The sequence below is a fragment of the Microtus pennsylvanicus genome, chromosome X (genome assembly GCF_037038515.1).
Source record: "Microtus pennsylvanicus isolate mMicPen1 chromosome X, mMicPen1.hap1, whole genome shotgun sequence".
Taxonomy (NCBI): domain Eukaryota; kingdom Metazoa; phylum Chordata; class Mammalia; order Rodentia; family Cricetidae; genus Microtus; species Microtus pennsylvanicus.
Genome location: NC_134601.1, coordinates 137,293,344 through 137,354,291, shown reverse-complemented (window position 1 = coordinate 137,354,291; position 60,948 = coordinate 137,293,344). Strand labels below are relative to the sequence as shown.

The 60,948-nt window shown below is 42.8% G+C and overlaps 1 protein-coding gene and 1 long non-coding RNA gene across 2 annotated transcripts; one reads left to right on the top strand and one right to left on the bottom strand.

Annotated features, from left to right (window-relative positions):
• Positions 1–1,151: 1,151 nt before the first annotated feature.
• Atp6ap2 (ATPase H+ transporting accessory protein 2) lies at positions 1,152–27,452 on the bottom strand. Its single transcript, XM_075957539.1, has 9 exons — positions 27,297–27,452; positions 20,296–20,426; positions 18,767–18,898; positions 8,102–8,197; positions 7,436–7,573; positions 6,005–6,058; positions 4,900–5,049; positions 3,041–3,160; positions 1,152–2,419 (listed from the first exon to the last, which is right to left on the bottom strand). Exons 1-9 carry the CDS (start codon positions 27,337–27,339, stop codon positions 2,228–2,230), a joined length of 1,056 nt encoding a protein of 351 aa, XP_075813654.1. The 5' UTR covers positions 27,340–27,452; the 3' UTR covers positions 1,152–2,227.
• Positions 27,453–42,101: 14,649 nt separating this feature from the next.
• LOC142841492 (uncharacterized) lies at positions 42,102–59,816 on the top strand. The gene is made up of 3 exons (XR_012909078.1): positions 42,102–42,178; positions 42,465–42,539; positions 59,542–59,816. It is a non-coding gene; the product is annotated as an uncharacterized LOC142841492 (long non-coding RNA).
• The last annotated feature ends 1,132 nt before the right edge of the window (positions 59,817–60,948 follow it).

Sequence of the window (60,948 nt, the reverse complement as noted above, 5' to 3'; positions counted from 1 at the left end):
GGACACGTGCGTGCTTCCACAGACCTGGCGAGGGGGAAGTGTGTAGGACACGTGCGTGCTTCCACAGACCCGGCGAGGGGGAAGTGTGTAGGACACGTGCGTGCTTCCACAGACCCGGCGAGGGGGAAGTGTGTAGGACACGTGCGTGCTTCCACAGACCCGGCGAGGGGGAAGTGTGTAGGACACGTGCGTGCTTCCACAGACCCGGCGAGGGGGAAGTGTGTAGGACATGTGCGTGCTTCCACAGACCCGGCGAGGGGGAAGTGTGTAGGACACGTGCGTGCTTCCACAGACCCGGCGAGGGGGAAGTGTGTAGGACACGTGCGTGCTTCCACAGACCCGGCGAGGGGGAAGTGTGTAGGACACGTGCGTGCTTCCACAGACCCGGCGAGGGGGAAGTGTGTAGGACACGTGCGTGCTTCCACAGACCCGGCGAGGGGGAAGTGTGTAGGACACGTGCGTGCTTCCACAGACCCGGCGAGGGGGAAGTGTGTAGGACACGTGCGTGCTTCCACAGACCCGGCGAGGGGGAAGTGTGTAGGACACGTGTGTGCTTCCACAGACCTGGCGAGGGGGAAGTGTGTAGACACATGTGCGCTTTTAGAACAGTTTTGACTTTTTCTCCATGAAGCTATCAACTTCACTCTCACTTAACTTCAATGAAAGGCAAAAAGAAACTCCACTGAATGGAAGTTTAACATATAACTGTCAAAAGCACCCGGCAGTAAGTGATAGAAAACTGTAAATCCTGTCCCTTTTCAGAGCTGCCATGCTCAGTGTGGTCTGGAAATGAGCTGCAGAATCGGCTTCTGGGAGGGGGTGTTACATAATACAAACATGAAATTAAATGTTCAAATACATGTGTTTTAGGAAACAAAATTGTAACCATAATTCCTCACCTTAGAAAGCACTTTCTTTTCTAACCAATTGCTTGTTCTTCTTTTAAAATGCTACAGGAAAATTTAATCCTTTCCTACATAGTCAAGTATGAATTTATCATGTATGCTACACAAATTCAATAATAAAAATGGAATTAAAATACCTTCCTTATATATATGAACCCTTCGTACAATAAACAGCCAGTTCTGGTAAAATAATAGCCTGTTTAGTTAGGTTTTTATAATATAAATTTAGACTTGCGACTACACAGATTTTGAATCATTAAGTTTATTTGTCACTCTATATAGATATTGGTCCATTTCCACATGAACAGTAGCAACCATCCACTTCACCTAATATTCTACACAACAAAGCTGCACCACACACAAATCAGAGGAACTTCACAGGGGGAAAAGTTACAGAAATAAAAATATTTTATATTCATGCTTCAAGATATCCCCCACAGATGTTTTTGTCTATCTAATTACAAGCATCTACACTCCATAAAGCCATTCTCTTCTGAAATCAATCAACACAGTATTTTTAATATTTTTTTTATTTTTTTATTTTTTGGTTTTTCGAGACAGGGTTTCTCTGTGGCTTTGGAGCCTGTCCTGGAACTAGCTCTGTATGTAGACCAGGCTGGTCTCGAACTCACAGAGATCTGCCTGCCTCTGCCTCCCGAGTGCTGGGATTAAAGGCGTGTGCCACCACTGCCCGGTTATTTTTAATATTTTTAATATCTCTATTAAACCACACAGATCACCAAACTTGCAGAAGAGATTAAAAACAGCTAGCCTGCCAATCACACACACACACTTCCAAAACTAAGCGATTGTATAAGCATATCCAGTATTTTTGGGCTACTCTTAGTTAAAACCTTCCCTCCTGTCTCGGAGATATTTACATCAGATTAAGACATTTACAAATAGTTCATAGTGAATAACAGCTGAACTAGGATTTATCTGTCCTGTGCAAGGAACTCAAGCATTTGAAAGCTTCTAAGAAACCCAGTGCATTCTCCAACATGAATAACACAACTACTCTAAGTGGTTTACATTTCCTTCAGTGCACATTTCCAAATGTATTAAATGGAATGAAATTACGTTATTACATGGCTATATCAACAATATTTGAACATCTATGGAATCTACATCACAATTCATTTGTGTTAACACTATAAACCATTCTAAGGAAACAACAGGCACACACAAAATAGAGAACAAAATCTATGTTTTCTTTAAAATAAATTTAAGGTATACCATCTACTTTAACCATACTAAAAGATATACTTTAACAGAACAGCCAATTCCCAAAACCTGTTGTCTAAGTGTAGCATAAGGAAAACTCAATCCATCCGAATCTTCTGGTTTGTCATCCTGTAAATGATGCTATCATATCCAGGATCCATATTCCAAATGTTGTAAGAGGTGATGATCACAGCCAAGGCCAAGCCAATCATAATCCACAGTACCAAGTTGAAAACCACTGAATACTCCAAATTATACTTATATGCAAGGTTATAGGGAGTTGGGGCGGTCTAAAATGAAGAAAGGAAAAAATAAAGAAGAAAGAACTTTAGGATTATAAAAATTACTCTGATTTAATGTCTACGATTTGCTCTCTAAGAGACACTTAGGGATTCCTAAGTGGAGTAAAAGCTACCCATCTACCCTTGGAGGAGGCAGGAATGGGTCGCTTCCTAGAAGACACTGGTGCTGCTGCTAAAAGAAGGAAAGTCCAACCTCAGGAGAAGATTCAGCGGTAGCCAAGGCAACTGAAGGTGTGCAGATCCTGTGATCCGGGAAGCCTAGCCCCTGACAAAAACGTCTCTGTTTGTACCAAGAGACGTGTACAAGAATATCCTCAGCAGAACAGACAACTCTGGCATGTTTAGACAGTAGGGCACAGAGCAGGAAAATGACTCAGCTCCGGTGACCCCTTAAAATGACACTGAGCAAAGAACATCAAAACATGCACGCAGTATGGTTCCACTTGTACAAATTCAAACCTGCGAACAATACTGAAGCCCATTTAAGACTAAATAGGCTGGGCATGGGAGACTGTGATTCCAATCCCAGTACTTAGGAGATAGAAGCAGGAGGATCTCTATGAGTTCAAGGCCAGCCTGGTCTATAATAGTCAGTTCCAGGATACTTACCTCTTGTTTTGCCTCAAGGATGGTCCTGGACTTCCTCACAAGGGATGTGTCAAATGATTTGACAGTCACTAACTCTACCACTGCGTTCCCACCATAGAGACTGTACATGTCATCTGCAAACTGAAAGTCAGTGATTAACATTATGATCAATGGCAAAATACATACATTTTGTTTACATTTGTATTTTTGGTTAAGAAAAATTTCATAAAACTGTTCCTTGGTATCCACAGGTTCTAGAACTTCTACAGATTATAAACTGTATACTCTTATATGAAAGTGCATAGTAGTTGCATAGAACCTCTGTGCAGCATCCTGTATACCCTAAATCATCTCTAGAAGATATATACCACTTAACATTATCGAAATGCTACATGCATAGTTGTTATACTATATTGATTAGGGACTGATGACAAGAGTTATGGATATAAATCTCAAAATATATAGACATTGTGGAATGGATAGACTAGCTAGTTAACATTTAGAGTACCTCACATACTGATCATTTTTGTGGCTGGTCAAATATGTATTTGTTAAAATTATTTGTATCTTTATAAGTAATTATATAGCATATATACATTAGTACATATCAATACAAATATGTATAAGTTTTAATGCACAGTATCTGAAATAGTAAACCCTTACTGGTTTGCTTATGTTAAAATATTCAGTAAAGAGTTAAGCCTTAAGATACATTCAAATAGCCGGGTGGTGGTGGCACACACCTTTACTCCCAGCACTTGGGAGGCAGAGGCAGGTGGATCTCTGTGAGTTCAAGGCCAGCCTGGTCTACACAGTGAGTTCCAGGGCAGGCTCTAAAGCTACATGAGAAACCTTGTCTCAAAAAAACCAATAAATAAATAAATAAATAAATAAAATTGGAGATTGAACTTGATGGCATATAAATTTGGGAATGAAATCAGAAAGGGAAAGTCAAGAAATCTGTCCAAGTGGTCTTTTGTTAATCATGGACCTTACAGAAATTTATGGATGAGGCCTCAATAAAGAGATATAATTTCCATTTATAAATAAACTCCCATTTATTACAGATGAACGGTGTGAAGGCGATTGTGCTAGTATGCAACTTCATTAGCTCACAGTGCTGAGTGAGGATTTTGTGAGGGTGGTGATGAAACCATCCCAGAGATAGACAGTGGGGATGGATATGCACAGCACATGAATATACTCAACACCACTGAGGAAGAGTTAGGAGTGCTTAAAATGGTATGCTTTAATTATAGATATTGTCAGGATCCACAAACTCACAATGCTGCCATTGCTAGCATTAGAAAGAGATTCCCATAGGAAAGACACATGCTTTTGTTTTTTATTTTGTTTTGTTTTTACTGAAGATGGTTTGATTTTGATCTTTTGAGACAGGGCCTTAAACATGTAGCCCAGGGAGGGTTCCAACTTGTGATTCCCCTGCCTTCACCTCCAAGTGCTGGGATTCTGGCCATGTACCATCTTCTCCCGATACACACCTCTGACCGGTGGTTGGGAATTGAACTCTAACCCTGACCTATGTTCCCAATCCTACTCCTACACTATCTTAGACATAATAGAGAACCTCTAAAGCAAGCCAAGAAAAACTTCAACTGGACTGGGGGTGTGGCTCAGTGCTAGACTGCTTGCTTGATTAGCATGTGTGAGACCCAGAGCTCCACCCCTGCACGAAGGAAAAAGACAAGACTTCAATCGACAGCATTCCACAGAAGATTTTTCCATAAAGAGTCTAACCTCTCTTCTATTGTTTTTCTGTAGAAAACCAGAGTCTATGGGCTGAGAGAAGCACATTATTCTCTTGCATTAGCTTCTGATGGCTTCTTAACATTAATAATCTTACCAGCATTGGTATTTACCTTTTGGAGAGCATCCACAAGAATTCTAGAAGCATCCCTGAATTGTTCAGAGTCTTCCCCATAGCGCTTCCCAAGTTCATCCAATCCTGCCAGCTCCAATGAATACAAGTCGGGGGAATGGTCCTTGGCTAGATGCTTATGACGAGACAACTTAGAGCAGATAACACAAGTCAGATGCGAAATAAACCAAGTGAAGTTTTGCATGGGAATTAAATGTGACCGCCCTAGAACCACACCAGTGCACTGCAGCACAAAAACAGTTTAAACTGGCAGCAAAGGGAACTTCCTTAAATGGGTTTCTCATAAATCCGATACAAATCTCATTGCTTAATTTTTAAAGCTTAGATATGATCCCAGCACTCGGGAGGTAGAGGCAGGAAGATCTCTGAGTTAAGGCCACCCTGGTCTACAGAGTGAGTTCCAGGACAGAAAAACCAAAAACCAAAACCAAACAAATAAACAAACAAAACTTGGATATCAGACAAGGGATGAAACGATAACTGCCTGGGCTGATATAATGCTAGGAATTCATGAAGCAGGTCTTCCTCCTGCATACTCTCCCAGATCTCACCCGTCCCCAGCACTAAGCTTTCAAACTTCTTGAACCAAGCCTAGATAAAAAAAGGTTTGGGAAACAACTTCAGAAGCTACAGATAGCTAAGAAGATCTATTTCAGTCTTGAAGATGATTTTAAAAATCATTCACCAAAAGATAACTTGCAGATCAATTGTTTTCCTTTTGACTCAGTTAATGCTATTAATTATCCAAACTGTTGTTCTTATTTTTGATCCACAGCTATAGATACAGGAATTAAGTCTCAGTGTCTGACAAGAAATAGATGGCCAAGCTGCAACAACAGCGGGATAGTTTTATCCCCAGGACTATGTTCTTTGAGGAGTTATGGCCTCTCCAGAAGGCAGACATGGAACAGAAATGGCCACTAACATGAGACGGCATTCAGCATTCCCACCGCCACCATTTTCTCAGTTTTCATGGAATCATAAACCTGGGGCATGCTTAAAGTTTTCAACTGGCCTCATTTTCATTTCAGAATTTTCTAGGAACCAAAACAGACAGAACTTGAAAGCTCAAGCAGCCTACTTACCAAGCTCGAAATATCATGTAGCACTTGCAGTTCAGAAAGGAAGAGCAGGTCAGCCTTCAGAGACCAAAAAGTGGGCGTTACTTGAAATGCACATTAGAGAGCTATACTGCCATTTAGCAAGTACAGTTACAACATACTAGGAATACTCATCAAGTAAACTTATATTTACTATATTTATATTTTCCTCCCCTTGGTAGATTTACCGTAACTGAAACTTGAGGCAGCTTGGTGGTAGAGAATTGCCCAGCACCAGGAAAAAATGCATATAAACATTTCCTAACAAACAAGTGATGGCCACCCCCTAGTACAGTGACCACCACTAACCAGATGTAAGTTTTACTTCTGATAGAACCACATCCGAGCATCCACACTACTGTGGTTTGCCCTCAGGGGACACGGGATCCTATACTACCTTAAGATCCTATAAGCTAGCTGGGCGGTGGTGGCGCATGCCTTTAATCCCAGCACTCGGGAGGCAGAGGCAGGCGGATCTCTGGGAGTTCAAGGCCAGCCTGGTCTACAAGAGCTAGTTCTGGGACAGGCACCAAGCTACAGAGAAACCCTGTCTGGAAAAACAAACAAAACGAAACAAAACAAAAATCCTATAAGCTTACTTAATTGCCTTGAACAAGTTCCAAAGCAGAGAATTAAGACCGGTGATTCCCAGCTCCCTACAATAGCTATAAAGGACAAGAGCCAAAAGTAGGGATGGCTGTCAGGTGTGGTGGAACATGCCCTTTAAACCTCACGACCCAAGAAAGAGAGGCAGGCAGATCTTTATGAGTTTAAGGTGAGCCTCATTTACATTAGTAAGTTCCAGTCCAGCCAGGCCTACATAGTAACTATATCTCAAAAAAACAAAAAAAAAAAACAAAAACAAAATGAACAGAAAAACAACATAGGAATATCTCTCTCTCTCTACTGCAACATCCTGAAAAATGTGATTACATATTAGCAATGGCTATGAATAATGGCATTAGGTCACCAGTTCTGCACAGCTCAACCAGCTACCAAGAAGACTGGTTTGTGGCTTGTCTGGATCAACTGGCAACACTGGTATAAGAATGTAAAAGCATTTACTAAAGTGAAACTCAGGCCAGCACTGGTGGTGCACGCCTTTAATCTCAGCACTCGGGAAGCAGAGGCAGGTGGGTCTCTGTGAGTTCGAGGCCAGCCTGGTCTACAAAGTGAGTTCCAGGACAGCCAGAACACAGAGAAACCCTGTCTCAAAAAAATCAAAAAAAAAAAAAAAAAGAAAAGAAAAGAAAGGAAAAAAAATGAAACTCAGAAAAGCCAAAAGAAAGAAAGTAGGAAATGTGCCCAGTTTTCTACCACTTTCAATCTTGCTAAAGTTTCAAGTAGCATATGGAATGGGAATTTAATAATTTAATAATGCCATTCATTTGTTCACTCAACAACTGAACCACTTACTTCATTATTCCTACTCAGAGAATTGAGGGGAAGAGAGTTGAGAACGGAGTTTTCTTGAAACAGACGATTACGTAGTTGCCGTAATGTGACTGAAAGATCTTCAAAAACGGAGTTTGCTTTCCCCACCATATATACTCTCTACAAGAAGAATCCAGAACTCTGGGTTAACCACCTGGTGTAGGAGGTCCTTCTGTCTTTGTGTTGCTTTCATTGGTTAATAAAGAAACTGCTTTGGGCCTAGTGATAGGACAGAACTTAGGTATGTGGAGAAGACAGAACTGAATTCTGGGAGGAAGAAAACAGAGTCAGAGAGACACCATGGATCCCCCAGCAACAGACGCAGGGAATTTTACCCAGTAAGCCACTGCCACATGGTGATACACAGATTAATAGAAATGGTTTGAATTAAGATGTAAGAATTAACCAATAAGAAACTAGAGCTAATAGGTTAAGCAGTGATTTAGTTAATACAGTTTCTGTGTGGTTATTTCGGGGCTAAGCTAGCTGGCCAGCCATTACGAACAAGCAGCTCCTTCCCCTGCAACAACCACCTGCTATGGATTCATTCCAGCATACAGATTTTGTATAGACTTTTTCATATAGTTACTTTAAAATTATCATTAAGTAACATTTATAAGGATCTTAAATAAAAACTTTGTTACTTACTTCCTCACTGGGCGCCAACTGCAAAACCACAGGAGTTTCTTCAGAAAATAAGGAGTGAATGGAATTCGCAACACTGTCAAGGCTGAAAGGAACTGCCTGAAATGCAAGAGGACAACTGCAATTATTTTCTGAAACAAAGTAGAAAGATCATCAGGATAGTATAAGCAGGGCCCTTGGAGCAGTTCCAGGGCAACAAGCATTTTCTATTACTACTGGTGCATATTAACTGTGTATTAATGGTTTCACCATGATGGCCATGCTTCCATATATGCTTTGAACATAAGACCATCTTCTACCATTCTACCACCGTTCACTCTCCCCTCTCCTTCTTCCCCAGGGTCTTCCCTAGTCATTCTACTAGTTTTTGGTTCTCTTTTCTTTTTGAATTCTGCTTGCTACATGAGAGAAAACATAATATTTCACTTTTGGAGTCTGGCTCATTTTGTTTAATGTAATCACTTCCTATTCTACTCATTTTTCCCTGCAACTGACATACATGATTTTTCATTCTTTTTCATGGCTCCACTGGATCACCACAATTTTTCTGTGATTTTTTTTCACATAATATGTTTTGATCATATTTTTTTCACCCTCCCCAGATCGTATCCACCTTGCTACCCACCCAACTTTATGATCTATCTTTCTCTTTCACCTTTATCTATTAAGCCACCTCTCCAGTCCTATAAAAAGACTTTACAAATTATTACTTGTGTGTGTACTTACATGTGTACACATGCCATGACATATATGTAGATCCCAGAGAAGTTTGTGGAGTCAGTTCTATCTGCTTTTACATAGGTTCTAAGGATTGAATTCAGGTTGCCAGGCTTACAAGGCAAAGTGCCTTTGTTCACTGAACCTTCTTGCTGGCCCTAAGAGCTGCTTTTTAATTTGAATTTAATTTATTTTATTTTATTATTGAATGTGTATGAGTATGTTGCCTGTGTGTATGTCTGTGTACCATTTGTGTGCATGACGTTGGAGGAGGCCAAAAGAGACCACTGAATCTGGACTTACAGATGATTGTGAGCTGGCTGCCATGTGGGTGCTGGGAATTGAACCCAGGTCCTTTGCAAAAGCAGCCAGTGTTCTTAATTGCTGTGACATTTCTCTAAGTACATATTAAAGTGCAACACACATATATATGTTCTATATATATATACTATATATATTTATATACTATATATAAGTAGTACATAAAACCTGGGGTAAGGAGATTAACATTTAAAAATGAGTGCACTCTCCTAACTCAACTAGATCAAGACACAGAACACCAGTAGTGCCCCCAAAGCACCCACCTCTACCCTTAGGGGCAACCAAAATGGGGACATCTATGCTATGCTGCATTTGTTTTGTTTTACACTATTTTTAAAAAACACATTCAAAGATCTTTCTCTCGCTGGGCGGTGGTGGCGCACACCTTTAATCCCAGCACTGGGAAGGCAGAGGCAGGCAGATCTCTGTGAGTTCGAGGACAGCCTGGTCTACAAGAACCAGGACAGGATCCAAAGCTACAGAGAAACCCTGTCTCGAAAACCCAAAATAAAAACTATTTTTCTTTTAAAAATTATTTTACTCCTGATATTACAGTATTAAAATAACAAGAGGTTAAAAAGAAAGCACTGGCTCTTCCAGAGGACTCAGGTTTGATTCCCAGGACCCACACAGTGGCTAATGGGCTAATGGTCCCCTTCAGCCTCCACAGGCACCAGGCATGCACACGATGCACAGACATACATGCAGACAATACACTCAAACACACAAAGAGTAGTATTTTTTTTAATAAGCAGTAGCTCAAACTGGCATCAAACTTATTATGTAGTTCATTATATGGCCTCAAAATTGTGAAACTCCTGCCTCCACTTCCTAAGTGTCTGAATTACACTGTAGTCAGTGTGTTTTTGTTTTAATGGAGATATCTTGGTGACTTTTCCTCCAGCAGTTTTGTTTACTACTTAAAGGTTACTCTCTGTAAGCAGCAAATGAATGTCAATGCAGTACAGGCAGAAATGAAGGTAAGTAAGAAACCTTGCGGATAAATACCAGTATTCAAACGAAGCATCAATTTCAGGATTCTATGACATGAACAGACACGTTGCTTTTATCTTACTCAAGATGCATATTAACTCTTCACAAATGTCTAGAATGAGGTCATAAGAAACTGGAGAGGAGGAAGAGCAATTGAGCTTGCAAAAGCAAGTTGCCACCAGCCTCTGCAAGCGCCTGCCTTTTGTTGAACACACTCATCACCTCCTCAGGCTTGGGTGGGAACATGTATGGCACAAGCCTGCCACCTCATTCTACCTAGTGCAGTGCTTCTCAACCTTCCTCAGCTGTGGGGACCCCAACCATAACATTATTTTGTTGCTACTTCACAACTATAATTTTGCTACTGTTATATATCATTATGTAAACATCTGTGTTTTCCAGTGGTCTTAGGTGATCGATCCACAGGTTGAGAACCACTGACAATAGCACTTGGGTAAGGAAAGTAGAAGACTGAAGGATACATTCCTAGCAATCAATCAATTTGACAAGGAAAACTGATTATATAGACTGCTAAGCCCAAGAGTAGAAAGCCTGGGTGATTGGAATTGGCGACTGCTTTCCCACACTGTTTTAGACAGCTATGCATGTTTGTCTGCGACTTTCTCCATCAGTATCACTTGAAACTACAACAGCTGGCTGGCAAAATTTGAAGGCAGTTCTGCCTTTAGATTGTGTGGCCTTGGATCTCTGGGCCTCCTATCTCTTTCCCCATTTTCTTCCAAGAAACTTACAAGTAGCCGATCAAGTTCAGTCAATAAAGTGAGCTTGTCATACATAGCTCCTTCTCATGTAAAGTGAGGCTAGTCTGCTTCAAAATGTTTAGTGTGCATGGATGGGGATCAGTTGATAGAGTGCTCATTATACCCAATTATACACAAAGCCCTGGGTTCAATTCCTACCTCCACATACATTGGTGGTGTCTTGGAAACAGAGTTCAAGGCCAACCTGGGCTACGTGAGACCTTGTCTCAAAAAACAAATTTGGGGTTCTATCTATGCTATTAAACTTTAAATGGTGTTCTGGATTTTATACATTTATGCATAAATGAAATACATGGTGATCTTCACAGAAATCACATAATGAATTACAGAAGTAGTCCTGGAAAAAAAATCTTCCATTTGATCTTTATTGTTCTCCCTTTCCACTTTACTGCATTTACTCTGAAAACTCTTCTGTTTCCTTTAACTCACTGCTGTCCAATCTTAGACATCTAAATGCAGGTACATGCACTTCAGAGCTGTGCGTGCCCCTTTGGACCACTTCAACTGTATCCTGCAGTTTTTAAATATATTGTAACATTTACCAACATTCAGTTGTAAATAATTTGGAAATTCCTGGTGATTTCCTTCCTCTTCAACTCATGAAGTATTTAGGAGTGTACCACAACTATGTCTTCCTTGTTTAAAAGCAGCTGCTCGAGAGCTGTATAGTGTGGTTTAAAGAGATATAGTTCTTTGGGACTTTTCATGGAAAAACTGTTTGCCTCGCCCCTCATGTCCCCTCCTCTGAGGCATTCACTTCCACGTCCCTTTAATGGTCTCCTTGAATGGTCTCCTTTTATTTTTGCCACTATTTCTCTAATAAAACATTTTCATTACTTCATCTTGAGTTTTCCAGTTTAGGCATCATCCATTTACCATCCACTACCAAAAACGAAGTCAGCTTTCCTGTATCACCAACCACAGCCCACTCCCTGCCTCATCCATGCTGCTTCAGTCACTCCACCCAACTCCAACAATTACGTCAGAATCTGTGGAATTTGCATTAAACCAGTGACCATGCATTCTTAGGACTACATGAATCTTTTCTGTAGCCTCGCTTTATACTATACAATCACTGCTTTTCTGTTCTTGCTCTTCTGGTTCACAACAGAAATGATGAGATTTCTGTATTGTGTAGTAAAAACATTTAAAATCTAATATACAATTTCAAATGTACTCTATATTTATGCTGGTTAGTATTCTGACAATTTAATACAAGCTAGTATCATCTGGGAAGAGGGAATCTCAATTGAAAACAATGATACCATCATATTGGCCTACAGGCAAGACTGTAGGACATTTGCTTGATTAATGATTCATGTGAGAGGGCCCAGCATACTATGGGTAGTACCACCCTGCTATAGAAATTTGCACTGGGGGCTGGAGAGATGGCTCAGTGGTTAAGAGCATTGCCTGCTCTTCCAAAGGTCCTGAGTTCAATTCCCAGCAACCACATGGTGGCTCACAACCATCTGTAATGAGGTCTGGTGCTCTCTTCTGACCTGTAGGCATACACACAGACAGAATATTGTATACATAATAAATATTTTAAAAAAAGAAATTTACATTGGTATAGATCTTGGCCTATTGATACACACTTAGGTCAGTTTTGTTATGTGTATATTTCTGCTCTTGATTAAGGTATTGTGTTTATGCAGCTCATTTAAAAATGTAATGTATAATTAAGAAATATAGGTTAATAGTCATCCATGATAGTCAAGCTTATAGTCACATGTTAGTTAGGTTTTCTAGATATACAGAGATATATTTCAGTTAGATAGTTCTTCAAATCTTTCAGAGACTTTCAGGATACGGCATCCAAAATGTTTTAAGAATTTAGGACTTTTCATGACAAGGAAACTCATTTGCTTCTGGCAGCACCAATCTACTTCAAGAGGAAGATGGGCACCAAAGAGGCTTCTTACAGCATTGGTTAGCCATTTGGGCAAGAAACTGCTCTTGCTTGGACTGCTTGATGGTATGCTTTATGAACTGGACATGCAGCACCCACAGAAAAATGACTGCTGAACTTGTGTAAAGGTGAGACAATCCTTGTAGGTTCCTGCTTCATGAAAGAGTCTGCCAAACATTCTGCCAGGACACAGAGGAAAGTGAATGACAAACTGCTAATATAGGTGGAACTGTCTTTGAAATTTCCTGCTTCATGGAAAAGTCTGCTGGATACTATCAGCCTATAGGCTGAAGATGGATGCCCCAATGTTACAGAGGAACTTTGGGTGACTGTCCAGGCAGTGAGATGTCTCTGTCAATTCTAGAATTTTGGAAGTTGCTTACAAGGCACTTCCTGTTTATTTAGGTAATATTATATCCTTCTGGAGTCTTTGATGAAGTTGAAGAATAGATATAGTTAATTTTTCCTTAGTTATGATAAAAGATAAAGTAGATATAAATATTGTAACTGTAATTCTTGCTTGATAACTGTTTTGTTACATGTAATTTTTCTGTGTTAAAGTTAAAGCCTTCCTTTTTGTTTAAACAGAAAAGGGGAAATTATGTGGGAGGCCCTTCTGTCTATGGCCAAACAGTATTGCAAATAATATGGTTTCTGTGTGATTATTTTGGGGCTGAGCGGCCAGGAACAAACTAGTGGCCTCTTACAACACCACCCCTGGATGGCCGAGCTTGGGTTGTATAAACAGAACAAGCTGAGCAAGCCATTGAAGCAGGCCAGTAAGCAGTGTTGTCCGTGCTGTCTGCTTCAGCTCTGCCCTGAGTTCTTATCCTGGCTCATGATGGATTATAAACTATAAACTGAAATAAACCCTTTCCTCCCCAAGTTGCTTTTTGGTCATGGTGTTTATAACATCAACAGAAAGCAAAGCAAACAATATTTTTGTTTATTATAATCACCAATATTCTGTGCATTATATTACTAAAGAATGCTCCAATAATGCTATTTCTAGGGATATATCTAAAAGTTTATTATTATGTTTTTAAATTTACGTGTGTATATGTGTGGGCCTGAATGTATGTACATGTAACTAACATTTGTGTACAGGTGACTGACAAAGCCAGAAGAGGGTATAGAATCATCTGGAACTGGAATTCTAAGCTGTTGTGAGTGGCCTGATAAGAGTGGTGGGAGAACTGAAGCCAGTCCTCTGCAGGAGCAGCAAATGCTCTTAAGCTCTGAGCCATCTCTCTAGCCCAGTGGGTCCACGTCTAAAGGAAGTAGAAATCAGTGTGCTAAAATCTACTATACTCCCATGTTCATTGCAGCCCTAGTCACAATAGTGAAGATATGAAAGCAAACACAGTGTCTTTTAAAAAGTGGATGAAGACAGTGTCCTAGGGCTGGGGGGTATAAGGTCAGTGGTAGAGTATTTGCCTAGTATACAAGCCATCCTAGGTTCTTTCCCAGTACCAAAACAGAAAGAGGAGGGGAAATGTTGCATATATACACAATAGAAATACCATTTAGCCCTCAAAGGGCCATGGGGGTGGGGTGACACACAGTAAGACTTGTCCTTTGTGACAACGTGGGTAAGTCAAAACATTACGCTAATTGAACTAACCTTGGTGCTAAACAAATAATGTGACCTCATTGATGTGTGCAGTCTAAGGAAGATGATTTCACAGAGCAGGATGATATGTTATCAGGACCGAGGGGGAAGTGGACAGGGAAAGGGATGCTGACCCAAATACATGAAGTTTTTGGTGTCTTTGAGACAGGGTTTCATTATGCCACCCACACTTGCCTCAAACTCACTATGTAGCCTAGGTTGGCCTTAAATTTGCAGCACTCCTCCTGCCTCAACTTCCCAATGTCTGTAATTATACAGACATTGGTTCTTTACTGTGTGTTCAGGCTTGCCTTGTGATCTAGTTCATGGCCATATGCTGTAGGACAGTGGTCTGTACATTTGTATTTTTAAATAAATGCTGATTGGCCAGTAGCCAGGCAGGAAATATAGGTGGAGTGACCAGGCAGGAAGTAGAGGCAGGGCAAGGAGAACAAAAAATTCTGGGAAGAGGAAAAGTCAGTCTGTAGTTGTCACCCAGACAGAGAGGAAGCCAGACACAGAGCAAGCAAGATGTGACAACCTTGCTGAAAAAGGTACCAAGCCACATGGCTAACACAGAAAAGAATTATGGGTTAAGATGTAAGAATTAATTAATAAGAAGCCTGAGCTACTAGGCCAATCCGTTTATGATTAATGTAGACCTCTGTGTGTTTATTTGGGACTGAATGACTGGTAGGACCTGGTGGGACAGAAACCCCCAGTCAACAAATGGTGCCCAATGTGTGGACAACTGCATCCACAGAAAGCCTGCTAGAGCTTGGGAAGTAATTCTAGACAGAAAGGAATACAGTTAAGCAGGGCTTATTGATAGCAGCATTTTCTCAGATGGGCTCTGTTTGCTAAAAGCAAACATGTCTTATTTAAGAGAGGCTTCCTGACTCAGCTTTAGCTGCAAAAGCTTTGCAGCCCTTTTAAGAGGTTCTGCCACAAAACATTTAAATGGTTTTTATGAATAGCTAACTGCATACTTTTTGGTGGTGACAGGGACCTTGAAACACCATACAATTGTGGCAATAAACATGGCTCTGGCCAGTACCTCTGCCATGAGGCTAAACTCTCAGAAAAAAGCTAAGGAATGGGTTGAATCTAGCCAAAGTTACGGCTTTAATCCTAGTCATATCGCTTAGCAAATTGAAGACTAATGTGATCAGAAAAACAGAGATATACAAGTAAATATAGATTCAAAGACAGAGAAGAAACCTCTAAACAGTTTACTGTGTGTTTAAAAATACGTGTAGGCTTGGAAGAAAAAAAGAATAGTCCTTAAAATAAAAAAGGAAAAAAAAAGAGAGTAGTTGGGTGTGGTGACACACACCTTTAATCCCAACACTTGGGAGGCAGAGGCAAGAGGATCTCTGTGTGTTCAAGGACAACCTGGCCTACAGAGTAAATTCCAGGACAGCCAAAGATACACAGAAAAACCCTGTCTCAAAAATCCAAAAACTAAAAATAAAAGAAATAGAGGTTCAAATAAAGGGACGTAAAGATGAAAAATACACAGAGAGTCTGGATACTGTATGTTATTGTGCTGTTATAAAATTGTTTGATGGCTGAGGAAGGAGCAAAAGCTGCTAAAAGACATTTGATTATAAATGCTGCTGGATTAATCCAATATATATATTGAAAATGCTTTGACTTTAAAATTTAAGTCAAAAGATATTTTACTTTGGAGAGAGGGTTTTGTTTTTGTTCCCACAGGAAATGAGGGACTGTGGATTCATTCTGTGTTAAGAAAAATCAGGTTTGACCAAGGAAGACCCCCCCTGAGAAATCTCTGATAGGAGCAGATGGCCCAGATGTCTGAGTTCTACATCCAGAACAGTTGAAAGACTGTTGACTGAGATGATCAAGCCTCCCTCACAGGATACTCCAGTCAGGACTTGATCATAATTCTAAATTTTCTTTAGGTGCTCAAGATTATCAGTGCCTCCAATCAACAGGAAGTATCCTGGAAAACTATGCCCACATTCCCCAAAAATGGACTATGGATGTTTGCCTTTGTTTAGAATGTTGGCTACAAGTTGTTATGGATAATGATCAGTAGAAAAGCTAAACAATGGAGATCTGATTCAGAGTTCTTATTTAAAAAAGGGTGGCGGGGAAGTGCTGTGGGGCAACAGTCTGTACCCTGTTAACTATATTATAATAAAATGCTGATTGTCCAGTAGCCAGGCAGGAAGTATAGGTGGAATGACCAGGCAGGAAGTAGAGGCAGGGCAATGAGAACAAGAGAATTCTGGGAAGAGTAAAAGTCAGTCTGTAGTTGTCACCCAGACAGAGAGGAAGCCAGACACAGAGCAAGCAAGATGTGACTGCCTTGCTGAAAAAGGTACCAAGCCATGTGACTAACACAGACAAGAATTATGGGTTAAGATGTAAGAATTAATAAGAAGCCTGAGCTACTAGGCCAATCAGTTTATGATTAATATAGACCTCTGTGTACTTATTTAGGACTGAACAACTGGTGCAACCTGGTGGGACAGAAACATCAGTCAACAGCCGTGTGTGTGTGTGTGTGTGTGTGTGTGTGTGTGTGTGTGTGTGTGCGCGCGCGCGTGCGTGCGTGCGTGCGCTGGGAATTGGACCTAGGCTTCAAGCACACTAGGTAAACACCCCACAACTGAGCTATGAATACATTTCCAGCATGGTTTTGTTTCTGTAAGCATGCCACATGTACTTGGAAATAGGATCACAGTAAAGTCTGAAAAAATTTTCTCAAAGTGACCATCACACACAGATCAGCTATATAATGAAATTAGAAATTAAAACAGTAATTATTGAACAAGAATCCACACATCTGGCAGTGAACTATATTTATAACAAATGAGTTAAAGAGTCACAATCTACATTATAAATTAAATTACAAATTAATTTAAATATAAATTAAATTAAAATATAAACACAATACCATCCATCAAAAATGTCCTATAATAGCTTCATTGTAAACATTCTTTTCCTTCAAGTGTCACAGTTTTTCTGTACATGTTTGTTGTCATTTTTGCAGTGCTGGGGATGGGACCTGGGCTACACCACTCCTCTATATTTTCAACCTTAACACATTTGCAAATTTCTTTGTGACTGACCTGTTAACCTTAGGTCCAGGGGAGTGACCTGTTTACTTCACCTATTTTATTGTGTCACTTTTTCCCTTCAAGTTGCAAATTCAACTCACCTTCAACTCCTCTCTCTCTCTCTCTCTCTCTCTCTCTCTCTCTCTCTCCTTCTTTTTTGGAGACAGGGTTTCTCTGTGTAGTCTTGGTTATACTGGAACTCTCTCTTTAGTCCAAGCTGGCCTCAACTCAGGGATCTGCTTGTCTCTGCCTCCTGAGTGCTGGGATTAAAGGCGTGTATCACCATGCCCAGCTCATCTTCAATTTCCAATCAAAGGAGGCCTTGTTGCAGAGGTGCCCCCCCCACCCCAGGGGAAGATTATCTGAATGTGGAAGGGACCTCTCTATACCCATAATTCTGACTGTTTTCAGGTGACTCTTGGGGCCTCATGATCAAGAATGGCAAGCCAGCCCTTCTGAAGCAGCTAGAGTTTTACTAGTCTTCCCAAGCACAAATGAAAGCATTTTATGGCCCCTAGCCTTCTATAGAGAATAAAACTTCAGGGTCAGCTCCTGTTCATGGCACTGCCTCTTTGGCACTCTGTTGGAAGCAGTATATCACTGGGAGTGGCCGTGGACGGCTTAGACTTGTGCCCTCTGAACTTCCTTGCTCTGCTTTTGCTCTTGGCTTGAAAATAGAAGCCCTTAGCTTCTTGCTCCAGTCACCATGCCTCTACCCTGCCATCTCGAACTCATCCCTCTGGAACATAAGCCTCCCAAAGCTTCCCTTCCGTAAGTGGACTTGGTTGTGGTAGTCCATCATAGCAATGGACAAGTAGCAGGTGGCATACCTCTTAACTTAGAACTCTCCCTCACAGATCATCACCAACTTCCAGAAAACATACAACCACCATGGAATTGTTTTTTGTAAGAAGAACTACTTTCATAGAATTTAAAAGGAAATTGTAGAGAAGTTGCATTCAGAAAAGATGTGTTTAGAATACAATTCATTTTTTTAAAATGACAAAACAAGCAAGATAGTAGAGCCAGTTCAAAGGATACAGAGACTGAAATTACATGCACACTCATGTATTCAACGGAGATACTAGGATAAGGCTACATAGGTAATATTGAGGTATTAGTTAAGAGAATAAGACAAATTTTGGGAGCTGTCTACACCAGTAGACGGAAATCATTTGCACTCATGTCAATTGACAGAGAAAGTTTCCAGTGCACCCGGTTTATATAAAAAATACTCACATTCTCCAAAGGATAGGAGATGACACTGCCCACAGGGAGAGCCAGTTTATCCACTCCCTTCACCATCACCATAATGGTAGCCCGTGGCCGGTGGAATAGGTTACCCACTGCAAGCCCTGGCCAAGACAGGTCCTAAATGTTGAAAAGCACAAAAGTTTGCTTAATTCTCAAGTATGGAAACTGTCTCCGCAGTATCATCTAAAACTAGACAAAGGGTTCTGGGACGACACTGGCTGGAACATCCAAACAACGCTACCATCTCCTAAGGGCAGCATGAATGCCTGTCTTCTTCACTTTCTTAAAATTACACTTATCAGAACGCTCGCTCCCAACTTTTATGTAAAAACAAAAGCAAGCGAATAGAGAAAACCCATGTGTTCTGCATTTTCCAGACTCTGAACTGTTGTCCTCTTCCCGCATCATGTTTTCCGTTATGCACAGCATCACTCTTACCTTCTGCAGTGACAGCAAGAACTGTCGAAATGCTCTCTACTAAGCACTTTATATATAAAATTCCTCTTACCAATAACTATTTATAAAGCTTATTTTAACAGCCATTTGTGGTGAAATTTAAGCTTGTGGAGTACTACGTACAAATTTCACCCCCTCAGTGTAAACGACCAATCCTGCTCACTTTGGTTGTCCAAATGAACTGGAGCGCATGGGCTATACCCTTAGCCCAACTGCCAAGCAGAGCTGCCGGTTTTGAGAGTGCTTGGAGTCTAGAAGTGACTGATGATATCAGCAGCCAATTTAAAGTGGCAAGAGAGAGTATAATGACAAGACAGAGCAAGTGGCATCTCCTCCTCCTAAGCTCTGAGCTTTAGGCCTCTTGGAGTGAATGGATCTAGGCCCCTCTACTACAGTTCTATCGCTAGCCAGGGACTACCACAGGTCAGTGACATTCTAGGAAAACACAGCTACCAGCTGCATCATTCTATTCTCGGATAAGAAATGTAGACAGGTTAGCATTTGTAGCAAATCTATTTCCTACACTAAAAAAAATGACACAGCCTATTAATAACAGCACACCTGTAATATGTAAACTACTACATGTCAACTAGAAATAAAAATATACTTAACAGGAAGTAGAAAAAGACAATATCTCCTGAGTAAATTGGGAGCATGGGGACCTTGGGAGAGGGTTGAAGGGGAAGGGAGAGGCAGGGAGGGGAGCAGAGAAAAATGTAGAGCTCAATAAAAATTAATAAAAAAGATTTGAAGAATACCTACTAATGGAAATAAATCTCTATATATCTAGAAAACCAAAGAAAATATATATGCTTAACATACTCGAGAGATACATCCATACACACAAAAGTTCTCACAATGATGAATACATGTTCTCATAATGATGAATGAAGACTTGGTTTTAGAAGCACTTACCTAAGATTACCCCAAATACTAATGAGCCTTTAAAATTTTGTAATCTCTGGCAAATGTACCTATGTGTTTGTTGCTCTGACAATCGGAATAAATCAATAAAAAGGTTTTAGAAGCAATTACAACCATTTTTTTAGTACACATACTTCTTTCACAGAGAAGCCCATGGACAATGCAGCCACATCTGGGATTCGATCTCCTGGTATGGGCCAATTTCCATTTCGAAAAACAACAGACCCTGGCGATCTTAATATGCTAAATTCATTCCCTAAAGCACCTGAGGAGAGAACAGATTGGTAAATGAATTATCATCATTTTATATATATACATCATTGTATCCATCTTGAAGTTTATTAAACAATACATTTATTAAACAATACATTTTCCCATTCCTCACTGGCTGAACATGCTAAATTATGTTTGGACAAAGTACTGAATTTTAAACATGGAAAAATGTGGGGCGGAATGCTAGGGATGGAATGCCAAGTCTTTATGGCACAGGTACACATGCCATGGCAATTGTGAAACCGTTAGTCCCAGATGGAGCTATACTCTGAGTACCATCAACAATTTCCCCCCAAAGTATCACTCTAAGAATTTAAGTATTAAATATTCTGTTGGAACAGGGTACATGTGAAAGAGGAATTCCTTTTTAAAATTTGTTGTTGTTGTTTTTTCAAGACAGGGTTTCATTGTAGCTTTGGTGCCTGTCCCGGAACTCGCCCAGGTTGGCCTTGAACTCACAGAGATCCACCCTCCTCTGCCTTCCAAGTGCTGGGATTAAAGGTGTGTGCCACCATTGCCTGGCTCCTTTTTAAAATTTTAAATTAGCAAATATTAACTCTGGATAAGGGCTTTCATTATGGTATTTTTATAGATATATAATGAATTTTGATCCTATTTACCCATTATCCTCTCATCTCCCCCATTCCCACTGACCCCCCCTTCCTTCTTCGTAACTAGTCTCCTTTCTATTTTCACGTCTTTTGGGGGAAGTGGCCCGTCAATGAATTTAATAAGGTCTGCAGACAGGAGCCAGAGTGAAGGATCCTTTACAGGTGTATGAGCACCTTACCAATGACTACATCAAGAAAATCCCCTGCCCCTGCAACCATGAACTGCTTATAGCTCCTCAGGGATGGGTGGGGCCTCATGAGACTCCTTCCTTCAGCTACTGCTAACTGCCTATAAATCCTCAGGGAACAGTGAGGCTTATGAGCCCTCCACAGTAATGGCGCGAAGTTGATGGGCCCAATCTTGTGCAACTAATTACAGTTACTGTGGGTTCAAGACTGCCATGATCATGTCATGCCTGTAGACAGTGTTCTACAACAGCCTTCTGCTGGCTCTTACATTATTTTTATGTATTTGTTTATTACACATGTATGAGTATTTGCCTGAAGGCATGTTTGTACTTGGTGCCCTCAGACCAATAAAGGGCATCAGATTCCCTAGAACTGTAGTTTCAGGTGATTGTGAGGCACCATGTAGGTACTGGCAACTGAACCCAGGTCTTCTGCAAGAATAGTAAGTGCTCTTAACCGCTGAGCTTCTCTCTAGCCTCGGGCACTTACCTGCTTTCTGCCCTCTCTTTCAAAATATTCACTGAGCCTTGAAGAAGTGAGAGAAGGTTCTACTAATGATGTTGATAGCCTCCTACAGATGGCCCTTAAGAAGGGAACGTGGCAGTTTAGCAAGAACAGAAATCAGCGGCAGTTCTCTGGTATTGAAAAAGCAAAAATGCCAAAGCCCTGGCACTAAAAGGGAAGGGAAGCTGGAATCTTTGAATTATTCTGCCATCAGACTTCTCTATAATATGCAAATGTATGACATTCCTGTTTCACTATAATACTCTGGCAGGCTAACACATCCTTATAGGTTAGTATATCTTAGGATATCACAGGCATAAGGATGTCAATGAAGATTTTCAAGGATGGGGGGCAGTGCACGTGTTACCAGCTGGGACATAAAACACCTCAGTCATCAGAAAACTAAGTCCAGGAATAGTGCTTTCAGTTGCCACATCAGGAAGCGAGCAAAGGTACCCTGTAGTCACTAATGACCGAGAGTGTTTGGCACCAACAGCTAAGTCAAGGAGGAGAAGAAAGGAGCGGCCTTAAAGGCCTCCCCTAAGGATGGACTATTTGCTTCTTCACCAGTGTTTGAGTGATCTGTTTTGACTTCCTGGTGCTGGGGATGTACTCCAAGGCTTGAAGCACCCCTCGGCTGAGCCGCACCCGCCAGAATGACAAGTCGTCAATGGAAACTTCTGGGTTCCTGGGAAAGCATTAGTTCCAAATCCAAAAGCAACCTTGGTGAGGCCTACAGGGAAAGAGAGGCTTTGCAAAGGCCTGGGGGTTACTCCCTGACCTCAAGAGCCACCTTCAGAAGTGGGAGTGGGGCGAGAGCAGCCAGTGTTTTGGCTTTGCAGTGCTGACAGTAAATAAAAGGCCTCCGGAGGGTGCGGGTGCACTAGGACCAGTTAGGAGTTTCAATTCAGCCCAGGGCCAGAGCAGAAAGCAAATGAAAGAACTTATCAGAACGCAAAGGTGTCTGGAACCAACAGACGTCCAGGTCTGTTACCTTCAGGGCAAATTCAAAATAGAACACCTCAGGCACCTTGACAGTCAGCCTTCTCTGGAAAGGCTGGGAAACAGGTAAGAAGCCCAGACTTTCTAAGCTTGCACACTTTCCAGGAATCAAGCCTTGCAGATAGCTTTGTTCTGAGACGTGGTCCCACGCCTTCCACTCCCACGAGCTGGCGTGAAGTAACTGCCTCACCTTTGAGGTGAGATTCAACCTCACCTCAAAGCACAGCACTCTTTACTGGCCCACTGCTCAGAAAGGTGATCTTGTCTAAACTTGCACAAGCTGCAGGCACCACACCTCAAGGATGCCGAGCAGAAGCTGTCCTTCTCAATGCTACTAGTGATGGGGGCATGCCCATCAGTTAGGCCAGCTCCATTGTCCTAGTGTTCTAGCTCTTTGGAAAACGTTCCCTTGTGCTGAACTGAAATAGGCTGCCTAACCTCCAACTTCCTAGGCTTCCATGCCGCTGGTCAATCTCCAGATAACCTGTCCCCAGGGAAAGTCTAGAGTCCAGGTCATCTGCTTCTTCTCACATCTCTTCACCTCTAGTCATGAGAGATAAAAGAACACTGAGCCTAACACAATCTTCTGTCCCGCTTTCTTCCAGACTTTCATTCATCCACTAAGAAGTTATTCCCTCACCGTCTATTAACCTAGCTTTTTGGTCAAGACACATCAACAGCTAAGTGACGACATGGAAGACCCTGCATTACCTAAGCTAACGGAAGGCAGGGATTTCAGTGTGTCTACGTTTCTAGGGCTGAGAAAAGCACCTGAAAGCCATTGCTCAGTAAATGCGCTGAGTTGATGAGCGAATGAAGTCACACCTGAAACTACCCATGCTTCCCCTCTCCTGAGCAGAAAGCAAGTCCTGGGTGCTGCCACTCTCAACTTAGAACCACCAAACCCTACTGGTGGCTTGCCCAAACCAAAGCATCTCGAAATCAAACATGCTTCCCTTCAGGGGGAGAACCTAGGGACCACACAGTCCACTCCTCTGCTTTTCTACTTCGTCTCACGCTGCCTGCTTTGGCCCCCAGTCTCTGGCTGCTCCACTGAAACACAATTCTCAGCCCTTAATTCCCTAACTTCCCCATGCATCTGACACTGGCAAGTCCCTCTTTGAAATCCCATCCTGGGATTGATAAAGACAAGGCCTCTGCCCTTCAAATTCCTTGACTGCTGCTGGGCTAGCTCTCCTGCACAGCTGCTGTGGCAGGCTTTGAGGATCCGCTCTTTCAACAGAAGAATGGGAAGTGAAAATAGCCCATGCATCTACCTGTCTTTATGACACATATGCTACACATGTGTACAATAATTGGTTACAAAACACACATAAAGGGAATTTATAATGTTCTTCCCAATGTAATCAGGATAAAAACCCAAGTTTAAAACATGACCATTCCTAGTTTAAAAAAAAAGAATTTAACATGGCCATTCCTACTTAAAATAAAAGGATTTTTAAAAAAAAGCATACATGGAAATTCTAGTACATTCCCCAGTATTCAACTGAATCATGCTTCACACTCCATTTTAAAGATCAGAGGACTCAATTCTGTGTCATGCTCCCTGATTTGAGCCCATATACCCTAAGGCTGCAAACACCCAAAACACTGCCAGCTCCCAGATCATTATTCTCAGTCTAGATCTCCCCCAGTCTTAGGCTGAGGCACTCAGCATTCTGTTGACATTTTCTTCCAGGTCTCACGGCAGGCGCGCTTAAATGCTACCATTGCTTTGAACCTAACTCACTAGCTCTCGCAGACTTCTGCAGTCTCTCCGAGCCAGCTGCTTAAACACTTCCTCCTTAAACCCTTCCACAGGGCCACAGCAATCAGCCACTGCTTTCAGCTGCTCTTCTTCAGAATTATTTCCTGAATCCCACCACCACCACCACGTCCGTTCCTCACCAGGTTTGCTCCAGCTGGCTGCCTAGTACCCTGTCAATCCACCCTAGGATCCAGCTTTTTCTTCATATTTTCAAAATACAGATCTGTTTATTCATCCTCTGCTTAAATGCCAGTGCTCACCGCCTAGGGCCTTGCAGGGAAATCCAAAATGTCCCCTGATTTCTGAGCTCTCACCAAAAGCTCTGCTCTTCAGTCTCCAGCGCTCATGCATACGCTGTTCCACCTAAATTATTTTCCCCACCTCAACCTTTCACACAGTTTTCTCAGGAGGTACCTCCCCTGGGAAAGTTCCTTAAGCCTCTCCACTTTGGGGTTGAGAGGTAGTGCCCCTTCCCTGGAGAACTCCACTGTCTTGTGCACTGAGCTTCTTTAAATGGTGACTGAAATCAGTCAATTTTAAAAAGGGGGGAGGTTGCTTCTATCCTCGAGGACATCAGTTACCAAAATCAACTCCCTCCTTTACATTTCTACAAATTCCATGTGTTAGCTCTTGGTCCTTCTTCTCCTGAACTTTCCAAATATGCCTCAGAACATGCTATTCAGAGCCCAAGTTCTCTAGTTCTCTCTAGTTCCCTAACACTGTTTTGAAGTAAACAGTGAAATCAGAGCTCTTAAAGATGTTTTCCACCAAATCACACTTAGTCATTGTGGAAAATAATACTGTGTACTCACCTGACAAGACCCAGCAATGCAGAAGCTCAGATTGTTATGTGAACTAGACCATTTTAGCAAGGACAGCATGCCCAAACCACGCGGAGAAACAATTATTTTAACTTAGACAAAAACCAAACCAAAACCCTAAACCTCACTGACTCAGAATGTCATGGAGCTGAACACAGTGGCACCCAGAAGGCAGAGACAGGCAGTTCTTTGAATTCCAGGCCAGCCAGGACCTCAAAAGATACCAGGCATGAAATTAAAACATGGAATTTCAACAGATGCCTAGTTAAACCAGGGTGCGAATGGGAAAATTTTGTTTTTAACTTTGAAAACTCAATTAAAACAAAAGAATTTTCCTAAAGTATATATATTTGTGTGCGTGTGTGCACTTGTGGAATCCAAGGTCAACCTCCACCATCTTGTCTCAGGAACTGTCCACCTTGTTTTTCAGATAGGGTCTCTCATTGGGATGTGAAGCTCATCCATTAGGCTCCAGTAGCCAGCAAGGAACTTCTAGTGATCTACCTGGTCTACCTCCCCAGCCCTGAGATTATAAGCATGCACCATGCTGGGGTTCACACTCATCCTGCATGCTTTTGTGACAAGCACTTACCAAGTACTTCAAAAAGCCCCAAAGTATCTTGATAAATAAATCAGAAAGGCCGTTCCAGAGCTAACAACAGAAATGAAAAAGACCCAAACACTTGGAGACCTGGAAATAATTGTAACTATTAAGACAGAACACTGGGCACCCCCAAGGGGGCGGGGGGTAAAGCTTTGGTTTTCAAACTCATCACTAGTCTTTTTCACTTCAACTGCCATTCCAGAAGCAGGACCTCTCAGCATCTCACACAGCATAGGCAGAAGATATCCTTGCCACAAAACACCCATTCCTCCAAGATGTTCTTCGCTGGTTGTTTTCCAAGAAAGGGTTTCTCTGTGTGGTTGTCCTGGAACTCACTCTGTAGACCAGGCTGGCCTACCTCTGCCTCCAGACTTCTGGGATTAAAGGTGTGAGTCACCACGCCAGGCCTGCCTCCACTTGACTTCCTGTTCCCTACTGTCTGCAAGCCCAGTCTCTGCCCCACTACTCCCCAGTTGTCACACAGCATTCCCTGTGCCATACAATAGAGAGTGGAGATATAGACACTACTTGGAACTCAACTGATCTGCCTTTGGATCCAGTTCTGTTACACACTACCTGTGTCATGCCGGCTTGATTTAAAACTGCCAAAAGAGGAAACGCTCTTCTAAGGATTACTGTAAAAAGAAACGCCATTACCACATGATTCGCAAGCCACAGGCCAAATGTTAGCTCATTTCCACGCTTCTTGTTCTATGTTAGAGAACCTAGGCTCCACTAAGAAAGCTACCATTTATTTGACATGTGACCCTAAAAGCATGACTCACAACCCAGTCTCTACATCCTTCAAATTGGGAACTGAAATCAATAGTGAGAGAGTGTCTGCGTTCGCCTGAAGAAATAATCACATAAACAAACAAACCAACCCCGAAGACTCAATTTTGCATCCTGATGGAGGCAAATATGAGGGAGGCAAGGTTTCATCCAATGTTAATAACACCATTAGAAACGAAGTGGGGGGAAAATGACAGCAGCCTCAGCCGCTAAGCCGTTGGCTGGCTTTCCCTTCTTGGTAGTGGGCTGTGGTTCAACGGTGTATTGAGAAAGGCAACCGGTCCTCGGAAGGGCCTTGAACGGGGAAGGAGCGATCCCGCAGATGGGAGGACAGGGTCCCCTCCGGCGACGCGCCTTCCCCCAAAAGGCTGATGCTGGTTCCGGAGCCCCCCGGGTGGCCTTGCCCGGCACCGGAGACCACCAGGCCGCGTCTCCCAGGCTAGATCACAGATAGGAGCCCCGAGGAGGGCCGCCTAGCCCAGGCCGCCCCCACTGCGGCCCCCGCCCGCAGCCGCGCCCGCCCAGGGTCCCCGCGCTCCGCGGCTTCCCGCAGTGCACCCCGGCTGCTCACCCGTCACCAGCAAGGACAGGAGAGCGACGATGAACACAGCCATGACGCCACCGCGGCTGCAGCGGAGATGGGCTACACGAAAAGGGACGTTAGGACTCCAGGGAGCACCGCAGCCCCACCGAGTGACGCGCTCCCGAAGGTTGCGAGTCCTACGCCCCACCCCTTTAGCCGCCCCAGGACTAGGTCTCGGCCAATGGCCAACTACGCCGCTATACGGGAGAGACGTAGCTGGGGAAACGTCAGCGATTGGGGCAGGACCGAATGTGATGGATGGAATTCTCTGCCAATAGGAGTCAAGAATTTTAATAGCAGGGCGGTCCTGCCCGCCGGCACACAATGACCAGTCACGAGATGAAGGGTAGGGCAGGCGGTGAGAGCTGGTGGCCCCGCGGGTTGCAGGGTCTCAAGAAGCCACTGTGAAGCTACCCCCCCCCCCAGGTGCAGACCCTTTGCCCAGCCTCGGGTGACAATCTTCAACCCGGGTGTCTGTCTTTCCCGGTCTTGTGCCTCCTCCCGCTGCGAATGACAGCTGTGGGAAGCCCTGGGCCAGCTTAGGCTTTCCTCCGCCGAGTCCACAGACCTTGAGCACCTGAGGGCAGGAAGCCTGGCGCCTGGGGGAAGCCCAGCCCGCCTAATAAAGGTGCTGCTCAAAATATAGGACTCCTGCTGGAATTTGAGTTGTACATAAAAAATAATTGTTTAGTGTATCTGGAATATTTGCTTTATATATACACCAAAATAAGTATCCATTGTCTGAAAGTCAACTAACTGGGTATTCCGTTTCGATTTTTATTGTTGATTCTTTTGAGACAGGGTTTCTCTATGTTGCCATGGCTGTCCTGGAATTCTCTCGGTAGGTAGGTCAGGCTTGCTGTGTCAAACAACCTTGCCTCCAAACTGCCATCTACAAGGAGTGATCCGACAGATAATCAATTACTTCATTCTTTCCTCCCCTGATTTTTTTTTTTTTTTTGGTTTTTCGAGACAGGGTTTCTCTGTGGTTTTGGAGACTGTCCTGGAACTGTCCACCATCTGTGGTTAGAAAACAATGCCCAGATGATGACCTTGAAAGATAAATATGATTTTAACATGTAAGTGCAGGGTGTGAGAAGATTCATGTAGTATATATGGAAGGGAGAAGGCCTCTTTTTTGTTTTGTTTTGTTTTGTTTTTTGAGTCAGGGTTACTCTGTGAAACTGGCCTGGCTGTCCTGGAACTTGCTTTGTAGACGAGGAGGCTGGCCTCGAACTCACTGAGATCTGCCTGCCTCTGTCTCCCCAAGTGCTGGGATTAAAGGCCTGCACCACCACTGCCCAGCATCTAGTTGAACTTTTAACTGTTTAGTTTGACAAAAGAGATGGGTAGGACATAGCTAAAAATTTAGGTTAAAAAATTAGTTTCTTTTTTTTCTTTCTTTCAGTTCTGGGGATAGAACCCCAGAGCTTTGCACAATCTAGGCAAGTGTTCTACCACTGAGCTATGCCTCAGCTTGTAAAAGCTCCAGTTCATTCAGAACACACGTGGAGCACGCCTCTAAAGCAGAGGCGGACGGCTCGCTGGTTCTCAGTTACAGAATGATTTTCTTCCTGGACTTGACTGGAAGAGAACAAGAACAGCTGCAGCACTCCCAGGAGTTTTCCAGGTACAGCTTAGCCAACCTAGGGACTGGAATCAAAAGTACGCTCCACAAATCCTCAGAATGCAGTTTCTAGAAAGCACTATGTTTACCAAAGCCACTGTCAATTTCTAATGCGGTCTGGATTTTCTCACTTAACCTCAGGAAACTTTTTTTATTTAATTTATTTATTTATTAACCTCAGGAAACTCTTAACTCTCAATTTTGTGTTTTTGTCCGAGAGAGAATTTGCACATATGTGACTTTAAGGAAATCTGAGGGGTGGGCGGTGTTTTTCTATTAGGAATGTAAAATTATCATATTGGAACCAAAATGTTTAAAACAGCTAATTTTGCCAACGTAAACTGTGTCATGACCACCCTGAATATTTTTTTTAATAATTTAAAAATCATTTCTTAGCCAGACAGTGGTGGCACATGCCTTTAATCCCAGCACTCGGGAGGCAGAGGCAGGCCAATATATGAGTTCAAGGCAGTCTTGTCTACAGAGTGAGTTCCAGGATGGTCAGGGCTACACAGAGAAACCTTGTCTCAAACCTGCCCCCAAAAGACCAAAAACCATTTTTTTTTCAAGGGCCAGGGAGATGGCTTAACTGGTGAAGGCACTGGCTGTGCAAGCCCAAAAATGTTAAGTTCAAGCCCGAACCAATCTGGATGTGGTGGTGTGCATGCCAGCACTCCTGTATAAAAACAGGAAGCAGAGATGGGAGATTTATCCAGAAGTTCCAGGACCAGCTAGACTGGAATACACAGCATAGCATCAGAAACAAGAGAGACTGTGCCCCAACAAGGCGGAGACTAGAACCAACACCTGAAGGTTGTCTTCTACAAACACACAACACAAAATAAATAGATAAATAATGTAGTATAAAGCGAGGCCGCTTGCTTGTTCCCAGTCGACTCAGACCCGAAGTAATCACACAGAAACCATATTATTTAAATCACTGCTTGGCCCATTAGCTCTAGCTTCTTATTGGCTAACTCTTACATATTAATTTAACCCATTTCTATTAATCTGTGTATCACCACGTGCCTGTGGCTTACCAGCTAAAGTTCTGGCATCTGGTCTCCGGTAGGGCTACATGGCTTCTTTCTAACTCTGCCCCTTTCTCCCAGCATTCAGTTTAGTCTCCCCCATTCTCACCTACTTAAGTTCTGCCCTATCAACAGGCCAAGCCAGTTTCTTTATTCATTAATGGTTATCACAGCATATAGAGGGGAATCCCACATCAAAATAAAAAACAATTTAACATAAAATCACTTCTGTGTGTGGCAACTAAAGTTCCATTCTTTGTCTGCCTCATGGCATGTTGGAGAAAAGGTTTGAGCAGGTGGCCCTTCAAGAATGTATCTAAATGGGCTGGAGAGATGGCACTGACTGCTCTTCCAGAGGACCCGGGTTCAATTCCCAGCACCCACATGGCAGCTCACAACTGTCTGAAAATGCAGTTCCATGAGATCTGACACCTTCACACCAATGAACATAAAGTTAAATAAATCATTTAAAAAAAAGAATGTATCTAAATGAATCTTTTTAGGAATATAATAAGGTAAGATGTAACAGAGCTTCCAGGATTTCAACTTAAAGAAACATACAACCTTTTCTGTTCTTAAAAGAATTCTAGTGGTGGCTGACACCTTTAATCCCAGTACTTGGGAGGCAGAGGCCGGTGGAAGGTGGACCTCTGTGAGTTCGAGACCAGCCTGGTCTACGTTCCAAGACAGGCTCCAAAGCTACAGAGAAACCACGCCTTGAAAAACAAAACAAAACAAACAAACAAAAAAGAATTATAGGTCATTCTGATTTATTTTGATTGGAAAATAGCAAAAATTCTATTAAGCAGATTAGAATATAAAATAGCAAGCACAAGTCAATTTCACTCTTTCATTCTCTGTCTTGAGAAATACATTTTTTTGAGACAGGCTGTCCTGGAACTCACTCTGTAGACCAGGTTGGCCTCTAACTCACAGAGATCTGTCTGCCTCTCCCTCCCTGAGTGCTGGGATTTAAGGCCCAGCCACCACCACCTGGCCTCCTTTTATTTTTGTTTTAAACTTGTAAGTCTTTTACATCAAAGACCTCTTTTGAACAGAGGCATTAAAGAGGCTTTAGAATTCAGCAAGATAAACACTGTATTAGAAAGCCTTCTGTCTGTGGCACAGAAGGAGGTGCTGAAACCTAGAGGAGAGTAAATGTCGCCAAGGTCACATAATGACTCACCAGCAGTTCTGCTTTCTGAACGCAACACCCTGGTTCAATCTTTAGTGCTGTTTAATAATGCCGGGCGATGGTGGCGCACGCCTTTAATCCCAGCACTCGGGAGGCAGAGGCAGGTGGATCTCTGTGAGTTCGAGACCAGCCTGGTCTACAGAGCTAGTTCCAGGACAGGCTCCAAAGCCACAGAGAAACCCTGTCTCGAAAAACCAAAAAAAAAAAAAAAAAAAAGTAATCTTTAATAAAGAACTGGTCATGTGCATGGAAATATTTAGAGGTGGAAATGTGGCAGGACAATATGTGCAGTGATGATCAAAGTAGTATCTTACAAGAAACCCCCCCCCCCAAAAGAAAGAAACAAAAAAATTTAAAAGAGATTTCACTGGCTTTTGGATCTGGAAAACATGGAACGTGGTATCAACTGATTGTTCCTCCATGGTTCCTTGGATTTATCAGGTTTTTAATCTCAAATTGTAACCAATCTCCCTCAACAATGCAAAACATCCGTAATCCACCAAATGATCACGAACCACTTTCCCCGCCTTTTGGGAATTTGGGTGTTGTGTTTTCAAAATTACTTCCTGTTGTTTGGGGGTGACAGCATTTTGGGGGGACACTGAGAAAATTGAGATTAAGGTCAAGTCCTGGGAGACCTAGCTGTTATACAGTCTTGGTGTGATGGGAAAGTGCAGGGCTTCTCTGAAGTCCTGGCTGAATAGTATATGAGACTGGACTATCTTAGCTAACCACGTTGAAACTGTCCTGAGCAGTCTGTAGTCCAAAGCTGATACTTGGGTAGTGTTTGTACTGGCATTACACAATCCAGGTGGAATTGTTGTTGTGAGGTCCCATCATCCTTTTGGAGACTTCAAAGGTCACTGTTAGGAATGGTCATGGTTCACTACAGAAAACTCAAGCATTTTAAATATCATATGCAGCAGATCTCAGAAAGGTTAAAGGACCACACTCTGTTAAATACATGGGGGGGGGGGTACACAAACTTAGTTCCTAGTTACCTGCTTCAGATTCAAACTTGAAATCTCATATAGGAAGCTAGATGAAGCCTATTTCTAAAATTAGTGCTCTATATGACCATTAATATCATGACATAAACTTTATACATACATATATGTATATATACATATATATTAATCTTATAAATTTTTGGATATTTATACCTTAAGATAAGTTTTAAGGAATCAAAATAAAGCCAAAGGACTATAAGATTAATAGAAATATTAATTTTGGTTTTTCTTCTGTCCCATATGAGGTGGCTCTTCTGACATGAGACAGAGATTTTTGATTTTCCTTTAACAAGCAAGGAGAGAGCCATGTTTCAACTCCAAAGTCAGCTTTAGTTTTTAATTAAATTGGGACTACAAAATGACCGTTTTGCCTTCTATGTCTGTAGTGAACAACAGAAACGAAGATCTGGGCAGATTTGTGAGATTTTATCCTATCGGTATGCTATACCATCGAAGCAATTTACTCTTTTTCTTCGGACATTTTCTCCGGATGATTTTTTCTTCTTTAGATATCTCATTGTCCAGTGACCTTCAGATTCCTTAACTGGATTCTTTCATTCTCCTGGAAAGAAAAAAACATAACCCTGTCCCAGCCCTAACTCTGGTGAGTTTTCCTTTGTGACCGGTTATATCTGATTAAATGAGAAGCATTTGTTAGTCTTATCAGTTAGTTGATGTTGAATGGTCACTCTGTTTGATGAACCATCACCTTTTCTAATCAAGAAGTTTCTTCAGCAGGGCGATGGTGGCGCACGCCTTTAATCCCAGCACTCGGGAGGCAGAGGCAGGCAGATCTCTGTGAGTTTGAGACCAGCCTGGTCTACAGAGCTAGTTCCAGGACAGGCTCCAAAGCTACAGAGAAACCCTGTCTCGAAAAACCAAAAAAAAAAAAAAAGAAGTTTCTTCTGTTCAAATTTAATCTTTATCAATTTTAATGGTATCCATAGTTTTTCTTCTTCTTCTGTGGAAACAAAGGCAAAATCTCTTCCTCAACATAATACATATCCGGGTTTCCATTCTGAGGTCTACACATCCTTAAAGTATACAGGCTGATTTAATTCAGCAGGTTTTTCTATTATTCAATGTCTCTCTGCTGCTGTCATTTCTTTCTCATTAGCATTTTAAAAATTTAAAGTTAACAAAGCATTGTATAATCTATCTCCGGGAGTCTATATTACCTTTCTGTTTATTAAGCATAGCTTTATGCTGTAATATGCAGAAAAACTTTTATTTTACTAGAGACATATGCTGGAACACTGTCAGTCTTAATTTGTACAGGTATTCTGATAATGGCCATAACTTCTAATGTGTAATATCAGCCTTTTCAGAACTCAAAGTAGTTAGCCATTGAAATTCTGAATATTTATTTATAGTATTGTATACATACTTTAATTTTTCAAATTCCAAAAAAGAATGGAACACATGCAAAGAACAGCAGACAGATAAATCCAAAGATAAAGCCAAGGAACAGCAGAGGGATGCTCAGCTGCCCCTACTCTCCACAATTTTCCTGATCCAAAAGCACTCGAAATCTCCCAAGCCCTTCCTTCTGTCTTCCTGTCCCTCCTTATCCAACTTCCTTAGTCCTCCAATATAGCTATTGCTAATTCCAGTCAGTCAGTTGCTGACTCCACCCTAGGACTCAAGGTATAACTTTACTATTACAGCAGCCTGGCAGTGTGAACAATTCTCCTGCAACACTCCTCCCCCCAAAAAAGGGGATGGGAAAGACAAGCTGTTCCCAGAATGCATGGAGAACATGTAGAACTCAGTCAGCAAAGCTATTAGAAACATGCAGCAGACTTATAGAAGCACCTTATAATATTCTTTTTTAAAAAATGCTGCAAGATCCCTGCGGCAGTAGGCAGCAGAAATGCTATAGGTCCCAAATGGTGGTAGCGGGCCTTGTGGCGGCAGACAGAGGGCCCTGGGAGCAGCCAGTCCCAGGCAGAGATGGCTGCTGGTCTCAGAGCAGTGGTGGCGGGCCATGTGGCAGCAGGCAGTGAGCCCCAGGCAGAGATGGCTGCTGGTCCCTGAGCAATCGCTGGTCCCAGGTAGGGAGACACATGGCGGGCAGGCATAAGACAGAAACATGGATAGACATAACATGCAGGGTGAGGTTGAATGTTTATTCAGGGGGTTATGGAGGAGGAAGGGTAAAGGGAGGACAGAGGGGGGGGGGGAGAGAGAGAGAGAGAGAGAGAGAGAGAGAGAGAGAGAGAGAAGAGGAGAAAGAGACAGAGAAGAGGGAAGCGGAGAAGTGGGGAGAGAGGGCCTCTCCGAGAGGAAGATGGAAAAGAGAGGGAGCTCAGGCCGGAAGCTGAAGATCAGCCTGCCTCAGCGGATGGGGGAGGGAGTGGGCGTGGCTTGTCTCTTAAAGGGACCAAAACCATAACACCTTACAAAAGGGGAAATCCAAAGGCAAGTTAAATGTGATTATAGATTGCTCAATCTTGGTGTTAGTTAGGGAAAAGTGAGTTTGAAACCTCTTTCAAACTCGGAGATGCCACAACATATTACCAGATTGGCAAAATTAGTGGTTCTAACCATATCACATGTAGGCAAAAATTGCAAGTCAATAGAAAGTTTTTTATTTATTTATTCTGAGACAGTCTTTCACTATGTAACCCTGTAGCTCTGGAACTCAGGATGCAAACCAGATTGGCCTCCAACTCAGAGATTCATCTGCTTCTGTCTCCCAAATTCTAGGATTAAAGGCAAGCGTCATCACAACTAGCCTGATTAGGTTCTTTATAACATGCTTCCACTGATAAATCTCCGCCTTCTCACTCATTCATTTTGTTAGGTCTGTCAGTGTGTGTGTGTGCGCTGACTCATGCAAGTGTGTGTGGAGATTTATGTTCAGTGTCTTTTTTAGTTGCTCACCTTGTTTTTTGACCCAGAATCTTGCCTAACCTGGAGTTGGTCATATTGACTAACCTGGTTGTCAGGTGGACCTCTTGTCCCTGCTTTCTCGGTGTTGGGATTACAGTACACACTGTTATGCCCAGCTTTTATGTGGGTGCTGGGATGTAATCAGGACTTTGTGCAAGAGTTTTACTCCACTGAGCCATCTCCCTGTCAATACTTATATCTAACAACAGCAAAATTAGGATGGTGCAAAAGCCATTTGATGTCATGGAGATGCATATGTGGCTGCTGACTTATCTAAGACAGGCCAAGCACATAAATCGGCACTTACAAGGCATGCCAGAAACTCAGTATCCATTTCCACCCCCCACCTAGTTTTCTTCTCATATCGCAGGCTGGATAGTTAAAAGCTACACTACCTAGACTGCTTTTTAATAGCTTTTCTGCACCCCAATATTAGATTTCTCTGCGGACACAGTAAGCCAGATCAAGCCGAATTGGAAAAGCATAACAGCAAGCTTATTTGAGCAAAGCAACTCCCAGGTTAGTTCTCCAGCCCCAGGGATCGAGGCAGGAGAAGCCACATGTCCAAACTAAAGCAGGGAGACTATATAGGTTGTAGGAAAGGGGTGATGACGTGTCCTCCACAAGCCGGGTTTATGCCAAAGCAAGGTCAAAAGCTGGTCGCTTTAGGTGGGGACTCAGGCAGCTGGAAACTTCAGGGGAGGAACCGCCACCAAGAATGTGAACTGAGCTTTTTGGTCAGGTCCCTTTGTTGGAGATCTGAATGGGCATGTTTTGGAGAGAGAGAGAGAGAGAGAGAGAGAGGACTGAGGCTTTCTGGATCAGGCAGAAGCAAGCTGGAGGAGGTTCCAACGGAACACTGGAGATTTGGAGATTTCCAGGTATGGTTTGGATCCCCAGTTACTGGCTTCCTCTGCTGCCGACGCAATAATCCAAATCAAACGGAATTAATAAATCCAGATTTAATAAACAGAGCAATGCAAAGCAGAGCACCCCCGGGTGACTCTCAGGAAGGCAGGAAAAGAGAACTTGAAAGCACAAGCAGCAGACCTATGGGCCGGGTCTTTAAGAAGGCATGGTCCTGGGTATGGGGGGTGGGAGGGGGAGGAGCTGATGGCAGTCTTTCTCAGAGGTCTAGTCTGGAAAGGCAGCTCCTGAGGGCAGGGTCTGGAAAGCTCCCCTCCCCAACTGGAGATTCCAAACAGTTGGAATGCACTTTTTTTGTGATATTTTGGAAAGCAAAAGCAAGACAGAAGCCATGCTTCTGCTGTTGTGGTACTGGCTAACAGGATGAGGCAAAGGCTAAAGACACTATTGTCAGGTCCCAAAGAAACCAGGGACAAGTCTCACTCAGTACCTGTAGGTCTTCCCAGAACTTCTCACCTGGCCGCCAGCCTAAACATCTCCAACCCAGGGGCTGGGCTTCAGCTCCCTTCCCCCAGTTTCTCTTTCCTATATAAACCAGCCATCTTGGTCTCTTGGTTTCCATGTGCTTTCTTGGTCGTTTTGGCTCTCTTTTTTTCTCTCTTCTTTTCCTCTCTCTCATGGCCCAGCCTATTCTGCTGACCATGTTCAGCCTGGACTGTTCCAAATGCCTCTGGCAGTACTCTTCCCCCGTGTCTACAACAAACCCTTTTCCTTCAGCCATACGTAGTGTTAGGATTCAAGCTTTTTGCTGGTCCCTGTCACCTGGCAGGATGAACCCAGACAGTGCCCTAGCCAGCCCAGGCTCCTATGACAGTAACATCACTAGTAGTCTGTCAGAGACAAGCTCCGCCCATTTCCGCGCTCTCTTTCCCACTACCCTTCTGAAGAGGCAGGCTGGCCCTTGCCTCTTCTTCTTCCTCTTTCTCTCTGAATTTCTCCCCCCTCCCATTTACCCTTCTCTCAATAAACTCACTTGAGCTCTGCCTGCGTGGTGTAGGCATATTTGTCTCCTGCCCACCACGAGGCCTCTGGCTCCCAACAACCCCCATCCCGTCCCCCCTCCCCCCGTGGCCGCTTGGCCGCCGAGGTCTCTCTTGGGCAGTTTCACAACACCTAGGAGCTGTCACGTCATTTTCATTTAACCACATCCCCAGCTTCATGGAAGCAGAATGGCAGCTTCCTACTCTCTGGACTGCAGCTGAAGCCCTGTGAGTTTGACACCAGAGACAGTTGTCCCTTCTGCTCCTCCAGCCCTTGCAGTGATTTCTTCAGCAACTCAATTCTTGGCCTGCTATCTTTCTGCTTGAACTATTTTGTTTCCTGATTATAGCCCAACTAAGGCAGAGGGTAATCTCACACAGGGTTTCATGGGTGTTTCATCTAATAGAGCCCCTGGATATTGATTCTCATAATTTTGGAATCGTTCTACACACACACACACACACACACACACACACACACACACACACACACACATCAATCCAATCATGACAATAGAATGTCCTCTGCTTTGGGGGGAAAGTGAGGCAGACCTGGAAGGGGCACAAGGGAACTTGCTGGGGTCCGGGAGATGTTCTGTATTTTCATATGAATGGTGGTCACGTGGGGGCTACACACGGCAGAGGCACCAGTTATTCGCCTAAGATTTGTGTGTATCGTGGCTGAGGATGGAACTCATGGAAAAACTCACCTAGCCTACTCAAAGCCCTGGATTCCATCCCCTGCACAAGAAGAAAAAAAGAAGATCCATGCATTTTACCACGTGTAAATCACACCTATGAGTTTTTTCTTTATTGCCGTGGGTTGAACCCAGGACTTTGCACAACATATACTCTGATGCTGAGCTACATACACCTCAGTTCTTAGCCCCTATAGTTCTCTTAAAAAAAAGATGGATGTTGTGTTAATTACATATTGGATGAGCTTACTTAAATTCACATGGTTAGAAAGTGTGTCCACTCAGACCACATTATGTAGTTGCAATGCACTCTGAATCCTGGTTCTGATAACTCAGAGCAGAATCTTTGGAAAATAAGCTAAAATCTATGTTCTATCTGAAAGGGTAACAGAACTGACGAATGGGTGTTTCTAAGTCTGTAAAGCAGGAAAGAGATAGTCTGATAGTCAAGTACCCTTGCTTTTTGTTCCTGTAACAAGATGCTTGAGGCTGAGTCTGAAGAAAGAGGTTTCTATAGCGTGCAGTTTTAGCGGCTAGAAGTCCAGCCTTGAAGCCCCATCAGTTCAGCCTCTGCGGAAAGCTTTCCGAAGATGGCTTCACAGGGGTGAGAGAACGTGCAAAAGAAGTCACGTGAGTGAAGGAAAACCAGAAAGATTCCCGGGCCACGCTGTTTGCTTGTTTGTTTTTGATTTGTTTGATACAGGCTATAAAGTGGCCCAGGCTGGTGCCTTAACTTGATGTGCAATGCAGAATGGTCTCAATCATCTCGCCTTCACCTCCAAAGTGCCAAGATTACAGATGTGTGCCACAGTACCTAGCTATAAAACCCAAGGCCTGCTGCATCCTAGGCAAGGGTGCTACCACTGAGCTATCCCCCTAGCTCAGGGGCCAGGCTTGCTCCTGCAGGAGCTCACCAGAGTCCCCAAGAGGCACACCTGTTGTTTTCAGGCGCTCATTAGGTAGCCCCTAATTACTTTGACTTCCCGTTTCTCTCCCCCTTGGGCAGCCTGACTTCCTTTCCTTTCAGGTCGTCTCCTGGAAGCATCTGGCTGTCTGCCAGCCTTCCTACAATGGGCTGCTGATTAGCAGAATGGAAATACCGCTGCCCCTAGCATGGGCTCTTAGCTGCATTCTGCCCATCACCCTGCTCACAACTTCCTCGCTTTCTCCCCAATTTTTGCAGTTATTTAAAGCTTCCAGAAAATGTCTTTCAGCTCCTAGTTTTCCTTCTTTAGTTAATTAACTAATTAAATATTGACACAGGGTCTCACTTTGTACCTGCTCTAGCAGCCCAGGCTGGCCTTGAATTTGTAAGCGATCCTCTTGTCTCAACTTCCTGATTGCTAATTGGCAGGAGCCACCAGGCCCAGTCTTCTTGTCTCTGTAGAACAGAGTCCTAGCTACAGCTAGCTGCTGTTGGCCAAAAGGAGAAAGCCTCTGCCAGCCAGACATGTTCACCATGTGACCCATGATCCCCTTATGCCCCAGGACAACTATGAATACAATCCAACACAAAATTGTAAACTCACCTAAAATGAGGTTGCAGGGGTAATTTCTTTTCCTCTAACTTGATTGTGTGGCTTTGGAGCATGACACGTGCAGGTGACAATCTCACCTCTTAGTGTTAGGCTGGACACACTTGAGGGACTCTCTAAGGAGTGTGAATTGTTCATTACCAATCCATCCTCAGCAACATCAGGAAACCATCATCTCTATGAGCACCTGCCCGTCGCCTCTGTGATCATGATAACATATGGAGGGCACTCTCTGATCTCCAGACACTCTCCCTCACCCTCTCAGTAGGGTCATATCAGGAACCCTGTACCTCAGCTTGTGGGAATACCTTACAATAACTACTCCCAGACATTAGGAAGTGGGGAGGGGAAACTTAGAGCTTGTCACGTCTTGTCTCAGTTCACATTCCCTCTGCACAGACCATAGGTGGCAGTGAAAACTAGACAAGGTGCCAGGAGAGAGGACCTAATGGGGAGGTGTGTGTTTGTGTGTGTGTATGCATGTGACAAACACACACACACATGCATGCGCTTGCACAGTATGCATGCGAGTATTCATGAGGGCTAGAAAAGGGCACCAGATCCTCTAGAGTGGAAGGCAATTCTGAGTAGCTTGACCTGAATGCTGGGAACTGAACTCTGTTCCTCTGTAGAAGGAATGGCGGGCTGCGTTCCCGCCCAGCTCCTGCATGGCTAGCTTACCCTGGAATAATTTACACGGAAACTGTATTCTTTTAAACACTGCCTGGCCCATTATCTGTAGCCTCTTATTGGCTAACTCTCACATCTTCATTAACCCATTTCTAATAATTTGTTTACCACCATGAAGTGGTGGCTTACTGGGAAGATTCCACGTTGGGCACCAATTGTAGAAGGAACAGCAGGCTGCATTCCTGTCACCCGGCTCCCAGCCGCCTGGCTAGCTTATGTCCCAAAATAACAACACACAAACTGTATTTATTTAAACACTGCCTGGCCCGTTATCTGTAGCCTCTTATTGGCTAACACTCACATCTTTATTAACCCATTTCTAATAATCTGTGTACCACCACAAAATGGTGGCTTACCGGGAAGATTCTAACCACCGTCCGTCTTGGGTAGGAGAAGCATGGCATCTGACTCACTTCCCTTCTTCCCAGCATTCTGTTCTGTCTACCCCACCCACCTATGTTCTGACCTATCAGGCCAAGCAATTTCTTTATTAATTAACCAATGAAAGCAACACATAGAAAGAAGACCCACCTACATCAGGTATATATATCAGTGTTGTAGGAGGCTGCTTGTGTGTTCCTGGCCACCCAGACTCCCGAAATAACCACACAGAAACTATAGTATTTGCAATACTGTTTGGCCAATAGCTTAAGCATATTTCTGGCTAACTCATATCCTAAACTAACCCATCTCCATTAATCTGTATATTGCCATGTGGCTGTGGTTTACCAGCGAAGTTTTGGTGTGCTTGTCTCTGGTGGTGGCTCCATGACTTCTCTTGACTCTGCCTTCTTTCTCCCAGCATTCAGTTTAGTTTTCCCCACGTAGCTCTGTTCTACCCTATCAGACCAAGGCAGTTTCTTTATTAACCAATGGTATTCACAGCATACAGACAGAAATTTCACATCATGTCAGTGTAGATGATTTTCACTTATACTGTTATGTTTTTTAAATGGTGCTGGGGGGGTCACACTCAGAGTCACATATACTAGGTTATTACTACCACTGATCTTTATTTCAGCTAATATGACTGCTGGGGAAAAATAATCTTCCACAGGGGGATTGCACACTGTGAGTAGATAATGATTCATAATATAATATGTAATTTATTTCCTTAAAAATTTTCATAATCTGGCCGGGCGGTGGTGGTGCACACCTTTAATCCCTTTAATCCCTTTAATAGGGAGGCAGAGGCAGGCGGATCTCTGTGAGTTCGAGACCAGCCTGGTCTACAAGAGCTAGTTCCAGGACAGGCTCCAAAACCACAGAGAAACCCTGTCTCAAAAAAACCAAAAAAAAAATTTCATAATCTATGTAATCTAATATAGTAATATAAAATGTAATAATAGTTAATACTATTTTACTCAACAATATAGCTATAACATTTCATAGCATTCTTCTGAGACTTCATTTAAGTAAGGACTGAACCTTTTTTCTTCTTTTTTGTAGTGTTGTGAATAGAACTCAGGGCCTCATGCATCCTGGATAAGTGCTCTACCACTGAACTATATTTCCAATCAACATGGCTATTTTTGGAAAATACAATCACCACAAGATGATCGCATATAGATAAGGAGTGAATGGTTCCTATAGCTTAGATAGCCACACCCAATGTAATGTTATTTTTCCAACAATAGGTCTCTAAACATCCCACTATATTCTTGTGCAATACCATTAACATAGCAACTTTGGGAAAATTCAGTTTGCTACTAGGAGGAGGATTTGCACATGTGAATAGTTAAGAAGATAATGATTTTTAATAGTTAATGTAATACTTAACACAAATACTCTTCTACCCAACAACATAACTGGTAAAAATCCTTATACATCACTTAAATGCTATTTTTTCTTTTCCTTTTTATGCTTCCCTCTCTTTCTTCTTTTTCAATACTGGTTATGCAACGCAGGGCCTTATGCTTGCTAAGTAAGTACTCTACCAATGAACTACTCCCAGACCTTAAAGTGTTTATAAAAACATGGTGTCTTCCCCAGAATAATGCTCTCTAGAAGTAACATTAAGATGCATATCTCTCTAGACTTCTTCCTATACTTGTTCAACCATATATATTCTACTTTTAGTAAAATTAAAACATTATATTGGTGTAGGAGGTCCTTCTTTTTATGTGTTGTTTGTATTGGTTAATGAATAAAGAAACTGCCTTGACCTTGGTAGGGCAGAACATAGGTAGGCAGGGAAAATTAAACAGAATGCTAGGAGGAAGAAGGCAGAGTCAGAGAGCAGTCATAGAGCTGCCAGAGTCAGACATGCTGAATCTTTCCTGGTAAGCCACTGGCACGTGGCGATACACAGATGAATAGAAATGGGTTAAATTAATATGTAAGAATTAGCCAATACGAAACTAGAGCTAATGGGCCAAGCAGTGTTTTAATGAATACAGTTTCTGTGTGGTTATTTTGGGGGCTAAGCTAGCTGGGTGGCTGGGAAGAACAAAGGGGCCCTCCTTGTAACATTATATGACTCTGTTTATGTTACTTTAAAAACTGTCAGTTTTTACAAGGTGTAAAGTTATATCTTATTTTCCCACTGTTGTAAAAAATGTTTTATAGATTTCTTATTTTGTGTGTGCGAGTGTCTTGCCCATGTGGATGTGCATAGCTGGTGCCCAAGAAGGTCAGAAGAAGGTGGGTGCTGGATCCCCTGGAACTGGAGTTGCAGATAGTTGTAGGCCATCATGTGGCTGCTGGGACCTGAACCTGGGTTCTCTGCAAGAGCAACAAGTACTCTTAACCTCTGAGCCATCTCTCCAGCTCCTTGTATTTTATTCTTTTCTAAGTAATTACATGGGATTTCATTGTCTGGGTTATGTTTCCTGTAACTTGTCATTTTCAAGCTAGCCGGTTTTAGCAGAACCAAAATGATCAATAGTAAAATTACACATGCATGCATGCATGAACACACATTCCTCGAGACCTTGCTGGAAATTATAGAAACCAGGCAACTGAGAGCAGACCCTTCTGCAGAGCCTCTCCAGCTTGAACTGGAGGTTAGGCTTTGTTTTGTGACTTTCACCGTTTTTTTCCCAGTGACAGCGTGAATCGTCCACTGAGGAGAAAGCTTGTTTGAGTCACTACTTTCCTTGGAGTACCTGGTTTTCCATCCTTTAGGCATCTGGACACCACAGTGGGATCCAGATGTGGAAAAAACCTTGTTTTCCACCTATCTGCTGTTTTCTTTCTGTTTATCTAAGTCCCAATGGAATAAGGAGTCCTTCTTTCTGCCCTGGCCTGTTCCTCTCCTCCTTGCTATCCACAGTTCCATTGACCTCTATGGCTGCACAGCACCATGAAAAAGTGGTGTCTTCTGGCTTCTTTGGCAATTCTTTGCCTTTCCAGTCAGCTGAAAAAGCAAATTCTTATTGATGCTCAGCAGATCAACAACCGGGTGCTTACTACCCACTTTTGATTCCTCAGAGCAGCTGTGCCCTCTTTCCTCCATCGTCTGGAAGTCTTGTTCCCACTCTTGTGCCCAGCATCGGTATGTCTTCCTGGGGTGTCCTGCTCCCTGGTATCTCTCTTGCTCCCTGTGCTGAGGTATCTTGGTGGTGGAAGGTATATTTTTCTGTTTTCAAGAAGGTCCATGTTGGCTTTTGGAGATTTCTCCTCTCCCAGTTTCTCTTTATCTTTCTTGATTAGGTCACTGTCTTAGGTATGCCAGGATCTGTATGAGCTTGCCAATGACAGTGTCGTCTTGAGTTAGTGTGGTATGGACCTTCATGGTCAGACATTCATTCTTGCTGTAGATAATACTGATGGGAATATGAGTGTTGGCATCCTCATCAAAGTTTATAACACGGACCATGCAGCCAGGAAGGAACAGGACATTCGGCTTACATGTTTTGTTCTCAGAAAGTACTTGGAAATGTTACGGTCTAGACATGGTTTAAATTTATTCTTATTTTCAGAAATCTCAACTTTTTGAGTTTCCATGTGGGCTCTTTTCATTAGCTCCTCTCCATTCTTTGATGTCAGCTTCTTCTTGGGCCTTCTGAAGGACAGCAAAATCTAAGCCTTTCACCCTTTGGCTGTGTTGGATCTTACCATCCAGTTTGAACTCAGGGGCTAATTTTAATTGGTTTCTTTGCTCCTCAAGAATTTTTATTTGATTTTGGCAGCCGGATAGATAGCTCCAAACAGATCGGCTTCCTGGTCATTCTTGCTTAGGCCCTCTCTCGGTTCCTTGACCAGGTCATGATATTTCCTGCTTCTCAGTATCTCTTTTCCATTTCCAAGTTTTTGTTGATAAAGCTTGACATAATAACTTTTCTTTTTCCACTTTTGCTTGGCTGGGTCTTCCTTTTTAGTGTGCCCCCTTGACACGTCACGCTGAGGAGACTTAGACGGTAGTAACTTGAGTTTTCAGAAGTTTCCTGAAGTCTTCTTTTATGAGCTTTGGCTGGTGGAAGGAATGAGGAACAACTGCCTAGCCGCTGGGTAGGGTGAGGGTGGAGGGGAGGATGGGGACGCCTTAAAAAGCTCATTCAGACATTTCCCCTTTGGCCTTTCTGTTAACCGAAGGACAGGCGTGCTATAGCAGAGCATAGCAACCATCTTCACTTCGTGAACTCTGAGCCCTTCAGACGCTTTGTGACTCTCAAAAGCTTTGTGGCCTCCAATCTCAGGAACTTCCTGCCCTTGGGGACTTCGAGCCCCTCAGAAGCTTTTCCAGTTTCACAACCCAGAAGCTCCCGGTCCCCACACTCTGAAGAAGCCCCCCCCCCAGAAGCTTGGTGCCCCATAGAAGCTTCCTGGCCCCTTGGAAGTGTTGTCTTGGGAGCTTCCTGTGGTGCTGTGTGTCTTAAGTTTTTCCAGCCAATGTTCCTGACAACCCTGGGAAGTGCGGTTTAAGCACAGGCAATATGGTGAATGTTATTTAGTTTATGGCACCTTCTCAAGGACTTGGGGTATGGCTCAGTGGCAGAGTGATTGCCGAAACAGGACGGGGGTTCAACCTCAGAACCACTGGGAACACACGTCATAAAAAATGGAAACAAAACAAAACAAAATCCCTGCACCTTTTCAGCCCAGTTTGTTACCCTTCATAGATATATATGTGTATATATATTTGAGTGTGTGTTGGAGGAGAACACTGGGACATGCAATAACCCCCGTTCCTGCTTCTCCGAATACTTCTTACTCCATCTGCTAGTGAGAAGACTCAGTGGGGTAAAAGCGCTTGCTTATGCAACTCTGACGAACTGAGTTCTATCCCAGGAATCCAAGTTAAAAAGCTAGATGCGGATACTGCCCGATACCTCCTCTCTCTTCCTATCCCATCCAGCTTACATCCAGATCCCCCCACCCCCTGTCTCCCTCCCTCCCTCCCTTCTTTGGCGGCAGAGCGCCTCCCAGCTCAGCCTGCTTGGGCACTGGGACCGAACCCGAAGGGGGGGGGCAAAGGGGAGGGCGGTAGCTCCTTTGTCTCCATAGCCTGACTGCAGCAAGCAGGGTGGGCCCTTTGTTTGCGAGCTAACCAAGCAGCACGGAGTTTCGATCTGGGCACCGAGTGAAACATCATTGTGGTGAGTGAGTGCTGCGGCACCCGGGAACAGCACGCCTACACTTCCTGATCATCCTACAGGGGCTTTACTGCCCGATACCCCCTCTCTCTTCCTATCCCATCCAGCTTACATCCAGATCCCCCACCCCCTGTCTCCCTCCCTCCCTCCCTCCCTCCCTTCTTTGGCGGCATAGCACCTCCCAGCTCAGCCTGCTTGGGCACTGGGACCGAACCCGAAGCGGAGGGCAAAGGGGAGGGCGGTAGCTCCTTTGCCCCCATAGCCTGCCTGCAGCAAGCAGGATGGGCCCTTTGTTTGCGAGCTAACCAAGCAGCAAGGAGATCCGATCTGGACACCAGGAGAAACATCACTGGGGAGTGACATCACTGGGAAGGTACATCAGTGGGCAAGAAGACCTGATCCTGTAAAAGAAGATCCATAGGAGAGTATTGGGAGGAAGAGATGGAGAGACACCAATGCAAGAATTCACCCAACAATCTGAAAAACAACACGAAACCACCAGAAGCCAGCGACCTCACAACAGGAGGACATGATCACCTTAATCAAGAAGAAGTAGAAAAAACTGACTTCATGAAAGTGATTGACACCCTTAAACAGCATATAAAAAACGCCCTTATAGAAATGGGTGAGAAGTATAACAGAAAGTTCGAGGAATTGAGTAAATCAGTGAATGATACCCTAGGAAACCAAGGAAAAACAATCAAGCAGATATTGTAAACAGTTCATGACTTGAAAACTGAAATGGAGGCAAAGAAGAAAACACAAACAGAGGGCCGGCTGGACATGGAAAATCTAGGTAAACGAATAGAGACTACAGAAACAAGCATAACCAGCAGAATACAAGAGATAGAAGAAAGAATCTCAGATTCTGAGGATAACATAGAGAAAATAAACGCACTGATCAAAGATAACAGCAAGTCCAACAAACTCTCATCACAAAACATTCAGGAAATATGGGACACAATAAAAAGACCAAACCTAAGAATAATTGGAGTAGAAGAAGGAGAAGAAGTGCAGCTCAATGGTCCAGAAAATATACTTAATAAAATTATAGAAGAAAACTTTCCCAACCTGAAGAAGGATGTACCTATGAAGGTTCAAGAAGCATACAGAACACCAAATAGGCTGGATCAAAAAAAAAATCCCCTCGCCATATAATAATCAAAACACAAAATATACAGAATAAAGAAAGAATATTAAGAGCTGCAAAGGAAAAAGGCCAAGTTACTTATAAAGGTAAACCTATCAGACTTACACCTGACTTCTCTATGGAAACCATGAAAGCCAGAAGGTCCTGGATAGATGTACTGCAAAAACTAAGAGACCATGGATGCAAGCCCAGACTACTATATCCAGCCAAGCTTTCGTTCAGTATAAATGGAGAAAACAAAATTTTCCAGGATAAAAACAGATTTAAACAATACGTAGCCACAAATCCAGCCTTACAGAAAATAATAGAGAGACCAGCCTGGTCTACAGAGCTAATTCCAGGACAGGCTCCAAAGCCACAGAGAAACCCTGTCTCGAAAAACCAAAAAACAAAAAGCAAAAACAGAAAATAATAGAAGGAAAATCACTAACCAAGGAGTCCAACAATGACCACAATAACTCAGACATCTAGAGACCCTTCACCAGCACAACTCAAAAAAGGGAAACACACAAACCCTACTACTAAAAAAGTGACCGGAGTTAACAACCACTGGTCATTAATATCACTTAATGTCAATGGGCTCAACTCACCTATAAAAAGGCACAGGCTAAGAGATTGGATACGAAAACAGGATCCAACATTCTGCTGTCTACAAGAAACACACCTCAACCACAAAGAGAGGCACCTACTCAGAGTAAAGGGCTGGGAAAAGGCTTATCAAGCAAATGGACCTAAGAAACAAGCAGGTGTGGCCATACTAATTTCTAACAAAGTTGACTTCAAACTTAAATCAATCAGAAGAGATGGAGAGGGACATTTTATACTCATAACAGGAACAATTCATCAGGAAGAAGTCTCAATCCTGAATATCTATGCCCCTAATATAAAAGCACCCACGTACGTAAAAGAAACATTGCTAAAATTCAAGGCAGCCATCAAACTGCACACACTAATAGTAGGAGACTTCAACACTCCTCTCTCACCAATGGACAGGTCAATCAGACAGAAACCTAACAGAGAAATTAGAGAATTAATGGAGGTAATGAAGCAAATGGACTTAACAGACATCTATAGATTATTCCACCCAAAGAGGAAAGAATATACCTTTTTCTCTGCAGCTCATGGAACCTTCTCGAAAATTGACCACATACTCGGTAACAAAACTAGCTTACACAGTTACAAAAAAATATTACTAACCACCTGTGTCTTATCAGATCACCATGGATTAAAGTTAGAATTCAACAACAATGCTACCCCCAGAAAGCCTACAAACTCATGGAAACTGAACAGTCAACTACTGAACCATACCTGGATTAAGGAAGAAATAAAGAAAGAAATTAAAGTCTTCCTTGAATTCAATGAAAATAAAGAAACAACATACTCGAACTTATGGGACACTATGAAAGCAGTCCTAAGAGGAAAGCTCATAGCACTAAGTGCCCACTTAAAGAAAACAGAGAAAGCACATATTGGAGACTTAAGAGCCCACCTGAAAGCTCTAGAAAAAAAAAGAAGCAGACTCACCTAGGAGGAGTAGAAGACTGGAAATAATCAAACTGAGGGCTGAAATCAACAAAATAGAAACACAGAAAACAATCCAAAGAATCAATGAATCAAAAAGCTGGTTCTTGGAGAAAATCAACAAGATTGATAAACCCCTATCCAAACTAATCAAATGTCAGAGAGAATATGCAAATTAATAAGATCAGAAATGAAAAGGGGGACATAACCACAAACACAGAGGAAATTCAGAGAGTCATTAGATCTTACTACAAAAGCCTGTATGCCACAAAACTGGAAAATGTAAAAGAAATGGACACTTTTTTAGATAAATACCATTTACCAAAATTAAACCAGGACCAGGTGAACAATCTAAATAGACCTGTCAGTCACGAAGAATTAGAAGCTGTTATCAAAAACCTCCCTACCAAAAAAAGCCCAGGGCCAGATGGTTTCAATGCGGAATTCTACCAGAACTTCCAAGAAGACCTAATACCTATACTCCTCAATGTATTCCACAATATAGAAACAGAAAGGTCATTACCGAATTTCTTTTATGAAGCTACAGTTACTCTGATACCAAAACCACACAAAGACTCAACCAGGAAAGAGAATTACAGGCCAATCTCACTCATGAATATCGACGCAAAAATCCTCAACAAAATACTGGCAAACCGAATCCAAGAACACATCCGAAAAATTATCCATTATGATCAAGTAGGCTTCATTCCTGAGATGCAGGGCTGGTTCAACATACGAAAATCTATCAATGTAATCCAGCATATAAATAAACTGAAAGAAAAAACCATATGATCATTTCATTAGATGCTGAAAAAGCATTTGACAAAATTCAACATCCATTTATGTTAAAAGTCTTGGAGAGATTAGGGATACAAGGGTCATACCTAAATATAATAAAAGCTATATACAGCAAGCCGACAGCTAACATCAAATTAAACGGAGAGAAACTCAAAGCCATCCCGCTTAACTCAGGAACACGACAAGGCTGTCCACTCTCTCCATACCTCTTCAATATAGTGCTTGAAGTTCTAGCAATAGCAATAAGACAACATAATGGGATCAAGGGGATTCGAATTGGAAAGGAAGAAGTTAAACTTTCGTTATTTGCAGATGATATGATAGTGTACATAAGCGACCCCCAAAACTCCACCAAAGAACTGTTACAGCTGATAAATACCTTTAGTAATGTGGCAGGATACAAGATCAACTCCAAAAAATCAGTTGCCCTCTTATACACAAAGGATATGGAAGCAGAGAGGGAAATCAGAGAAGCTTCTCCATTCACGATAGCCACAAACAGCATAAAATATCTTGGGGTAAATCTAACCAAGGACGTGAAAGATCTATTTGACAAGAACTTTAAGGCATTGAAGAAAGAAATTGAAGAGGATACCAAAAAATGGATGGACATCCCTTGCTCTTGGATTGGGAGGATCAACATAGTAAAAATGGCAATTCTACCAAAGGCAATTTATAGATTCAATGCAATCCCCATCAAGATCCCATCAAAATTCTTCACAGATCTGGAGAGGACAATAATCAACTTTATATGGAAAAACAAAAAACCCAGGATAGTCAAAACAATCCTATACAATAAAGGATCTTCTGGAGGCATTACCATCCCTGACTTCAAACTCTATTACAGAGCTACAGTAATGAAAACAGGGTGGTACTGGCATAAAAACAGAGAAGTCGACCAATGGAATCGTATAGAAGACCCGGATTTTATCCCACAAATTTATGAACACCTCATTTTCAATAAAGGAGCTAAAAGTATACAATGGAAGAAAGAAAGCATCTTCAACAAATGGTGCTGGCACAACTGGATGTCAACCTGTAGAAGAATGAAAATAGACCCATATCTATCACCGTGCATAAAACTCAAGTCCAAATGGATTAAAGACCTCAATATCAACCCGAAAACACTGAACCTGATAGAAGAGAAAGTGGGAAATACCCTACAACAGATGGGCACAGGTGATCGCTTCTTAGGTATAACCCCAGAAGCACAGACATTAAGGGCAACATTGAATAAATGGGACCTACTAAAACTGAGAAGCTTCTGTAAAGCAAAGGACACTGTCACTAAGACACAAAGGCAACCTACTGACTGGGAGAAGATCTTCACCAACCCTGCAACAGACAAAGGTCTGATCTCCCAAATATATAGAGAACTCAAGAAACTAGACTTTAAAATGCTAATTAACCCAATTAAAAAATGGGGCACTGAACTGAACAGAGAATTCTCAACAGAAGAAGTTCAAATGGCCAAAAGACACTTAAGGTTGTGCTCAACTTCCTTAGCAATCAGGGAAATGCAAATCAAAACAACTTTGAGATATCATCTTACACCTGTCAGAATGGCTAAAGTCAAAAACACCAAGGATAGTCTTTGCTGGAGAGGCTGTGGAGGAAGGGGTACCCTCATCCATTGCTGGTGGAAATGCAATCTTGTGCAACCACTGTGGAAGTCAGTGTTTCGGTTTCTCAGAAAATTCGGGATCAACCTACCCCTGGACCCAGCAATACCACTCTTGGGAATATACCCAAGAGATGCTCTATCATATGACAAAAGCATTTGTTCAACTATGTTCATAGTAGTATTATTTGTAATAGCCAGAACCTGGAAACAACCTAGATGCCCTTCAATGGAAGAATGGATGAAGAAAGTATGGAATATATACACACTAGAGTACTACGCTGCGGTAAAAAACAATGACTTCTCGAATTTTGCATGCAAATGGATGGAAATTGAAAACACTATCCTGAGTGAGGTATCCCAGATCCAAAAAGATGAACATGGGATGTACTCACTCATAATTGGTTTCTAGCCATAAATAGGGCTCACGGAGTCTACAATAGGTGAACCTAAAGAAGCTAAGTAAGAAGGTGAACCCAAGGAAAAACATATAGTTATCCTCTTGGCTAAGGGAAGTAGACAAAATTGCCGGGGAGAAAATTGGGATTTTGGGGGTGGGGTGGGATGGGGGTAAGGGGAGATGGGGAGAGAAAAGGTAGAAGGGAAGGAGGGGGGGACTTGGGGAAACAGGAGGATTGGGATAAAGGAAGGTTGAATAGGGGAGCTCGGAACCACAATTAAGGGAGCCACTTTAGGGTGGGCAAGAGACTTGACCCTAGAGGGGCTCCCAGGTGCCCAAGCTGAGGTCCCCAGTTAGTTCCTTGGGCAGCTGAGGATAGGGAACCTGAAATGACCCTATCCTAGAGCAATACTGACGAATATCTTGCATATCATCATAGAACCTTCATCTGGTGATGGATGGAGATAGAGACAGAGACCCACACTGGAGCACTGGACTGAGCTCCCAAGGTCCCAATGAGGAGCAGAAGGAGGGAGAACATGAGCAAAGAAGTCGGGACCACGAGGGGTGCACCCACCCACTGAGACAGTGGAGCTGATCTACTGGGAGCTCACCAAGGCCAGCTGGACTGTTACCGAAATAGCATGGGATAAAACTGGACTCTCTGAACATGGCGAACAATGAGGGCTGATGAGACGCCAAGGACAATGGCACGGGGTTTTGATCCTACTTAATGTGCTGGCTTGGTGGGAGCCTAGCCAGTTTGGATGTTCACCTTCCTAGATATGGACGGAGGGGGGAGGACCTAGGACTTACCACAGGGCAGGGAACCCTGACTGCTCTTTGGACTGGAGAGGGAGGGGGAGAGGAGTGGGGGGAGGGGGAGAAGGGTGGTAGGAGGGGGAGAAGAGTGGGAAGAGGGGGAGGGAAATGGGAGGCTGGGAGGAGTTGGAAATTTTTTTTTTATTCTTCTTTTATCAATAAAAAAAAAGTGCATCCTGAAACCAGGCGATGCATCAGGTTCCTGTGGGGGGGGTTGGGGAGGGCTTTTATAAAAAGAGTTCTGAGATTGTTAAAAGAATAAATACTATATATGAAAAAAAAAAGCTAGATGCGGCGGCTAGCATCTGTTATTGCAGTCCCAGCCAGTTAGCCTGTGGTGAGAACCATCTTTGTTGTAACCTTCCCGAGAGTTTTGCTGTGCTTCCATTGTTCTTTATTTCTTTCTTTTTATTATTATTTTTTATTTTTTTAATTAATTTATTTATTATGTATACAATATTATGTCTGTGTGTATGTCTGCAGGCCAGAAGAGGGCACCAGACCCCATTACAGATGGTTGTGAGCCACCATGTGGTTGCTGGGAATTGAACTCAGGACCTTTGGAAGAGCAGGCAATGCTCTTAACCTCTGAGCCATCTCTCCAGCCCCTCTTTATTTCTTTCTTGAGAATTTCTTTGGGGTTTGGGAAAGGTCCTTTAGCTAATTCCATGCTGTTTTAAATAAAAACAGATTCCCAAGTATCCTCTGTCATTCTGTCATTTATTGAGATCCCAAATGTCCCCCCAAATGTCTCACACTGAACCTGGAACTTTCTGGGTTTTGGCTAGGCTGGCTGGCCAGCAAGCTCCAGGGATCCCCTTGTCACTGTATCCCCAACACTGGGGTTGCAAGTACAGGCCACTCCATCTGGCTTTTTGCATGGTTGCTGAGCATCTAAACCCACTCCTTCTCATATTTCTGCAGCAAGCATCCTCACTGAACTGTCTCCCCAGCCCCTCCTAATACCACAGGTTGTCTCCCGATCACATTAGATGTTTTGACAATCTGCACAATGCCTACTAGAAATGAGCACTTCTGAGGCTGGGAGTGCACCTGGGTGGTAGAGGGCTTTCCTCGCTGTGCGTTGTCCTGGGCTCTATCTTCAACACCACCAGCAAGCAAACTAACAGTTTATTGGTAAAACAAGGAACAAGCTGCACTCTCCTAGACACTTTTGCACAGACAACACAATCGAATCTGGATCAGCAAGTAGTGTGTGCTAAGTGACCTAAGTTCTAGGTTTGGTAGCTCTTGCCAGAAGGGTGGTGTGTCTCATGAGGCTTTGTTTCAGGAGAAGCCAAATAAAAAACAAAATATCGAATGTCCAGCCATGAATTTAAACATTCTGGTTTTCCGAGGTAACTTAAAAGGCTAAAAGTGTCCTGTTTGTACAACACTGTAAGATATTGCCTCTATTATAACACTGTAGCCACTGCCTCTATTATGACACTGTAGCCACTGCCCCAATTATAACACTGTAGCCACTGCCTCAATTATAACACTGTAGCCACTGCCTCAATTATAACACTATAGCCACTGCCCCAATTATAACACTGTAGCCACTACCTCAATTATAACACTGTAGCCACTGCCTCAATTATAACACTATAGCCACTGCCCCAATTATAACACTGTAGCCACTACCTCAATTATAACACTATAGCCACTGCCTCAATTATAACACTATAGCCACTGCCCCAATTATAACACTGTAGCCACTACCTCAATTATAACACTATAGCCACTGCCTCAATTATAACACTGTAGCCACTGCCTCAATTATAACACTGTAGCCACTGCCTCTATTATGACACTGTAGCTACTGCCCCAATTATGACACTGTAGCCACTGCCCCAATTATAACACTATAGCCACTGCCCCAATTATGACACTGTAGCCACTGCCCCAATTATGACACTGTAGCCACTGCCTCAATTATGACACTGTAGCCACTGCCTCAATTATAACACTGTAGCCACTGCCCCAATTATGACACTGTAGCCACTGCCCCAATTATAACACTGTAGCCACTGCCTCAATTATGACACTGTAGCCACTGCCTCAATTATAACACTGTAGCCACTGCCCCAATTATGACACTGTAGCCACTACCCCAATTATGACACTGTAGCCACTGCCCCAATTATAACACTATAGCCACTGCCTCAATTATGACACTGTAGCCACTGCCCCAATTATAACACTGTAGCCACTGCCTCAATTATAACACTGTAGCCACTACCTCAATTATAACACTATAGCCACTGCCCCAATTATAACACTGTAGCCACTACCTCAATTATAACACTATAGCCACTGCCTCAATTATAACACTATAGCCACTGCCCCAATTATAACACTGTAGCCACTACCTCAATTGTAACACTATAGCCACTGCCTCAATTATAACACTGTAGCCACTGCCTCAATTATAACACTGTAGCCACTGCCTCTATTATGACACTGTAGCTACTGCCCCAATTATGACACTGTAGCCACTGCCCCAATTATAACACTATAGCCACTGCCCCAATTATGACACTGTAGCCACTGCCCCAATTATGACACTGTAGCCACTGCCTCAATTATGACACTGTAGCCACTGCCTCAATTATAACACTGTAGCCACTGCCCCAATTATGACACTGTAGCCACTGCCCCAATTATAACACTGTAGCCACTGCCTCAATTATGACACTGTAGCCACTGCCTCAATTATAACACTGTAGCCACTGCCCCAATTATGACACTGTAGCCACTACCCCAATTATGACACTGTAGCCACTGCCCCAATTATAACACTATAGCCACTGCCTCAATTATGACACTGTAGCCACTGCCCCAATTATAACACTGTAGCCACTGCCTCAATTATAACACTGTAGCCACTACCTCAATTATAACACTATAGCCACTGCCCCAATTATAACACTGTAGCCACTACCTCAATTATAACACTATAGCCACTGCCTCAATTATAACACTATAGCCACTGCCCCAATTATAACACTGTAGCCACTACCTCAATTGTAACACTATAGCCACTGCCTCAATTATAACACTGTAGCCACTGCCTCAATTATAACACTATAGCCACTGCCCCAATTATGACACTGTAGCCACTGCCCCAATTATGACACTGTAGCCACTGCCTCAATTATGACACTGTAGCCACTGCCTCAATTATAACACTGTAGCCACTACCCCAATTATGACACTGTAGCCACTGCCTCAATTATGACACTGTAGCCACTGCCTCAATTATAACACTGTAGCCACTACCCCAATTATGACACTGTAGCCACTGCCCCAATTATAACACTGTAGCCACTGCCTCAATTATGACACTGTAGCCACTGCCTCAATTATAACACTGTAGCCACTGCCCCAATTATGACACTGTAGCCACTACCCCAATTATGACACTGTAGCCACTGCCCCAATTATAACACTATAGCCACTGCCTCAATTATAACACTATAGCCACTGCCCCAATTATGACACTGTAGCCACTACCCCAATTATAACACTATAGCCACTGTCTCAATTATAACATTGTAGCCACTGCCCCACTTAGACATCTGAAGCCACTGCCTTGATTATCAGTTCTAACACTGAGCCCATTGTTCCACATAGAACTCGGCTGCCTCTGCCTCAGGGTTCTGAGTCTAGGAAGAGCTTGTAGCTGTATCTGCTTGTTTATATATGTGTGGACAGATTGGGCCAGGTACCTGCTTTCATTAGAACTGAAAGGCAAGGTAAGGAATAAGTAGACACTACCTTCCTCATCGGTGGTTCATGTATGCCAGACAGAAATGGCTCCAGTTGCCAGGCGGTGGTGGCGCACGCCTTTAATCCCAGCACTCGGGAGGCAGAGGCAGGCGGATCTCTGTGAGTTCGAGACCAGCCTGGTCTACAAGAGCTAGTTCCAGGACAGGCTCCAAAACCACAGAGAAACCCTGTCTCAAAAAAACCAAAAAAAGAAAAAAGAAAAAAAAAAGAAATGGCTCCAGTTGGTTCACAATATAATGTCTAATGATTTGGGTTTTTTCCAAACCTATTTCCACAGACATCTAAAATGCTTCTAACATTTTTCATTTATTTACATGAAATGCTGCAGCACCATCCATTTTTAAAATATGCATGAATTTTTAATAACTGCAAATATTTTTGCATCTTATAATAGTTTGCCTAAATCTAGTCTTGAACCTAGTTCTGGCTGATGCTACAGCCCAAGTCTTTTCCAGTGCATGTCAAACTAAGTTTCTGGAAGACTGAACCTGGAAATGAAAGTGCCAGAAGTTAGTAATAGATGTTTTTACCAGTTCTTATTTGTAGCCCTATTTCCAGATCTAATTGCCTTTTAAGCTCTCTGGGTCAGTTTTAAAATGATTTGCCATCTTTGTTATAGGTATGGTTTTCCCCAAAACAAATACAGAAGAAACCCTATCATTACAAATTAATTTTTAACCTGGGAAGGTCCAAAGCTCAAATTGTTAGTACAGGGAGCTAAATATAATGTCTCACACTGAGAAATATATCCAATGCCCCGCTTCATAATTCAGCGCAGCTAGTATAATCTGGAAGGATGTCAGGCCCACATTTCCTGTTCGTGGGGAAATTTGTTCTCTTAGCTGCATTCTATCTACATTGATCTACCAACGAAGAAGGGAACTAGCAATAGTCCCCAAGAAATGACAAGCTCATCTTAATGGCAAAGGCTAGGAATGGAATTATTCTAATTTACCAGAGATAGGTCCACTGAATAGAAAGGAGTGTCTTTAAATCCATTCTTCAGAGGCAAGAGATTTGATGTGGATTTCTTCCTTCCTTCCTTCCTTTCTTTCTTTCTTTCTTTCTTTCTTTCTTTCTTTCTTTCTTTCTTTCTCTACATTACACAGTGTTTTACAGCTTGTGTTTCTAAGAACTGGGTCAGGTTTTGCAATATGGCTAATTTATTTTGAAGTGCCTGATACTTATATTATTAGTCAAGCAGTGTATATAATGCCATTTTAATTCTTGAATCTTTAAGCCAAAGGACATTTAATTGCAGCAATAGCTCACCTCCCTGTACCATACATTGGATACACAGTTTAGTGTGACTTAACTTTCTTTTCTGTGCTGAGAATCCAACTCAGGGCCTGGCACAATCTAGGCAAATGTTTTCCTGCTGAGCTATATCCAAGTCCAAAATGTAACTTAATTTTTCCTAAATGAATCCTTCTGTGATTTTCCCTCCTACAGATACTGTTTCATACACTCAACACGCCTCTTCCTCCATGTCCCCAGCCAACTGAAAGTGAATTCTCTCTTTCCTGGTCCTTCAGAATACTTTATCTTTAAATTTATTTCCACAGGGTCTCCCCATGTAGCTCAGGATGGTTTTGAACTTTCCGTGCTCTTAGGCTGGGGAAATGGTTCTGTTGGAAAACTGTTTGCGACACAAACATGATGACCCCAGTTTGATCCCCCAGAGCCCATTGAGAGAGCCAGATGTGCTGTTGTGTACTTGTAAGTCCCACAGTGGGTAGACAAATGGATCACTGGAGCCAGCTAAGGTGAATCAATGAGCTCCGAGCCAATGAAATAACCTGTCTCAAAAAATAAAGTAGATGGCACCCAAGGAATGCCACCTGAGGTTGACCTTTGGCCTTCACACTGCACGTGCTTGTACACACACACACACACACACACACACATGCATATATGCATTCACGCACACACACCCCCTCCATTCTTCTGCCCCAGCCTCCCAAATGCTGGGATTTTTATCGTTCCTTACCTTAGACAGCAGAGTCCGCCCTCTGTTTGGACTGTGGGTTTCTGAGCAAGAGCAGTTGCTCATTCAGAGCTGTCTGGGTTCTGTTTGTAGTTTACACAGCACAGAATCATTGGTAGTTGAACTTCACATCTCTGAAAGTGCACTGATAAAGACTTCTGACTAAACAACTTAGTGACAACACTCCTGGTGTTTGTGGGAGTTTGGTTTCAGGACCCTCTTGAATAACCAAATGTGCGTGGGTGTTCAAGCCCCTTATATAAAGTGGTGTACTGTCTGCAGAGAACCAACACATATCATCTTGTAAACCTGAAATTATCTGTACATCATTTATAATCTCTAAGATAATATAAATGCTACACAGCTCTATTGTGTTGTTCAGGGAAAAGAAGCTAACGAAGAGTTGGTACATGTTCAGTAAAGACAGTTTTTTTTCCCCCAGAATAGTTTAGACCTGGAGTTGGTTAAATCTTTATACATGGAGCCTGTGGCTACAGAGGGCCAGGTCAACTGTCCATTCACATTTGGAATTTTCTGCAGCTGTAGCAAAAACAGGAAGGTTTTTGGATTGATCGTTAAGATATACTGTTGAATAAAAAAAAAATCAAACAAAGGCCAGGTGGTGGTGGTACACACCTTTAATCCCAGGACTTGGGAGGCAGAGATGGATGGGTCTCTGTGAAGTCAATACCAGCCTGGTCTACAGAGCAAGTTCCATGATAGCCAGGACTACACAAAGAAATCCTGTCTCAAAAGACAAAACAAAACCAAAAATATCAAAGAACTGCATGCCACTATTTCTATACAGAGGAGGAGATGGATGACAGAGAGATAAGCATCTCTGAAGAAAGTACGAGCAACTGATAAAATTGATTACTGTGGCGATTTGAAAGAAAATGACCCTCAAAGGGAGTGACACTACTAGGAGGTGTGGCTTTGTTGGAGGAAGTGTGTCACTGTGGAGGCTGCCTTTAAGGTCTAATATGTGCTCAAGTCACACCTAGTGTCTCAGTTCACTTCCTGTTGCCCACACACAATGGAGAACTCTCAGCTACTTCTCTGGCATCTTGTCTGCCTGCACACCACCATATCCTGCCATGATGATAATGGACCGAACCTCTGAAACTGTAAGTAAGCCACGCCAATGAAATGTTTTCCTTTACAAGAGTTGCTGTGGTCACAGTGTCTCCTCACAAGCAGTAGAAACCCTAACTAAGATACTTTGGAAAGAGAGGAGCAGGGAGGCTGAGGAGAGGGGTGTTGAGTAATAAGTAAGGCAAGACCCACTTGAAAGTAACTGAGTAAGGCTGTCTAAATGCCCTAGCATCAGCTATGTAAGTGATTGGTGGCTTCGAAGTTACTTGATTTTCAATTAAGTTTAAACTTTAGCTCCAGAATCTGTCCTTTTTAGCCCAGAATCTGCCCTTGAAGGGGAGACTTTTAAAGTACACTATACAGGCTTGCAATGGAGAAGGGAGTGCCAGTAGAGAGAAAAATCATTGATCAAAGTGACCCTTAGTCATTCATAGGTCATTAGGAGGTTGGATTTAAGGCATGGTCATTAGCCATCTTTAGAGTGTCATTTAGGATGTTTTTTTTTAGAGAGAGGGGGTGCAATTCTTATGCAGGTGGTCTAGTCAGTGATGTCAAAATTCCTGGGTATCTTCTAGAAAGAAACAGAAATCCATCCGAATTGGGAGAGTAGAGGAAGCCCTTTCCTTCATCATGTCTCCTCTATTTTCTAACTATCTCCCCTGTCTCAGGACCTCAATATCCTTCAGGGATACCCAGAACCTGTGGCTTTTCCCATTGCTTTGTATGAAATCGTGTAGCATTTGCATTTGATCTATGTGCATCCTTCTGGCATCTTTAAACCATGTTTAAGTTACTAGCAGTACATAGTGTGATCTAAATGCTCTGTAAATGGCTGTTATATTGTTTAGAAAATAATGACAAAGAAAATGTTTGAAGATGCTCAGTTAAGACAATCTGGAATGTGTTTTTCTTTCTATGATAGGTTGAACCCACAGATGCTGCACCCATGGATATGGAGAATCAACTACACACCCTTTGTCCTCATATTTTTTTAAGATTTATTTGATTTTGGGGATGGAGAGATGGCTCAGAGGTTAAGAACACTGACTTTTCTTTCAGAGGTCCTGAGTTCAATTCCCAGCAACCACATTGTGGTTCATGACCATCTGTAATGAGATCTGGTACCTTCTTCTGGCCTGTAAACATCCATGCAGACAGATACTGTGTATATAATAAATAAATATTCAAAAAATTAATAAAAAAGATTTATTTGATTTTATGTGCATGTGTTTGTACCTAACTGTATATGTGTCCATCACATAGGTGCAGGTGCCTGTGGAGCTAGAAGAGGTACTAGTGTTACAGGTGAGACACCCAGTGTGGGTGCTGAGGATCAAACCTAGCTAGTGTTCCTATCCATGGAGCTATATCCCCAGTCCCTGTTGTCTTGAAATTTGAATAATGCAGATACAATACTTGCCCAAAGACATGAATAAACAAAATTTAAAAATTAAACAACCAAAACTATACTGTGGAACAATCGGTTTGTACACTATGAATATGCATTACTCTCACCGGCTAATATAAGTTTGTTGGACAATAGCCAAGCAAAAAATACAGGCGGGATGATCAAACAGGATACAGGGAGAAAGAAGAATGGAGTCGGAGAGTTGAGAGGAAACATGGAGAAGCAAGATGAAGGTGCCATGTTAATAAAGATACCACTACATGGCAGAGCATAAATAGGGAATATAGGTCAATTTAAAATGTAAGGATTAACTAATAATAAGCCTGAGCTATTGCCCAAGCATTTATAATTAATATAAGCCTCTGTGTGGTAATTTGGAAGTGGCTTCTGGGACCAGAAAACTGCCTGCAAACAAGGAAGGGCAAACCAGGAGGACAGCACCTGTCTAAAAAGAATGTGTTGTTTTTCTTGCTGCAACAAAATATGTGACAAAAGCAATCTAAGGAAGGAAGGGTTTGTGTGGCATCATAGTTGGAGGGCACAGTGGCAGGAGCATGCTGCAGCAGTCAGGAAGCATCCCCCCACCCCGTATCTGCTTCAGCTTCCAGCTCCCTCTCCAAGAGGCAGCTTCCGTCTGTCCCTTCTCCCCACTTCTCTCCTTCCCCCTTCTGTTTCTTTCTCTCTCTCTCTGCTTTTCTTCCCTTCTCCCCTTTCTCTTCCATAACCCACTAAATAAATATCCAACCTCACTCTGCATGGTGTGCCTATCTATGTCTCTGTCTCTTGCCTGCCACGTGTCTCCCTGCCCAGGACCAGCCACCTCTGGAGACCTGCAGGGTGGTCTCGTGGTATGCCCACCTGTCTGTCTCTCCTTGTGGAATTGGCTGCCCCACTGAGGTCTCTCACACACCATGCAGCTCC

Excerpts from the sequence above, each read along its gene's own strand:
- Atp6ap2 (XM_075957539.1), bottom strand. The coding sequence starts at position 27,339 with ATGGCTGTGTTCATCGTCGCTCTCCTGTCCTTGCTGGTGACGG. Across the intron at positions 7,574-8,101 it reads AGTTGGCGCCCAGTGAGGAA|AGAGTATATATGGTGGGGAA; the intron begins GTAAGTAACAAA and ends TTCTTCTTGTAG. Across the intron at positions 5,050-6,004 it reads TACATGATATTTCGAGCTTG|TTGTCTCGTCATAAGCATCT; the intron begins GTAAGTAGGCTG and ends ATCTGCTCTAAG.